The sequence below is a fragment of the Mercurialis annua genome, linkage group LG6 (genome assembly GCF_937616625.2).
Source record: "Mercurialis annua linkage group LG6, ddMerAnnu1.2, whole genome shotgun sequence".
Lineage (NCBI taxonomy): Eukaryota > Viridiplantae > Streptophyta > Magnoliopsida > Malpighiales > Euphorbiaceae > Mercurialis > Mercurialis annua.
The window spans coordinates 16,324,968-16,397,056 of record NC_065575.1 but is presented as its reverse complement, the minus strand read 5'-3'; the positions used below and the strand labels follow the sequence as shown (position 1 = coordinate 16,397,056).

Genomic DNA, 72,089 nt, shown 5'->3' with positions numbered 1-72,089 from the left:
GTTTATAAACGTTTGGCTCAAATTTCTAAAATGGAAAAACGTATGGATTTGTTTTGTAACGTTTGTAAAAGTTTGGCTTAAATCGCTAAAAAGGGGAAACGTTTGGATTTGTTTCGTAACGTTTGGCTTTAATCGCTAAAAATGTGAAAAGTTTGGATTTGTTTCACAACGTTTTAAACATTTTGATTTGTTCTGTAACGTTTGTAAACGTTTGGCTCAAATTGCTAAAAAGGGGAAACGTTTGGATTTGTTTTGTAACGTTTGTAAACATTTGGCTTAAATCGCTAAATAGGTGAAAAGTTTGGATTTGTTTTGTAACGTTTGTAAATGTTTGGTTTAAATCGCTAAAAAAGTGAAACGTTTGGATTTGTTTCGTAAACTTTCTAAACATTTTGTTTTGTTTGCTAAAAAAGTGAAACGTTTGGATTTGTTTCATAACGTTTTGTAACGTTTGTCAACGTTAAAAAGGTGAAATGTATGGATTTATTTCGTAATGTTTTAAACGTTTGGATTTTTTTTGTAAACATTTAGCTTAAATTGCTAAAAAGGTGAAACGTTTGGATTAAATTGCAAAAAAGGTGAAACGTTTGGATTTGTTTCATAACGTTTGTAAACGTTTGGCTTAAATCGCTAAAACGTTGAAACGTTTGGATTTTTTTTGTAACGTTCGTAAACGTTTGGCCTAAATTTCTTAAAAGGTGAAACGTTTGGATTTGTTTAGTAACGTTTTAAATGTTTGGTTTTGTTTTGAAACGTTTGTAAACGTTTGGCTTAAATCGCTAAAAAGGTGAAATGCTTGGATTTGTTTTGTAACGTTTGTAAAAGTTTGGATTAAATCGCTAAAAATGTGAAAACGCTTGGATTTGTTTGCTAACGTTTGTAAACGTTTGGTTTATATCGCTAAAAAGGTGAAACGTTTGGATTTGTTTCGTAACTTTTGTAAACGTTCGGCTTAAATCGCTAAAAAGGTGAATCGTTTCGATTTGTTTCGTAACGTTTTAAACGTATGGATTTGTTTTGTAACGTTTATAAACGTTTGGCTTAAATTTCTAAAAAGGAAAAACGTATGGATTTGTTTTCTAACGTTTGTAAATGTTTGGCTTAAATCGCTAAAAAGGGGAAACTATTGGATTAGTTTCGTAACGTTTGGTTTAAATCGCTAAAAATGTGAAAAGTTTGGATTTGTTTCACAACGTTTTAAACGTTTGGATTTGTTTTGTAACGTTTGTAAACGTTTGGCTCAAATTGCTAAAAAGGGGAAACGTTTGGATTTGTTTTGTAACGTTTGTAAACGTTTGGCTTAAATCGCTAAATAGGTGAAAAGTTTGGATTTGTTTTGTAACGTTTATAAATGTTTGGTTTAAATCGCTAAAAAAGTGAAACGCTTGGATTAAATCCCTAAATTGGTGAAACATTTGGATTTGTTTCGTAAACTTTCTAAACATTTTGTTTTGTTTGCTAAAAAAGTGAAACGTTTGGATTTGTTTCGTAACGTTTTGTAACGTTTGGCTTAAATCGCTAAAAAGGTGAAATGTTTGGATTTGTTTCGTAACGTTCTAAAAGTTTGGATTTGTTTTTGTAAACAATTGGCTTAAATTGCTAAAAAGGTGAAACGTTTGGATTAAATTGCAAAAAAGGTAAAACGTTTGGATTTGTTTCGTAATATTTGTAAATGTTTGGCTTAAATTGTTAGTAGTATGTGCCCTAGGGCCATTTTGTATTTATACTTGTATAAACAAATCCCAGCGGCAATGATATATATGTTTTTCTTGAACTAAGTGCCTCATCAACTAAGTGTTTAATTATTGCATATTGTCCTTATCACATTGTGATAGAATCTATTCTTAAGGTGTTGAGAATATGAGTGACAGATTCTATTATACAAGTGATCTAAAGAATCGTTCACGATCAATGGGGTCCTACGAATAAGGGCATCGCATTATCCCGGAAAGATCATCACCTCTGTTTATTCTCCTGATTAGTAAAGAGTTACTAATTATAGGAAGCAGTGAGTCTCATACTACTTGATGGGGATCAAAATAAACATATGGACACTCAAAGGGTTTGAGTGAGTCGAACAAGTGACGCTAGATGACTTATACATGGTATTTCATCAAAGCCAATTTAATGTCATCTATTTCATAATTGTACATATGTCCTTTGACTTGCAGTGACACTATCTTGTATATAGGTGATTAGAGTTTGATACTCCTTATCCCTAGATCTTTCATAAGCTAGGATCGCGAGATGTGTTGGCTCTAGTTAGTTGTATATGGAGATAGGAGTTTAACCTAGAAAGGATTCATCACTCTGGATGAACGGAGACAACATTCTATGCTATCTCAAATTGTTCTTGATGGATGATAAAACCTGCGCAGGTGTATATGACTTACTTAGAATGTTGTTTATAGTGGAAGTCATATTTATCAAGAATTAGAACAGAGAGATGAGGTCATATGATCAAAACAAACAGTGTTTGACTTAACCGTGACATAGTCGAGATCGCAATCTTAGATGAAGGGAATTTTAAGTGTACGGTAATTATGAACATTGGTTCATAAAGAATGCATCGAAACATTCATATCTATTTGGGGGTCGTGATATTTTGCTAGACGTCACTCACGATCTACGAGAATTAATAATTAATGGGATTTAATTATTTAATATAAGAAAGGCGTTTCTTATGACTCTCGTTGCCATATAGATGTAAACCTAGTTAGTCACACACAATAGGGTGTGCAACCGATTGAGTTTACGAGAGATTGATTTCATATAGATACTAGCATATCTCGGAAATTAATCTAAGATGAAAAACAAGTATAAATTAGGCACTAATTTGTAAGAGTTCTAAATTTGTAGGCACCTAATTATATTTTATCCAAGTCAATGTGATGATGTCATGTGATGATGTCACGATGATGTCATGCGATGATGTCACGATGATGTCATGCGATGATATCACGTGATGATGTCATGTGATGATATCATGTATGTCTCTGTGTGCGACACCTAGCATCCGACGTGTCAGAAGGTGGCAACACCTATGCTTTATGTGTGACACCTACCATGTGATGTGTCAGATGGTGGCAACACCTATGCTTGGTGTGTGACACCTAGCATGTGAGGTGTCGAATGGTGGTAACACCTTTGCTTGGTGTGTGACACATAGCATGTGAGGTGTTGCATTCTTAAGCAAAGCTCTACCCTATAAATAGAGGTTGCCTTTGCTCATTCTATACACAACACATTTAAGAGAGCATATTTGAAGGAGTTCAAGTAGTCATCAATCACAGAAAAGCTTGGAGAAAGTTTTTCTATACATCCCAGAAAAGACGTAATCGAGACGAGAGTTTGAGTTTAGGGTTGCTCGGTAATAGGAACTCTTGCAGATTACTTCAAGGCGAGGATTCAATCGGACGCATACTCGTGTGGACGAGCTTGAGGTCACCGTACTATCGGGACTACAAGAATCGTTGGAGAATCGACATATGTATTCTTCTTACGGTTTCTAGATGCGTGCTTTAATTACTAGATGATACGATGATCCATTTGTTATTGATATGATCAATTTCTGGATCCGAATTGTTAGAATTCCAATTTTGAATTGAAATATACGATTCGGACCCTCACGTCCCGCTGCACCAACAGTGGTATCGGAGCCAACGTATCAGCAAGTAATAAAGCTTTGCGATTCAATGCATGTATTAATAATCATGGACTTAGGAATTATTAATTGGCATGTAATTTATAATTCCGAGGGCTTAGGTCTGGTTTGCAAAAATGAACAAACGGTATTGTGACATTAATTACATTTGATTAAATTCTGTCTAGGAGATTGGTACTTAAGTGGTCCACTCGTGACCCTCCAATCTATCCTGGGAATTTTTATAATGTGATTATTTAACACAATGCGTGACTCACTTGTGCATTATATTGTCATCAATAAAACATGTGGAACAAGTAATAGTTTGCTCATTCTTTTGTGGCTAAAGAATGAGATCTAGGAAGTCCATGATCATACATGTGCGATTGCATGATTCATTTTAGCTTTAATATGTATGAGATGCATGCTAAAATGTGTTGTGTGTTTAGTAAGATCGGAATAACTGAAAACCCTAAGAAATCTTCCTAAAAGTTAAAAGATTAAGTTTATATTGATTAATCATTAAATTGATTTATCAATGGCTCTCCATTGGAGCAATAAACTAACATGCTTTGAGTTATCATCTTGTTGGCAATGGATACATAGGGGTGAGATGATATCGTCAAGAGGCTGTTATTGAGTTTATTGTTAAACATGAGATGTTACGGGTGTATCAATATAGTACACGGCAATAACGGCAATTAGGCGTACCTGAGTCGTGTATTATTCAAATTGATGCATCTTAGTTGATTCAATGGGTTAAACTTAACTAATGCTGAAACCCAATAACGACAATGGATATCTGAGGGTGAATACATTAGGAGCTGGAAATGATTGAACCTCATATGATATATCATGAACAAGTGTTGTTCACTTGTAGTACATTGTGATCCCAATAGCGGCAATTAGGCGTACCTGAGGGAAAGAAAATGACTATAAGAATTCAATCACCCGCTTGAAATCTTTTGCAACAAAGATTTACGTTTCCTATTTTGGAAGTGTAGGATTCGAAAAAGATAGTGGGAGGCCATTTTGATAAAGACCAAATCATCATGGTTAAATATACAAGACAATAATACTAATTAGAGATCTTTGCTATCTATAAATTGATAAGATAAGATGAAATCGAATCCGTTAAGTAGCATTCTCGACAATAATTGCTTAGTGGGTCCTAACTTTGTTGATTGGTTAAGAAATCTCAAAATAGGTCTTGCAAGTGAACACATAGCATATGTTCTTGAGACAAATGATCCGGGACCATTGCCAATTGAAGCACCTCCCGAGGAACATGAGGCATTGGGCAAGTGAAAGTTAGATGACGAACAAGCCAAGTGCTATATGTTGGCATCTATGAATAGCGAGTTCAAAAGCAACACGAGAAATATCCGGGAGCTCGCGAAATATTGTTTCACTTACAAGAGTTGTATGGTGAATCAAGTCGTTTTGCTAGATATGAGATATTTAAGCAATTATTTTGGGCGAAGCATTCCGAGGGAAAGGGTGTTGGAGAACATGTGAACATGATGATTCGATGTATCGAACGGCTAGAGGGTCTAGACTTCATCATGGACTTCAATCTCCAAACAGATATGATCCTTCAATCCCTTCCGGAATCGAACAGTAATTTCATCACGAATTACTATATGAATCGGATAGAATGTACACTTGCTGAGTTATCAAATATGTTGATAACTGCTTAAAAGAATAATGTTAAGGGAAAGGAAGTTTCTCTTGTGGTTGCTTCTTCTAGTAAGACTAAGAAGAAGAAAACTAAGAAGAATGTTTCGAAGGCCCAAAAGGCCATTGCAAAAAAGAAGGGCACCTCGGAGAACAAAGGAAAGTGTTTCTTTTGTGAAGGCGAGGGACATTGGAAACGAAATTGCCCAAGTATTTGGAATCCAAGGGCAAGAACAAGAAGAATGAAAATCCCAGTAAGGGTGTGTCAATTTCTTGTTATTTCAATTCCAATAACGATAGCTCGTCCAAAGCTTGGGTATTAGATACCGGAGCTAGTTCTCACATTTGTTCATCCTTACAGGATTTATCAAATGCGAGGAAGTTGGGCAAGGACAAAGTGATCTTGAAGCTTGGAAATAACGCAAACGTTGCGGCTAAAGCTATAGGATCATCTTCTATTTTGTTGTATAAACATGTTTTGTATTTGAACAATGTTTTGTACTTACCAAACGCTTATAGAAATATCATGTCCATTTCTTGTATGACAAGATTAGGATATGATTTCCTATTTACAAAGGATGTTTGTAAAATTATCTATAATAATGAAATCGTTGGTTATTGTTATGTACAAAATGGTCTTTATTGTTTACATCAAGTTGTTCGCAACACAAATAATGTTTTAGAAATTAATACCGTCAGTGATCACACCTCGAAACAACTTTGGCACTTCAATTAGGACATATTGCAGAAGATAGGCTTAACAAGTTGGATAAGATGGGAATCTTGATTAATCTTGATTCGGCATCAATTTCAACTTGTGAGTCATGTCTTAAAGGCAAGATGACCCGATCTCCCTTTGTGGGACAAGGTGGTAGAGCCAAAGATGTTTTGGAAATCATACATAGTGATGTATGTGGTCCATTTAAAGAAATGGCACGAGGTGGTTATTCATACTTCATTACCTTCACCGATGATTTATCACGGTATGGGTATGTTGTTCTTATGAAGAACAAGAGTGAAGCTTTTGAAAAATTTAAAGACTTCAAAAATGAAGTTGAAAACCAAATTGGAAAAAGTATTACAATTCTTCGATCTGATCGAGGAGGTGAATACTTGAGTACGGAAATTGGTACATTCTTAAAAGAATGCGGTATTATTTCCCAACTGACTCCTCCAGGAACACCACAGTTGAATAGTGTATCGGAACGGAGGAATCGTACATTGTTAGACATGGTACGATCAATGATGAGCTATACTGATTTACCCATTTCATTATGGGGTTATGCACTTCTTAGTGCAAATTATATTCTAAATCGAGTACCAACTAAATCCGCACCGAGAATACCTTATGCGATATGGTATGGTAAGGAACCAAGTCTTAAGCATATTAAGATTTGGGGATGTTCGACATATATCAAAAAATTGAGAACCGACAAGTTAGAATCAAGATCAATCATGGGAAGATCCGTTGGTTATCCTAAAGATAGTTTAGGATATTATTTCTATATTCCAACCGAACAAACAATTGTTGTTAGTCGGGATGCAGTCTTTCTTGAAAAACAATTTATTCAAGAAGGGGGCAAAGGAAGAAATATAGAATTAGATGAGGAGTCGTCTAAAGACCAACAAAATGATACAATGGATATTGATCAAACCCATAGTGAACCAGAATTAGTAAAATCTATAAAAACACCTCGAAGATCAAGTAGAGTATCTCATCAACCGGAAAGATATGGTTTTCTTCATGATATACAAGAGTTGTTTATTCATGGAGAAAATGATCAAATTTGTCGTTCCTCTACTTATGAGGAAGCTATATGTGATAAAGATTCTTCAAGATGGCTTGAAGCTATGAAATCCGAAATGGATTCAATGTACAGTAACCAAGTATGGGAGCTAGTCGATCCACCCAATGGTATTATACCAATAGGGAACAAATGGATCTTCAAGCGTAAAATTGGTGCTGATGGAAAAGTTGAGACTTTTAAAGCTAGGCTTGTTGCGAAAGGGTTTCGCCAAAGGCAAGGAGTCGATTATGAAGAAACTTTCTCGCCAGTAGCATGCTTAAGTCCATCCGGATTCTTCTTGCCATAGCTGCACATTTAGATTATGAGGTTTGGCAAATGGATGTCAAGACCGCATTCTTTAATGGATATATTGAGGAGGAAATCTATATGGAACAACCTAAGGGTTTTGAATCCGAAGAATGTTCCAAGGTGTGTAAGCTTAAACGATCCATATATGGATTGAAGCAAGCTTCGAGAAGTTGGAATCGTCATTTTGATGATGCCATAAAGAGTTACGAGTTTATCAAAAACGAAGACAAACCATGTGTTTACAAGAAGGTTAGTGGGAGCGCAATCACGTTCCTAGTCATGTACGTAGATGATATTTTACTAATAGGAAATGATGTCGGTATGTTAACCTCTGTAAAGCTTTGGTTATCCAAAACTTTCTCCATGAAAGACCTCGGAGAAGCAACTTGCATTCTCGGTATTAGACTCTATAGAGATAGATCTAAGAGAATAATAGGTCTCTCCCAAAGGCTCTACTTAGAAAAGATATTGAAGAAGTTCAATATGGAAAATTCTAAGAGAGGACTGATTCCCGTTAAGCATGGAATTCACCTTTCAAAGGATATGTCTCCAAAGACATCTGAGGAAAGAGATGAAATGGCAAAGATACCATATGCTTCGGAAATTGGTAGTCTTATGTATGCTATGTTTGGTACTAGGCCGGATATTGCCTATGCGGTTAGTTTGACTAGCCGATATCAATCCAATCCAGGTTCGGAACACTGGATGACAATTAAGAATATCTTTAAATACTTGAGAAGAACTAAAGATATGATCTTAACATATGGAGGAGGTGATCTACAAATAGACGGTTTTACAGATTTTGATTTTCAATCAGATATAGAAGATCGTAAGTCTATATCCGGATTTGTATTCACATGTAATGGAGGAGCAGTCAGTTGGAAGAGTTCCAAACAAAGAAACCACTGCGAATTCCACCACAGAAGCCGAGTATATTGCGGCATCAGATGCTGCAAAGGAAGCTGTTTGGATTAAGAAGTTCGTTTTTGAAGTTGGTGTTGTTCCTGCCATTGAGTCGGCGGTTCCTCTTTTCTGCGACAACAATGGTGCCATAGCCCAGGCAAAGGAACCTCGGTCTCACCAGAAATCCAAACACATAGAAAGGCGCTATCATATCATCTGAGAGATTGTTGGAAAGGGAGATGTGTCTCTCCAAAAGATAGCAGCAGCCGCTAACATGGCCGACCCACTGACAAAGACCATGACCCAGAGTCAATTAGATTTACATCTTGCGAAGATGGGGCTTAGATATAGTAGCCAATGGAACTAGTGCAAGTGGGAGATTGTTAGTACTATGTGCCCTAGTGCCATTTTGTATTTATACTTGTATAAACAAATCCCATTGGAAATGATATATATGTTTTATTTGAACTAAGTGCCTCATCAACTAAGTGTTTAATTATTGCATATTGTCCTTATCACTTTGTGATAGAATCTATTCTTAAGGTGTTGAGAATATGAGTGACAGATTCTATTATACAAGTGATCTAAATAATCGTTCACAATCAATGGGGTCCTACGAATAAGGGCATCGCATTATCCCGGAAAGATCGTCACCTCTGTTTATTCTCCTGATTAGTAAAGAATTACTAATTATAAGAAGCAGTGAGTCTCATACTACTTGATGGGGATTAGAATAAACATATGGACACTCAAAGGGTTTGAGTGAGTCGAACAAGTGACGCTAGATGACTTATACATGGTATTTCATCAAAGTCAATTTAATGTCATTTATTTTATAATTGTACATATGTCCTTTGACTTGCGGTGACACTATCTTGTATATAGGTGATTAGAGTTTGATACTCCTTATCCCTAGATATTTCATGAGATAGGATCGCGGGGTGTGTTGTCTCTAGTTAGTTGTATATGGAGATAGGGGTTTAACCAAGAGAGGATTTATCACTCCGGATGAACGGAGAAAAGATTCTATGCTATCTCATATTGTTCTTGATGGATGATAAAACCTGTGCAGGTGTATATGACTTACTTAGAAAGTTGTTTCTAGTGGAAGTCATATTTATCAAGAATAAGAACTGAGATGAGGTCATATGATCAAGACAAACAGTGTTTGACTTAACTGTGGCATTATTCGAGATCGGAATGTTAGATGAATGGAATTTTGAGTGTACGGTAATTATGAACATTGGTTCATAAAGAATGCATCGAAACATTCATATCTATTTGGGGGTCGTGATATGTTGCTAGACGTCACTCACGTTCAACGAGAATTAATAATTAATAGGATTTAAGTATTTAATATAAGAAAGGCGTTTTTTATGACTCTCGTTGCCATATAGATGTGAACCTAGTTAGTCACACACAATAGGGTGTGCAACCGATTGAGTTTACGAGAGATTGATTTCATATAGATACTAGCATATCTCGGAAATTAATCTAAGATGAAAAAAAAGTATAAATTAGGGACTAATTTGTAAGAGTTATAAATTAGTAGGCACCTAATTGTATTTTATCCAAGTCAATGTGATGATGTCATGTGATGATGTCACGATGATGTCATGCGATTATGTCACGATGATGTCATGCAATGATGTCACGTGATGATGTCATGTGATGATGTCATGTATGTCTCTGTGTGCGACACCTAGCATCCGACGTGTCAGAAGGTGGCAACACCTATGCTTGATGTGTGACCCCTAGCATGTGATGTGTCAGATGGTGGCAACACCTATGCTTGGTGTGTGACACCTAACATGTGAGGTGTCGAATGGTGGCAACACCTTTGCTTGGTGTGTGACACCTAGCATGTGAGGTGTTGCATTCTTAAGCAAAGCTTTACCCTATAAATAGAGGTTGCCTTTGCTCATTCTATACACAACGCACTTAAGATAGCATATTTGAAGGAGTTCAAGTAGTCATCAATCACAGAAAAGCTTGGAGAAAGTTTTATATACATCCCAGCAAAGACGTAATCGAGACGAGAGTTTGAGCTTAGGGTTGCTCGGCAAGAGGAATTCTTGCAGATTACTTCAAGGCGAGGATTCAATCGGACGCATACTCGTGTTGACGAGCTTGAGGTCACCGTACTATCGGGACTAAAGAATCGTTGGAGAATCGACATATGTATTCTTCTTACGGTTTCTAGATGCGTGCTTTAATTACTAGATCATACGACGATCCATTTGTTATTGATATGATCAATTTCTGGATACGAATTATTGGAATTCCAATTTTGAATTGAAATATACGATTCGGACCCTCACGTCCCACTGCACCAACATAAATCGCTAAAACGTTGAAACGTTTGGATTTTTTTGTAACGTTCGTAAACGTTTGGCTTAAATTGCTAAAAAGGTGAAACATTTGGATTTGATTCGTTACGTTTTAAACGTTTGGTTTTGTTTTGAAATGTTTGTAAACGTTTGGCTTAAATCGCTAAAAAGGTGAAATGTTTGGATTTGTTTTGTAACGTTTGTAAAAGATTGAATTAAATTGCTAAAAATGTGAAACGTTTGGTTTTGTTTCGTAACGTTTGTAAACGTTTGGTTTTGCGTTATAAAGTTTGTAAACATTTGGCTTAAATCGCTAAAAAGGTGAAACTTTTGGATTTGTTTTGGAACGTTTTGCTTAAATCGCTAAAAAGAGGAAACGTTTGGATTAAATTGCTAAAAAGGTGAAACATTTGAATTTGTGTCGTAACGTTTGTAAACGTTTGGCTTAAATCTCTAAAAAGGGGAAACGTTTGGATTTGTTTCGTAACGTTTTAAACGTTTGGATTTGTTTTGTAACGTTTGTAAACTTTTGACTTAAATTGCTAAAAAGGTTAAACGTTTGGATTTCTTTTGTAAAGTTTGTAAATGTTTGGATTTGTTTTGTAACTTTTGTAAACGTTTGGCTTCAATTGCTAAAAAGGGGAAACATTTGGATTTGTTTCGTAACGTTTACAAACGTTTGGCTTATATCGCTAAAAAGGTAAGACATTTGGATTTGTTTTTTAACGTTTGTAAACATTTGGCTTAAATTGCTAAAAAGGTGAAACGTTTCGATCCAAACGTTTTGTTTTGTTTTGTAACGTTTGTAAACGTTTGGCTTAAATCGCTAAAAAGGGGAAACGTTTAGATTTGTTTGTCAACATTTGGCTTAAATCGCTAAAAAAGTAAAATGTTTGGATTTGTTTCGTAACGTTTGTAAACATTTGGCTTTAATCGCTAAAAAGGTGAAACGTTTGGTTTTGTTTTGTAACGTTTATAAACGTTTGGCTTAAATCGCTAAACGTTTGGCTTAAATCGCTAAAAAGGTGAAACGTTTGGATTTGTTTTGACACGTTTGTAAAGGTTTGGCTTTAATCGCTGAAAAGGTGTAACGTTTGGTTTTGTTTTGTCACATTTGTAAACGTTTGGCTTCAATCGCTAAAAAGGTGAAACATTTGGATTTGCTTTGTAACGTTTGTAAACGTTTGGCTTAAATCGCTAAAAAGGGGAAACGTTTGCTTTTGTTTTGTAACGTTTGTAAATGTTTGGCTTCTATCGCTAATATTGTGAAACGTTTGGATTTGTTTCGTAACGTTTTAAATGCACGTTTACAAACGTTACAAAACAAATTCAAACGTATAAAAAGGTAAAACGTTTGTCTTAAATTGATAAAAAGGGGAAATGTTTGTATTTGTTTTGTAACGTTTGTAAACATTTGGCTTAAATCGCTAAAAAGATAAAACGTTTGGATTAAACCGCTAAAAAGGTGAAACTTTTGGATTTGTTTCGTAACGTTTGTAAACGTTTGGTTTTGTTAGCTAAAAAAGTGAAATGTTTGGATTTGTTTTGTAACGTTTTAAACGCTTGGATTTGTTTTGTAACGTTTGTAAACGTTTGGCTTAAATCGCTAAAAAGGTGAAATATTTGGATTTGTTTCGAAAGTTTGAAACGTTTGGATTTGGTTGGAAACGTTTGTAAACGTTTGGCTTCAATCACTAAAAGTGTTAGTGATATGCACTAGGTCAATCATGTTTGACCATGTTTTGACTTTATCATTTTATTATTTATTGATTGGCAGTTTTTATCATTTTATATTAATGATTAAAATACTTGAATGGTTAATTCTTTCTAAGGTCATCGAGTATGTGACTTGATAGTAGAACCCTTAGGTTTAATAAAAGAATTATATACCATCTATCCCTAGTCTTAATAGAACATTGAGACTAGTATGATGTTGACTGATGAGTATGTTTTACTAATCATGTATATGAGATATTAAGTCAAATCATAGGTGCTATTTGAGAAATAAGGCACTGGATGACCCACTGTGAGAATACTACATAGATCACTGTCATAAGTAATTCTCATTACAGTTCTATTAGTATAATCCTTTGACCTTGATATCATCATGGATTTCTACATAGCTATTTCATATTTTGATACAGTCTTACATTATCTTTAACAGGATAATGGAATAGATTGTCATTGGATATGAAAGTAACTATGTGAGAAATGTGAGTGACTGAGAAGGAATTTGTCCCTCATTTATTTGAGTAAGATATCTATGGGCCCCTTGAAGAAGATAGACTGAAGAAAATGCATGGCCATGCTAATTGATAAGAAGTTATCATTTTCAGTCTACTTAGAGTCAAGAAACTAATGATTGAATGTTATAAGGATGACATAACTATGCCTTATATTCAATCTGGATATCGAGAGACAAAGGGATTAAAATATTATTGTAAATGGTTAAATCGGATTATCGATATTCATATAACTTGGGTAGTCATAATGTCTTGCTAGAGGCCACTTATGACTTGTGGGCTGAAATAGGGATTTCGAGCCTACTGCCAACGTTATATGAACCTACAGGGTCGCACACTAAGAACAGGCCCAAAACAGTTATGGGTTGTACAAGCCCAATGTGATTAAGTGATTATATATATATATATATATATATATATATATATATATATATATATATATATATATATAATTCGTAATATATATATTAATAAATATATATATTAATTCGAAATTTAAGGATAAGTGTTTTCCTTAATTTATTATTTTTTGGAAGATAATAAATATAGTAATTAATATATATGGATAATTATCAAAAAGGAGTTTTTGATAAACATAAACTTGTAGAATTGCAATGAGATTGAAATTCGAATTTGTCTCAAACCCTAGTGTTATTTATCACTATAAATACTCATTAAGCAGTTGGTTTTGAGAATCATGAAATTCATTATTCACTAAATCACTAAAATTCGAAATTGCTTGTGAAGCAATAGTGCTAGCACACAAGCACTAGTTTTGGCTAAGGTCTGTTTGTGTGGATACTCGTAGAGGACGCGTTCTTTTGGAGGCGTTTCTGATCCGAGGCTAGGTATCACCAAAGTGAACCACCTCCTTCCTTCCTACATTGCTGTTGAATTCGACATACAAGTAAGTAATTGTTCTGTTTAATTCGAATTACATGGATCTTGGTTTGGGTTTTTAGATAATTTTTTGAAATTCCGCTGCGTTATGAACCAATAAAAACCCAACAGTGGTATCAGAGCTACTTGTAATTTGATTAATTAGATTCTGAGTATATATGTGATATATGCTTATTGTATGTTCTGTTTTGAAAAAGGGGTTGTTTTTCGAAATTGTTTTTGAAGGAATTATAATTCGTTGTATTATAAATAAAACGTTTATGTGATTAATTGTATGAAAAATAGTATGAAGAATTAATTTGATTAATTGTTTAATGTGATTAAAACTTCGAATATACTGTTCTAAATTAATATTACGTTTTAATTTGATTAAAGGTTTCGTAGTATTAATGTTCATACGAATTGATAAGAAAAGGGGAAACAGAATAATAAAACTGTTTTTGAATAAGGATTAGTAAACTGTTTATGAAACTGTTTTAATTCTATTAGGAAAACTGTTTTTGAATAGGATTAGTAAACTGTTTGTGAAACTGGTTTTAATTCTATTAGTAATTCTGTTTTGAATAGGATTAGTAAACTGTTTGTAAAACTGTTTTGATTCTATTAGTAATTCTGTTTTGAATAGGATTAGTAAACTGTTTGTGAAACTGTTTTGATTCTATTGATAAAACTGTGTTTAATTATGTTATGAACATAATTTATAAAACTGTATTTAATTCTGCTATGAGCCGAATTAATGAAACTGTTGTTATTTAAGTGTTTAATAAATTGTTTCTGAACAGTTTTTAAGATGCAGTAATTAGGGTTTTGGGGTTATTTTAATCTGTTTCGAACATATTAAAATAAACCGTAATCAGTTAAGATTATTGATTTCGGATAAAGAAATTTTAATTCTGTTAAGAGTAACATGTGAGAAAAATTTCTGGACCCGCTAGCCGACTAGCGGGACCACCGCCTGGGGCTCTGCCCCCGGGCCCCGCCAGGGGCGCTGCCCCTTGGACCCCGCTGGGGGCGCTGCCCCCAGACCCCGCCAAGGGGCCGCGCCCCTTGGACCCCGCTGATACACCCCATTAAGGACCGTTATCCTTTTAAACCGGCGTGTTTTTGTCATGTATTTTATTTTAATACTTTAATAACAAATTTTAAATATGATTTAATTATCATGAATAACATATTTATATGATTGTTGTTAAATATGATTTAAAATAGTAAAATAATATGTTTTTAATGTTTATCTTATTGGTTATATGCTTTGCATGATTATTTTACATGTGATAAGATAGGATAACTAAATAGGATAAATAACAAACCCTTATTTAATATTAAGTCTCCAATATACCTCCCATTGTAATAACACTTATCAAGACTTAGATTGCTATGTATAGGTTATGCCAAAGCATGATGTATAAAGTCATCTAAGTAAGATAAGTTGGATAAAAGTGATATCCATATGTTTGATTTGGTTAGACTTAACTAGGTTATCAAAATAGTTTTGAACCTAGGGTATAAGATAGAATATCAAGACTACATGTGATGTTAATATTCTATGTTCAAGAATTGCATGAGATGTAATTGGTAAAGTGTTACCTACCTAAATAAACCACACTTAAAGTGATAAGTCAAAGCTTACTTGAAGTAGGGTGAAATATGGATCTTGTCCCACTATTATTTTTCAATTGTTGAAATTAACATTAAGGGTTTTTATATGAATTATGGATATATGTTGTGGGAATTTTATTGTGCCTTTTATTAAATGCTACTTGTATATTTATTGTTGTAGAGATGGCTACAAACACTACACCTACTTCATCAGTGCGATCAATCCTTGAGAAGGATAAGCTCAATGGCACTAACTTTCTGGACTGGTGCAGAAAACTAAGAATTGTTCTTAGGCAAGAAAGAAAGGAATATATCCTTGATCAACCCCTCCCTGAGGAACCAGCTCCTGCTGCTACTAGAGCTCAAAGGGATGCTTATACGAAGCATCTCAATGACTCTACTGATGTCACTTGCATTATGCTTGGATGCATGGAGAATGAACTCCAAAAGCAAATGATGGAATTGGATGCAAACACCATGATTACTGATCTCATGGAAATGTTCCAAGAGAGAGCAAGAATTGAAAGGTTCAATACCATCAAGGATTTGCTTTCTTGCAAGTTGACTACTAGCGGCTCATTTAGTCCTCATGTTTTGAAGATGAAGGGTCATCTTGAACATTTGGACAGACTCGGTCTCCCAATTGCCCAAGAGTTGGCTACAGACATTATTCTCCAATCTTTGCCTGAGGCTTATGATGGTTTCATCATGAACTTCAATATGCATAATATGGAGAAGACCACCACAGAGTTGCATGGGATGCTTCAAACTGCTGAAAAGAACATTAAGAATGAGATTAAGGATGTTCTTATGGTCAACAAGGGAAAGGGTATGAAAAGGTCTGGTAAGGGCAAGGGAAAGGCTTTCAAGAAGTCTAAGCCCAAGTCCAAGCCCAAGACCAAGGATGAACCCAAAGCAAAACCGCCAAAGGAAGGAACTTGCTTTTTCTGCAAGGAACCTGGACATTGGAAAAGGAATTGCAAGAAATATCTGGATGATCTAAAGAAGAACAAGGGTAGTGAGACTACCACTTCAGGTATTCATGTTATAGAAATTAATCTTTCTACTTCTGATTCATGGGTATTAGATACTGGATCTGGATCTCACATTTGTACTAATGTGCAGGGTCTCAAAAGAAGTAGAAGTTTGACAAAAGGCGAAGTGGACCTACGAGTTGGCAATGGAGCAAGAGTTGCTGCTTTAGCTGTAGGGACTTATGAGTTATCTTTGCCTAGTGGACTTATTTTATCTTTGAACAATTGTTATTATGTACCTACCATGTGTAGGAATATTATTTCTGTTTCTTGTTTGGACAAGGATGGTTTTGAATTTATTATTAGGAATAATAAATGCAGTATTTCGCATAATAACATTCTTTATGGATATGCTCCACGCAGTAGTGGTCTTTATATTTTAAATGTTGAAGACACTAATGAAAAATCAGTCTATAACATCAATGCTAAGAAGTTTAAGTCAAATGATTTAAACTCTACTTATCTCTGGCATTGTCGTTTAGGCCATATAAATGAGAAACGCATATCAAAACTTCAAAGAGATGGACTTTTGAATTCATTTGATTATGAATCATTTGAAACATGTGAATCTTGTCTAATGGGCAAAATGACAAAAACACCTTTTATTGGACAAGGTGAAAGAGCTAAAAACTTATTGGGCCTTATACATACAGATGTATGTGGTCCATTAAGTACAAATGCTAGAGGTGGATTTCAGTACTTCATTACTTTTATTGATGATCTCAGTAGATATGGTTATGTTTATCTGATGAAACATAAATCTGAATCTTTTGAAAAGTTCAAAATATTTAAGAATGAAGTACAAAATCAACTTGGTAAAAATATTAAAACACTAAGATCTGATCGAGGTGGTGAATATTTAAGCCAAGAATTTGTAGATCATCTAAGAGATTGTGGGATCGTTTCTCAATTGACTCCACCTGGAACACCACAATGGAATGGTGTGTCTGAACGGAGAAATCGAACTCTATTGGATATGGTTCGATCAATGATGAGTCAAACTGATCTTCCAATCTCATTTTGGGGTTATGCTTTAGAAACCGCTGCATTCATTTTGAATAGAGTTCCATCAAAGGCAGTTGAAAAGACACCATATGAGATATGGACTGGAAAAACTCCTAGTTTGTCTTTTCTTAAGATTTGGGGATGTCAAGCTTATGTGAAGCAACTAATTTCAGATAAATTAGCACCCAAATCTGGCAAATGCCTTTTTGTAGGATATCCTAAAGAAACTAAAGGATATTACTTCTACAATGCTTATGAGAACAAAGTGTTTGTTGCTCGAAATGGTATCTTTTTGGAAAAAGAATTTATTTCCAAAGGAACCAGTGGGAGTACAGTACAACTTGAAGAAATTCAAGAACCACAAAATAGCATTGTACCAAGTATGGAACCTCAAAAGAATCAACAAGCAATTGTTGAACCAGTACAAGTACCACAAGGCCAAAGGAGGTCTGATAGGACACGTCATAATCCTATGAGATATGGATTTCTCATTACTGAGAACAATGATGTGATGATTGTGGATCAAGAAGAACCCACATCCTATTAAGAGGCCATAAATAGTCCTGACTCTGAAAAATGGCTCGAAGCCATGAGATCTGAAATGCAATCCATGTATGATAATCAAGTTTGGACCTTGATTGACCCAACGGATGGTGTAAAAACCATTGGGTGCAAATGGGTCTTCAAAATGAAGACTGACATGGATGGCAATGTGCATACCTATAAAGCAAGACTAGTTGCAAAAGGTTTCAGACAAATACATGGTATAGACTATGATGAAACCTTTTCACCAGTTGCTATGCTCAAATCCATTCGAATTCTCCTTGCCATAGCTGCATATTATGACTATGAGATATGGCAAATGGATGTCAAAACAGCGTTTCTTAATGGAAACTTACTTGAGGATGTGTACATGACACAACCTGAGGGTTTTGCCAGTCCAGAGAATTCTGGAAAGGTTTGCAAGCTTCAAAAATCCATTTATGGATTAAAGCAAGCTTCTCGGAGTTGGAATCTTCGTTTTGATGAAGCAATCAAAGAGTTTGGATTCATCAAGAATGAAGATGAACCTTGTGTATACAAGAAGGTTAGTGGGAGCGCGATTGTTTTCTTAGTGCTTTATGTTGATGACATACTACTCATTGGAAACGACATTCCCATACTGCAAAATGTTAAATCATGGTTAGGGAAGTGTTTTTCAATGAAAGACTTGGGCGATGCTGCTTATATATTAGGCATCAAGATCTATAGAGATAGATCTAGAAGACTCATTGGCCTAAGTCAAAGCACTTATGTTGATAAGGTATTAAACAGGTTTAGTATGCAAGACTCCAAGAGAGGATTCTTACCAATGTCACATGGCATCAGTCTCAGCAAGACTCAGTGTCTTAAGACACAGGATGAGCGAGACCGCATGAGTAAGATTCCATATGCTTCTGCTATTGGATCTATCATGTATGCAATGTTGTGCACTCGACCTGATGTCTCGTATGCTTTGAGTACAACGAGCAGATACCAGTCAAATCCAGGTGAAAGTCACTGGGCAGCAGTTAAGAACATCCTTAAGTACTTGAGAAGAACCAAGGATGCATTCTTGCTATATGGTGGTCAGGAAGATGAGCTGATTGTAAAGGGTTACACAGACGCTAGCTTCCAAACTGACATTGATGATTATAAATCACAGTCAGGATATGTGTTTTGTTTGAATGGAGGTGCTTTTAGCTGGAAGAGCTCGAAGCAGAACACCGTTGCTGATTCTACAACAAAAGCTGAGTATATAGCTGCTTCAGACGCAGCTAAGGAGGCTGTTTGGATCAAAAAGTTCATAACTGGATTAGGAGTTGTTCCTAGTATATCCGATCCAGTGAACTTGTTATGTGATAACAATGGGGCCATAGCACAAGCAAAGGAGCCCAGATCACATCAGCGATCCAAACACATACTTAGACGTTATCATCTCATTCGAGAAATCATTGAGAGAGGAGACGTGAAGATATGCAGAGTTTCGACAAATGATAATGTTGCTGATCCGCTAACTAAGGCTCTTTCACAGCCTAAGCATGAGAGTCATACTAGGTCCATGGGAATTAGATTTAATGTAGATTGGGCCTAGTGCAAGTGGGAGATTGTTAGTGATATGCACTAGGTCAATCATGTTTGACCATGTTTTGACTTTATCATTTTATTATTTATTGATTGGCAGTTTTTATCATTTTATATTAATGATTAAAATACTTGAATGGTTAATTCTTTCTAAGGTCATCGAGTATGTGACTTGATAGTAGAACCCTTAGGTTTAATAAAAGAATTATATACCATCTATCCCTAGTCTTAATAGAACATTGAGACTAGTATGATGTTGACTGATGATTATGTTTTACTAATCATGTATATGAGATATTAAGTCAAATCATAGGTGCTATTTGAGAAATAAGGCACTGGATGACCCACTGTGAGAATACTACATAGATCACTGTCATAAGTAATTCTCATTACAGTTCTATTAGTATAATCCTTTGACCTTGAAATCATCATGGATTTTTACATAGCTATTTCATATTTTGATACAGTCTTACATTATCTTTAACAGGATAATGGAATAGATTGTCATTGGATATGAAAGTAACTATGTGAGAAATGTGAGTGACTGAGAAGGAATTTGTCCCTCATTTATTTGAGTAAGATATCTATAGGCCCCTTGAAGAAGATAGACTGAAGAAAATGCATGGCCATGCTAATTGATAAGAAGTTATCATTTTCAGTCTACTTAGAGTCAAGAAACTAATGATTGAATGTTATAAGGATGACATAACTATGCCTTATATTCAATCTGGATATCGAGAGACAAAGGGATTAAAATATTATTGTAAATGGTTAAATCGGATTATCGATATTCATATAACTTGGGTAGTCATAATGTCTTGCTAGAGGCCACTTATGACTTGTGGGCTGAAATAGGGATTTCGAGCCTACTGCCAACGTTATATGAACCTACAGGGTCGCACACTAAGAACAGGCCCAAAACAGTTATGGGTTGTACAAGCCCAATGTGATTAAGTGATTAATTATATATATATATATATATATATATATATATATATATATATATATATATATATATATATAATTCGTAATATATATATATTAATAAATATATATATTAATTCGAAATTTAAGGATAAGTGTTTTCCTTAATTTATTATTTTTTGGAAGATAATAAATATAGTAATTAATATATATGGATAATTATCAAAAAGGAGTTTTTGATAAACATAAACTTGTAGAATTGCAATGAGATTGAAATTCGAATTTGTCTCAAACCCTAGTGTTATTTATCACTATAAATACTCATTAAGCAGTTGGTTTTGAGAATCACGAAATTCATTATTCACTAAATCACTAAAATTCGAAATTGCTTGTGAAGCAATAGTGCTAGCACACAAGCACTAGTTTTGGCTAAGGTCTGTTCGTGTGGATACTCGTAGAGGACGCGTTCTTTTGGAGGCGTTTCTGATCCGAGGCTAGGTATCACCAAAGTGAACCACCTCCTTCCTTCCTACATTGCTGTTGAATTCGACATACAAGTAAGTAATTGTTCTGTTTAATTCGAATTACATGGATCTTGGTTTGGGTTTTTAGATAATTTTTCGAAATTCCGCTGCGTTATGAACCAATAAAAACCCAACAAAAAGGTGTAACGTTTGGCTTTGTTTTGTAACATTTGTAAACATTTGGCTTCAATCGCTAAAAAGGTGAAAGGTTTGGATTTGTTTTGTAACGTTTGTAAATGTTTGGTTTAAATCGCTAAAAAGGGGAAACGTTTTGTTTTGTTTCGTAACGTTTGTAAACGTTTATCTTCAATCGCTAAAAAGGTGAACCGTTTGGATTTGTTTCGTAACGTTTTAAACGCACGTTTACAAACATTACAAAACAAATCCAAACTTTTAAAAAGGTGAAACGTTTGGCTCAAGTTGTTAAAAAGGGGAAACATTTGGATTAAAACGCCAAAAAGGTGAAACATTTGGATTTGTTTCATAACGTTTGTAAACGTTTGGTTTTGTTTGCTAAAAAGGTTAAATGTTTGGACTTCTTTTGCAATGTTTAAACGCTTGGATTTGTTTTATAGCGTTTGTAAACGTTTTGGCTTAAATCGCCAAAAAGGTGAAACGTTTGGTTTTGTTTCGTAACGTTTATAAACGCTTGGCTTAAATTGCTAAAGGTTAAACGTTTTGATTTGTTTTGTAACGTTTGTAAACATTTGGATTAAATTGCTAAATTAGGTGAAACGTTTGGATTTGTCTCGAAACGTTATAAACGTTTGGTTTTGTTTCGTAATGTTCGTAAACGTTTGGCTTCGATCGCTAAAAAGAGGGATATGTTTGGATTTGTTTCGTAACGTTTGTAAACGTTTGACTTAAATCGCTAAAACGTTGAAACGTTTGGAATTTTTTGTAACGTTCGTAAACGTTTGGCTTAAATTGCTAAAAAGGTGAAACGTTTGAATTTGTTTCGTAACGTTTCAAACGTTTGGTTTTTTTTTGAATCGTTTGTAAACTTTTGGATTAAATCGCTAAAAAGGTGAAATGTTTGGATTTGTTTTGTAACGTTTTTAAAAGTTTTGATTAAATCGCTAAAAATGTGAAACGTTTGGTTTTGTTTCGTAACGTTTGTAAACGTTTGGTTTTTTTTGTAAAGTTTGTAAACGTTTGGCTTAAATCGCTAAAAAAGGTGAAAATTTTGGATTTGTTTTGTAACGTTTGGCTTAAATCGCTAAAAAGAGGACACGTTTGGATTAAATTGCTAAAAGGGTGAAACAGTTGGATTTGTTTCGTAACATTTGTAAACGTTTGGCTTAAATCTCTAAAAAGGGGAAACGTTTTCGCAACGTTTTAAACGTTTGGAATTGTTTTGTAACGTTTGTAAACTTTTAACTTAAATTGCTAAAAAGGTTAAACGTTTGGATTTCTTTTGTAAAGTTTGTAAATGTTTGGATTTGTTCTGTAACGTTTGGCTTCAATTGCTAAAAAGGGGAAACGTTTGGATTTGTTTCGTAACGTTTAAAAACGTTTGGCTTATATCGCTAAAAAGGTGAAACATTTTCATTTGTTTTTTAACGTTTGTAAACATTTAGCTTAAATCGCTAAAAAGGTGAAATGTTTCGATCCAAACGTTTGGTTTTTTTTTGTAACGTTTGTAAACGTTTGGCTTAAATCGCTAAAAAGGTGAAACGTTTGGATTTGTTTGTAAACGTTTGGCTTAAATCGCTAAAAAAGTGAAATGTCTGGATTTGTTTCATAACGTTTGTAAACATTCGGCTTAAATAGCTAAAAAGGTGAAACGTTTGGTTTTGTTTTGTAACGTTTATAAACGTTTGGCTTAAATCGCTAAACGTTTGGCTTAAATCGCTTAAAAGGTGAAACGTTTGGATTTGTTTTGAAGCCTTTTGAAAGGTTTGGCTTTAATCGTTAAAAAGGTGTAACGTTTGGCTTTATTTTGTCACATTTGTAAACGTTTAGCTTTAATCGCTAAAAAGGCGAAACGTTTGGATTTGTTTTGTAACGTTTGTAAACGTTTGGCTTAAATCGCTAAAAAGGGGAAACATTTTCTTTTGTTTCGTAACATATGTAAATGTTTGGCTTCAATCGCTAAAATTGTGAAACGTTTGGATTTGTTTTGTAACGTTTTAAATGCACATTTTACAAACGTTACAAAACAAATTCAAACGTATAAAAAGGTAAAACGTTTGGCTCAAATCGATAAAAGGGGAAACGTTTGTATTTGTTTTGTAACGTTTGTAAACATTTGGCTTAAATCGTTAAAAAGGTAAAACGTTTGGATTAAACCGCTAAAAAGGTGAAACTTTTAGACTTGTTTCGTAACGTTTGTAAACGTTTGGTTTTGTTAGCTAAAAAAGTGAAATGTTTGGATTTGTTTTGTATCGTTTTAAACGCTTGGATTTGTTTTGTAACATTTGTAAACGTTTGGCTTAAATCGCTAAAAAGGTGAAATGTTTGGATTTGTTTCGAAAGTTTGAAACGTTTGGATTTGTTTGGAAACGTTTGTAAACGTTTGGCTTCTATCGCTAAAAAGGTGTAACGTTTGGCTTTATTTTGTAACATTTGTATACGTTTGGCTTCAATCGCTAAAAAGGTGAAAGGTTTGGATTTGTTTTGTAACGTTTGTAAACGTTTTGCTTAAATCGCTAAAAAGGGGAAATGTTTGGTTTTGTTTCGTATCGTTTGTAAACATTTATCTTCAATTGCTAAAAAGGTGAACCGTTTGGATTTGTTTCGTAACGTTTTAAACGCACGTTTAATGGTGAAACGTTTGGCTCAAATTGTTAAAAAGGTGAAACGTTTGGATTTGGTTTGTAACATTTGTATACGTTTGGCTTAAATCGCGAAAAAGATGGAACGTTTGGATTAAAACGCTAAAAAGGTGAAACATTTGGATTTGTTTCGTAACGTTTGTAAACGTTTGGTTTTGTTTGCTAAAAAAGTTAAACGTTTGGACTTCTTTTGCAATGTTTAAACGCTTGGATTTGTTTTGTAACGTTTGTAAACGTTTTGGCTTAAATCGCCAAAAAGGTGAAACGTTTGGTTTTGTTTCGTAACGTTTATAAACGCTTTGCTTAAATTGCTAAAAAGGTGAAATGTTTTGATTTGTTTTGTAACATTTGTAAACATTTGGATTAAATTGCTAAATTAGGTGAAACGTTTGTATTTGTTTCGAAACGTTTTAAACGTTTGGTTTTTTTTCGTAACGTTCGTAAATGTTTGGCTTCAAATGCTAAAAAAGGGGAAATGTTTGGATTTATTTCGTAAGGTTTGTAAACGTTTGGCTTAAATCGCTAAAACGTTGAAACGTTTGGATTTTTTTTGTAACGTTCGTAAACGTTTAGCTTAAATTGCTAAAAAGGTGAAACGTTTGAATTTGTTTCGTAACGTTTCAAACGTTTGGTTTGTTTTGAAACGTTTGTAAACGTTTGGCTTAAATCGCTAAAAAGGTGAAATGTTTGGATTAGTTTTGTAACGTTTTTAAAAGTTTGGATTAAATCGCTAAAAATGTGAAACGTTTGGTTTTGTTTCGTAACGTTTGTAAACGTTTGGTTTTCTTTTTGTAAAGTTTGTAAACGTTTGGCTTAAATCGCTAAAAAAGGTGAAAATTTTGGATTTGTTTTGTAACGTTTGGCTTAAATCGCTAAAAAGAGGACACATTTGGATTAAATTGCTAAAAGGGTGAAACAGTTGGATTTGTTTCGTAACATTTGTAAACGTTTGGCTTAAATCTCTAAAAAGGTGAAACGTTTGGATTTGTTTCGCAACGTTTTAAACGTTTGGATTTGCTTTGTAACGTGTGTAAACTTTTAACTTAAATTGCTAAAAAGGTTAAACGTTTGGATTTCTTTTGTAAAGTTTGTAAATGTTTGGATTTGTTTTGTAACGTTTGTAAACGTTTGGCTTCAATTGCTACAAAGGGGAAACGTTTGGATTTGTTACGTAACGTTTACAAACGTTTGGCTTATATCGCTAAAAAGGTGAAACATTTGGATTTGTTTTTTAACGTTTGTAAACATTTGGCTTAAATCGCTAAAAAGGTGAAACGTTTCGATCCAAACGTTTGGTTTTGTTTTGTAACGTTTGTAAACGTTTGGCTTAAATCGCTAAAAAGGTGAAACGTTTGGATTTGTTTGTAAACGTTTGGCTTAAATCGCTAAAAAAGTGAAATGTTTGGATTTGTTTCGTAACGTTTGTAAACATTTGGCTTAAATCACTAAAAAGGTGAAACGTTTGGTTTTGTAACGTTTATAAACGTTTGGCTTAAATCGCTAAACGTTTGGCTTAAATCGCTAAAAAGGTGAAACGTTTGGATTTGTTTTGAAACCTTTGGAAAGGTTTGGCTTTAATCGCTAAAAAGGTGTAACGTTTGCCTTTGTTTTGTCACATTTGTAAACGTTTGGCTTTAATCGCTAAAAAGGCGAAACGTTTGGATTTGTTTTGTAACGTTTGTAAACGTTTGGCTTAAATCGCTAAAAAGGGGAAACATTTGCTTTTGTTTCGTAACGTTTGTAAATGTTTGGCTTCAATCGCTAAAATTGTGAAACGTTTGCATTTGTTTCGTAACGTTTTAAATGCACGTTTACAAACGTTACAAAACAAATTTAAACGTATAAAAAGGTAAAATGTTTGGCTCAAATCGATAAAAACGGGAAACGTTTGTATTTGTTTTGTAACATTTGTAAACATTTGGCTTAAATCGTTAAAAAGGTAAAACGTTTGGATTAAACCGCTAAAAAGGTTAAACTTTTGGATTTGTTTCGTAACGTTTGTAAACGTTTGGTTTTGTTAGTTAAAAAAGTGAAATGTTTGGATTTGTTTTATAACGTTTTAAACGCTTGGATTTGTTTTGTAACGTTTGTAAACGTTTGGCTTAAATCGCTAAAAAGGGGAAACATTTTCTTTTGTTTCGTAACGTTTGTAAATGTTTGGCTTCAATCGCTAAAATTGTGAAACGTTTGGATTTGTTTTGTAACGTTTTAAATGCACATTTACAAACGTTACAAAACAAATTCAAACGTAGAAAAAGGTAAAACGTTTGGCTCAAATCGATAAAAGGGGAAACTTTTGTATTTGTTTTGTAACGTTTGTAAACATTTGGCTTAAATCGTTAAAAAGGTAAAACGTTTGGATTAAACCGCTAAAAAGGTGAAACTTTTGGACTTGTTTCGTAACGTTTGTAAACGTTTGGTTTTGTTAGCTAAAAAAGTGAAATGTTTGGATTTGTTTTGTATCGTTTTAAACGCTTGGATTTGTTTTGTAACGTTTGTAAATGTTTGGCTTAAATCGCTAAAAAGGTGAAATGTTTGGATTTGTTTCGAAAGTTTGAAACGTTTGGATTTGTTTGGAAACGTTTGTAAACGTTTGGCTTCTATCGCTAAAAAGGTGTAACGTTTGGCTTTATTTTGTAACATTTGTATACGTTTGGCTTCAATCGCTAAAAAGGTGAAAGGTTTGGATTTGTTTTGTAACGTTTGTAAACGTTTTGCTTAAATCGCTAAAAAGGGGAAACGTTTGGTTTTGTTTCGTATCGTTTGTAAACATTTATCTTCAATTGCTAAAAAGGTGAACCGTTTGGATTTGTTTCGTAACGTTTTAAACGCACGTTTAATGGTGAAACGTTTGGCTCAAATTTTTAAAAAGGTGAAACGTTTGGATTTGGTTTGTAACATTTGTATACGTTTGGCTTAAATCGCGAAAAAGATGGAACGTTTGGATTAAAACGCTAAAAAGGTGAAACATTTGGATTTGTTTCGTAACGTTTGTAAACGTTTGGTTTTGTTTGCTAAAAAAGTTAAACGTTTGGACTTCTTTTGCAATGTTTAAACGCTTGGATTTGTTTTGTAACGTTTGTAAACGTTTTGGCTTAAATCGCCAAAAAGGTGAAACGTTTGGTTTTGTTTCGTAACGTTTATAAACGCTTTGCTTATATTGCTAAAAAGGTGAAATGTTTTGATTTGTTTTGTAACATTTGTAAACATTTGGATTAAATTGCTAAATTAAGTGAAACGTTTGTATTTGTTTCGAAACGTTTTAAACGTTTGGTTTTTTTTCGTAACGTTCGTAAATGTTTGGCTTCAAATGCTAAAAAAGGGGAAATGTTTGGATTTATTTCGTAAGGTTTGTAAACGTTTGGCTTAAATCGCTAAAATGTTGAAACGTTTGGATTTTTTTTGTAACGTTCGTAAACGTTTAGTTTAAATTGCTAAAAAGGTGAAACGTTTGAATTTGTTTCGTAACGTTTCAAACGTTTGGTTTGTTTTGAAACGTTTGTAAACGTTTGGCTTAAATCGCTAAAAAGGTGAAATGTTTGGATTAGTTTTGTAACGTTTTTAAAAGTTTGGATTAAATCGCTAAAAATGTGAAACGTTTGGTTTTGTTTCGTAACGTTTGTAAACGTTTGGTTTTCTTTTTGTAAAGTTTGTAAACGTTTGGCTTAAATCGCTAAAAAAGGTGAAAATTTTGGATTTGTTTTGTAACGTTTGGCTTAAATCGCTAAAAAGAGGACACGTTTGGATTAAATTGCTAAAAGGGTGAAACAGTTGGATTTGTTTCGTAACATTTGTAAACGTTTGGCTTAAATCTCTAAAAAGGTGAAACGTTTGGATTTGTTTCGCAACGTTTTAAACGTTTGGATTTGCTTTGTAACGTATGTAAACTTTTAACATAAATTGCTAAAAAGGTTAAACGTTTGGATTTCTTTTGTAAAGTTTGTAAATGTTTGGATTTGTTTTGTAACGTTTGTAAACGTTTGGCTTCAATTGCTACAAAGGGGAAACGTTTGGATTTGTTACGTAACGTTTACAAACGTTTGGCTTATATCGCTAAAAAGGTGAAACATTTGGATTTGTTTTTTAACGTTTGTAAACATTTGGCTTAAATCGCTAAAAAGGTGAAACGTTTCGATCCAAACGTTTGGTTTTGTTTTGTAACGTTTGTAAACGTTTGGCTTAAATCGCTAAAAAGGTGAAACGTTTGGATTTGTTTGTAAACGTTTGGCTTAAATCGCTAAAAAAGTGAAATGTTTGGATTTGTTTCGTAACGTTTGTAAACATTTGGCTTAAATCACTAAAAAGGTGAAACGTTTGGTTTTGTAACGTTTATAAACGTTTGGCTTAAACCGCTAAACGTTTGGCTTAAATCGCTAAAAAGGTGAAACGTTTGGATTTCTTTTGAAACCTTTGGAAAGGTTTGGCTTTAATCGCTAAAAAGGTGTAACGTTTGCCTTTGTTTTGTCACATTTGTAAACGTTTGGCTTTAATCGCTAAAAAGGCGAAACGTTTGGATTTGTTTTGTAACGTTTGTAAACGTTTGGCTTAAATCGCTAAAAAGGGGAAACATTTGCTTTTGTTTCGTAACGTTTGTAAATGTTTGGCTTCAATCGCTAAAATTGTGAAACGTTTGCATTTGTTTCGTAACGTTTTAAATGCACGTTTACAAACGTTACAAAACAAATTTAAACGTATAAAAAGGTAAAATGTTTGGCTCAAATCGATAAAAACGGGAAACGTTTGTATTTGTTTTTTAACATTTGTTAACATTTGGCTTAAATCGTTAAAAAGGTAAAACGTTTGGATTAAACCGCTAAAAAGGTTAAACTTTTGGATTTGTTTCGTAACGTTTGTAAACGTTTGGTTTTGTTAGCTAAAAAAGTGAAATGTTTGGATTTGTTTTATAACGTTTTAAACGCTTGGATTTGTTTTGTAACGTTTGTAAACGTTTGGCTTAAATCGCTAAAAAGGGGAAATATTTTCTTTTGTTTCGTAACGTTTGTAAATGTTTGGCTTCAATCGCTAAAATTGTGAAACGTTTGGATTTGTTTTGTAACGTTTTAAATGCACATTTACAAACGTTACAAAACAAATTCAAACGTATAAAAAGGTAAAACGTTTGGCTCAAATCGATAAAAGGGGAAACGTTTGTATTTGTTTTGTAACGTTTGTAAACATTTGGCTTAAATCGTTAAAAAGGTAAAACATTTGGATTAAACCGCTAAAAAGGTGAAACTTTTGGACTTGTTTCGTAACGTTTGTAAACGTTTGGTTTTGTTAGCTAAAAAAGTGAAATGTTTGGATTTGTTTTGTATCGTTTTAAACGCTTGGATTTGTTTTGTAACGTTTGTAAACGTTTGGCTTAAATCGCTAAAAAGGTGAAATGTTTGGATTTGTTTCGAAAGTTTGAAACGTTTGGATTTGTTTGGAAACGTTTGTAAACGTTTGGCTTCTATCGCTAAAAAGGTGTAACGTTTGGCTTTATTTTGTAACATTTGTATACGTTTGGCTTCAATCGCTAAAAAGGTGAAAGGTTTGGATTTGTTTTGTAACGTTTGTAAACGTTTTGCTTAAATAGCTAAAAAGGGGAAACGTTTGGTTTTGTTTCGTATCGTTTGTAAACATTTATCTTCAATTGCTAAAAAGGTGAACCGTTTGGATTTGTTTCGTAACGTTTTAAACGCACGTTTAATGGTGAAACGTTTGGCTCAAATTGTTAAAAAGGTGAAACGTTTGGATTTGGTTTGTAACATTTGTATACGTTTGGCTTAAATCGCGAAAAAGATGGAACGTTTGGATTAAAACGCTAAAAAGGTAAAACATTTGGATTTGTTTCGTAACGTTTGTAAACGTTTGGTTTTGTTTGCTAAAAAAGTTAAATGTTTGGACTTCTTTTGCAATGTTTAAACACTTGGATTTGTTTTGTAACGTTTGTAAACGTTTTGGCTTAAATCGCCAAAAAGGTGAAACGTTTGGTTTTGTTTCGTAACGTTTATAAACGCTTTGCTTATATTGCTAAAAAGGTGAAATGTTTTGATTTGTTTTGTAACATTTGTAAACATTTGGATTAAATTGCTAAATTAGGTGAAACATTTGTATTTGTTTCGAAATGTTTTAAACGTTTGGTTTTTTTTCGTAACGTTCGTAAATGTTTGGCTTCAAATGCTAAAAAAGGGGAAATGTTTGGATTTATTTCGTAAGGTTTGTAAACGTTTGGCTTAAATCGCTAAAACGTTGAAACGTTTGGATTTTTTTTGTAACGTTCGTAAACGTTTAGCTTAAATTGCTAAAAAGGTGAAACGTTTCAATTTGTTTCGTAACGTTTCAAACGTTTGGTTTGTTTTGAAACGTTTGTAAACGTTTGGCTTAAATCGCTAAAAAGGTGAAATTTTTGGATTAGTTTTGTAACGTTTTTAAAAGTTTGGATTAAATCGCTAAAAATGTGAAACGTTTGGTTTTGTTTCGTAACGTTTGTAAACGTTTGGTTTTCTTTTTGTAAAGTTTGTAAACGTTTGGCTTAAATCGCTAAAAAAGGTGAAAATTTTGGATTTGTTTTGTAACGTTTGGCTTAAATCGCTAAAAAGAGGACACGTTTGGATTAAATTGCTAAAAGGGTGAAACAGTTGGATTTGTTTCGTAACATTTGTAAACGTTTGGCTTAAATCTCTAAAAAGGTGAAACGTTTGGATTTGTTTCGCAACGTTTTAAACGTTTGGATTTGCTTTGTAACGTGTGTAAACTTTTAACTTAAATTGCTAAAAAGGTTAAACGTTTGGATTTCTTTTGTAAAGTTTGTAAATGTTTGGATTTGTTTTGTAACGTTTGTAAACGTTTGGCTTCAATTGCTACAAAGGGGAAACGTTTGGATTTGTTACGTAACGTTTACAAACGTTTGGCTTATATCGCTAAAAAGGTGAAACATTTGGATTTGTTTTTTAACGTTTGTAAACATTTGGCTTAAATCGCTAAAAAGGTGAAACGTTTCGATCCAAACGTTTGGTTTTGTTTTGTAACGTTTGTAAACGTTTGGCTTAAATCGCTAAAAAGGTGAAACGTTTGGATTTGTTTGTAAACGTTTGGCTTAAATCGCTAAAAAAGTGAAATGTTTGGATTTGTTTCGTAACGTTTGTAAACATTTGGCTTAAATCACTAAAAAGGTGAAACGTTTGGTTTTGTAACGTTTATAAACGTTTGGCTTAAACCGCTAAACGTTTGGCTTAAATCGCTAAAAAGGTGAAACGTTTGGATTTGTTTTGAAACCTTTGGAAAGGTTTGGCTTTAATCGCTAAAAAGGTGTAACGTTTGCCTTTGTTTTGTCACATTTGTAAACGTTTGGCTTTAATCGCTAAAAAGGCGAAACGTTTGGATTTGTTTTGTAACGTTTGTAAACGTTTGGCTTAAATCGCTAAAAAGGGGAAACATTTGCTTTTGTTTCGTAACGTTTGTAAATGTTTGGCTTCAATCGCTAAAATTGTGAAACGTTTGCATTTGTTTCGTAACGTTTTAAATGCACGTTTACAAACGTTACAAAACAAATTTAAACGTATAAAAAGGTAAAATGTTTGGCTCAAATCGATAAAAACGGGAAACGTTTGTATTTGTTTTTTAACATTTGTTAACATTTGGCTTAAATCGTTAAAAAGGTAAAACGTTTGGATTAAACCGCTAAAAAGGTTAAACTTTTGGATTTGTTTCGTAACGTTTGTAAACGTTTGGTTTTGTTAGCTAAAAAAGTGAAATGTTTGGATTTGTTTTATAACGTTTTAAACGCTTGGATTTGTTTTGTAACGTTTGTAAACGTTTGGCTTAAATCGCTAAAAAGGGGAAATATTTTCTTTTGTTTCGTAACGTTTGTAAATGTTTGGCTTCAATCGCTAAAATTGTGAAACGTTTGGATTTGTTTTGTAACGTTTTAAATGCACATTTACAAACGTTACAAAACAAATTCAAACGTATAAAAAGGTAAAACGTTTGGCTCAAATCGATAAAAGGGGAAACGTTTGTATTTGTTTTGTAATGTTTGTAAACATTTGGCTTAAATCGTTAAAAAGGTAAAACGTTTGGATTAAACCGCTAAAAAGGTGAAACTTTTGGACTTGTTTCGTAACGTTTGTAAACGTTTGGTTTTGTTAGCTAAAAAAGTGAAATGTTTGGATTTGTTTTGTATCGTTTTAAACGCTTGGATTTGTTTTGTAACGTTTGTAAACGTTTGGCTTAAATCGCTAAAAAGGTGAAATGTTTGGATTTGTTTCGAAAGTTTGAAACGTTTGGATTTGTTTGGAAACGTTTGTAAACGTTTGGCTTCTATCGCTAAAAAGGTGTAACGTTTGGCTTTATTTTGTAACATTTGTATACGTTTGGCTTCAATCGCTAAAAAGGTGAAAGGTTTGGATTTGTTTTGTAACGTTTGTAAACGTTTTGCTTAAATAGCTAAAAAGGGGAAACGTTTGGTTTTGTTTCGTATCGTTTGTAAACATTTATCTTCAATTGCTAAAAAGGTGAACCGTTTGGATTTGTTTCGTAACGTTTTAAACGCACGTTTAATGGTGAAACGTTTGGCTCAAATTGTTAAAAAGGTGAAACGTTTGGATTTGGTTTGTAACATTTGTATACGTTTGGCTTAAATCGCGAAAAAGATGGAACGTTTGGATTAAAACGCTAAAAAGGTAAAACATTTGGATTTGTTTCGTAACGTTTGTAAACGTTTGGTTTTGTTTGCTAAAAAAGTTAAATGTTTGGACTTCTTTTGCAATGTTTAAACACTTGGATTTGTTTTGTAACGTTTGTAAACGTTTTGGCTTAAATCGCCAAAAAGGTGAAACGTTTGGTTTTGTTTCGTAACGTTTATAAACGCTTTGCTTATATTGCTAAAAAGGTGAAATGTTTTGATTTGTTTTGTAACATTTGTAAACATTTGGATTAAATTGCTAAATTAGGTGAAACATTTGTATTTGTTTCGAAATGTTTTAAACGTTTGGTTTTTTTTCGTAACGTTCGTAAATGTTTGGCTTCAAATGCTAAAAAAGGGGAAATGTTTGGATTTATTTCGTAAGGTTTGTAAACGTTTGGCTTAAATCGCTAAAACGTTGAAACGTTTGGATTTTTTTTGTAACGTTCGTAAACGTTTAGCTTAAATTGCTAAAAAGGTGAAACGTTTCAATTTGTTTCGTAACGTTTCAAACGTTTGGTTTGTTTTGAAACGTTTGTAAACGTTTGGCTTAAATCGCTAAAAAGGTGAAATGTTTGGATTAGTTTTGTAACGTTTTTAAAAGTTTGGATTAAATCGCTAAAAATGTGAAACGTTTGGTTTTGTTTCGTAACGTTTGTAAACGTTTGGTTTTCTTTTTGTAAAGTTTGTAAACGTTTGGCTTAAATCGCTAAAAAAGGTGAAAATTTTGGATTTGTTTTGTAACGTTTGGCTTAAATCGCTAAAAAGAGGACACGTTTGGATTAAATTGCTAAAAGGGTGAAACAGTTGGATTTGTTTCGTAACATTTGTAAACGTTTGGCTTAAATCTCTAAAAAGGTGAAACGTTTGGATTTGTTTCGCAACGTTTTAAACGTTTGGATTTGCTTTGTAACGTGTGTAAACTTTTAACTTAAATTGCTAAAAAGGTTAAACGTTTGGATTTCTTTTGTAAAGTTTGTAAATGTTTGGATTTGTTTTGTAACGTTTGTAAACGTTTGGCTTCAATTGCTACAAAGGGGAAACGTTTGGATTTGTTACGTAACGTTTACAAACGTTTGGCTTATATCGCTAAAAAGGTGAAACATTTGGATTTGTTTTTTAACGTTTGTAAACATTTGGCTTAAATCGCTAAAAAGGTGAAACGTTTCGATCCAAACGTTTGGTTTTGTTTTGTAACGTTTGTAAACGTTTGGCTTAAATCGCTAAAAAGGTGAAACGTTTGGATTTGTTTGTAAACGTTTGGCTTAAATCGCTAAAAAAGTGAAATGTTTGGATTTGTTTCGTAACGTTTGTAAACATTTGGCTTAAATCACTAAAAAGGTGAAACGTTTGGTTTTGTAACGTTTATAAACGTTTGGCTTAAATCGCTAAACGTTTGGCTTAAATCGCTAAAAAGGTGAAACGTTTGGATTTGTTTTGAAACCTTTGGAAAGGTTTGGCTTTAATCGCTAAAAAGGTGTAACGTTTGCCTTTGTTTTGTCACATTTGTAAACGTTTGGCTTTAATCGCTAAAAAGGCGAAACGTTTGGATTTGTTTTGTAACGTTTGTAAACGTTTGGCTTAAATCGCTAAAAAGGGGAAACATTTGCTTTTGTTTCGTAACGTTTGTAAATGTTTGGCTTCAATCGCTAAAATTGTGAAACGTTTGCATTTGTTTCGTAACGTTTTAAATGCACGTTTACAAACGTTACAAAACAAATTTAAACGTATAAAAAGGTAAAATGTTTGGCTCAAATCGATAAAAACGGGAAACGTTTGTATTTGTTTTTTAACATTTGTTAACATTTGGCTTAAATCGTTAAAAAGGTAAAACGTTTGGATTAAACCGCTAAAAAGGTTAAACTTTTGGATTTGTTTCGTAACGTTTGTAAACGTTTGGTTTTGTTAGCTAAAAAAGTGAAATGTTTGGATTTGTTTTATAACGTTTTAAACGCTTGGATTTGTTTTGTAACGTTTGTAAACGTTTGGCTTAAATCGCTAAAAAGGGGAAATATTTTCTTTTGTTTCGTAACGTTTGTAAATGTTTGGCTTCAATCGCTAAAATTGTGAAACGTTTGGATTTGTTTTGTAACGTTTTAAATGCACATTTACAAACGTTACAAAACAAATTCAAACGTATAAAAAGGTAAAACGTTTGGCTCAAATCGATAAAAGGGGAAACGTTTGTATTTGTTTTGTAATGTTTGTAAACATTTGGCTTAAATCGTTAAAAAGGTAAAACGTTTGGATTAAACCGCTAAAAAGGTGAAACTTTTGGACTTGTTTCGTAACGTTTGTAAACGTTTGGTTTTGTTAGCTAAAAAAGTGAAATGTTTGGATTTGTTTTGTATCGTTTTAAACGCTTGGATTTGTTTTGTAACGTTTGTAAACGTTTGGCTTAAATCGCTAAAAAGGTGAAATGTTTGGATTTGTTTCGAAAGTTTGAAACGTTTGGATTTGTTTGGAAACGTTTGTAAACGTTTGGCTTCTATCGCTAAAAAGGTGTAACGTTTGGCTTTATTTTGTAACATTTGTATACGTTTGGCTTCAATCGCTAAAAAGGTGAAAGGTTTGGATTTGTTTTGTAACGTTTGTAAACGTTTTGCTTAAATAGCTAAAAAGGGGAAACGTTTGGTTTTGTTTCGTATCGTTTGTAAACATTTATCTTCAATTGCTAAAAAGGTGAACCGTTTGGATTTGTTTCGTAACGTTTTAAACGCACGTTTAATGGTGAAACGTTTGGCTCAAATTGTTAAAAAGGTGAAACGTTTGGATTTGGTTTGTAACATTTGTATACGTTTGGCTTAAATCGCGAAAAAGATGGAACGTTTGGATTAAAACGCTAAAAAGGTAAAACATTTGGATTTGTTTCGTAACGTTTGTAAACGTTTGGTTTTGTTTGCTAAAAAAGTTAAATGTTTGGACTTCTTTTGCAATGTTTAAACACTTGGATTTGTTTTGTAACGTTTGTAAACGTTTTGGCTTAAATCGCCAAAAAGGTGAAACGTTTGGTTTTGTTTCGTAACGTTTATAAACGCTTTGCTTATATTGCTAAAAAGGTGAAATGTTTTGATTTGTTTTGTAACATTTGTAAACATTTGGATTAAATTGCTAAATTAGGTGAAACATTTGTATTTGTTTCGAAATGTTTTAAACGTTTGGTTTTTTTTCGTAACGTTCGTAAATGTTTGGCTTCAAATGCTAAAAAAGGGGAAATGTTTGGATTTATTTCGTAAGGTTTGTAAACGTTTGGCTTAAATCGCTAAAACGTTGAAACGTTTGGATTTTTTTTGTAACGTTCGTAAACGTTTAGCTTAAATTGCTAAAAAGGTGAAACGTTTCAATTTGTTTCGTAACGTTTCAAACGTTTGGTTTGTTTTGAAACGTTTGTAAACGTTTGGCTTAAATCGCTAAAAAGGTGAAATGTTTGGATTAGTTTTGTAACGTTTTTAAAAGTTTGGATTAAATCGCTAAAAATGTGAAACGTTTGGTTTTGTTTCGTAACGTTTGTAAACGTTTGGTTTTCTTTTTGTAAAGTTTGTAAACGTTTGGCTTAAATCGCTAAAAAAGGTGAAAATTTTGGATTTGTTTTGTAACGTTTGGCTTAAATCGCTAAAAAGAGGACACGTTTGGATTAAATTGCTAAAAGGGTGAAACAGTTGGATTTGTTTCGTAACATTTGTAAACGTTTGGCTTAAATCTCTAAAAAGGTGAAACGTTTGGATTTGTTTCGCAACGTTTTAAACGTTTGGATTTGCTTTGTAACGTGTGTAAACTTTTAACTTAAATTGCTAAAAAGGTTAAACGTTTGGATTTCTTTTGTAAAGTTTGTAAATGTTTGGATTTGTTTTGTAACGTTTGTAAACGTTTGGCTTCAATTGCTACAAAGGGGAAACGTTTGGATTTGTTACGTAACGTTTACAAACGTTTGGCTTATATCGCTAAAAAGGTGAAACATTTGGATTTGTTTTTTAACGTTTGTAAACATTTGGCTTAAATCGCTAAAAAGGTGAAACGTTTCGATCCAAACGTTTGGTTTTGTTTTGTAACGTTTGTAAACGTTTGGCTTAAATCGCTAAAAAGGTGAAACGTTTGGATTTGTTTGTAAACGTTTGGCTTAAATCGCTAAAAAAGTGAAATGTTTGGATTTGTTTCGTAACGTTTGTAAACATTTGGCTTAAATCACTAAAAAGGTGAAACGTTTGGTTTTGTAACGTTTATAAACGTTTGGCTTAAATCGCTAAACGTTTGGCTTAAATCGCTAAAAAGGTGAAACGTTTGGATTTGTTTTGAAACCTTTGGAAAGGTTTGGCTTTAATCGCTAAAAAGGTGTAACGTTTGCCTTTGTTTTGTCACATTTGTAAACGTTTGGCTTTAATCGCTAAAAAGGCGAAACGTTTGGATTTGTTTTGTAACGTTTGTAAACGTTTGGCTTAAATCGCTAAAAAGGGGAAACATTTGCTTTTGTTTCGTAACGTTTGTAAATGTTTGGCTTCAATCGCTAAAATTGTGAAATGTTTGCATTTGTTTCGTAACGTTTTAAATGCACGTTTACAAACGTTACAAAACAAATTTAAACGTATAAAAAGGTAAAATGTTTGGCTCAAATCGATAAAAACGGGAAACGTTTGTATTTGTTTTGTAACATTTGTAAACATTTGGCTTAAATCGTTAAAAAGGTAAAACGTTTGGATTAAACCGCTAAAAAGGTTAAACTTTTGGATTTGTTTCGTAACGTTTGTAAACGTTTGGTTTTGTTAGCTAAAAAAGTGAAATGTTTGGATTTGTTTTATAACGTTTTAAACGCTTGGATTTGTTTTGTAACGTTTGTAAACGTTTGGCTTAAATCTCTAAAAAGGTGAAATGTTTGGATTTGTTTCGAAAGTTTGAAACGTTTGGATTTGTTTGGAAACGTTTGAAAACGTTTGGCTTCTATCGCTAAAAAGGTGTAACGTTTGGCTTTATTTTGTAACTTTTGTAAACGTTTGGCTTCAATCGCTAAAAAGGTGAAAGGTTTGGATTTGTTTTGTAACGTTTGTAAACGTTTTGCTTAAATCGCTAAATAGGGGAAACGTTTGGTTTGGTTTCGTAACGTTTGTAAACATTTATCTTCAATTGCTAGAAAGGTGCACCGTTTGTATTTGTTTCGTAACGTTTTAAACGCACGTTTAATGGTGAAACGTTTGGCTCAAATTGTTAAAAAGGTGAAACATTTGGATTTGGTTTGTAACATTTGTATACGTTTGGCTTAAATCGCGAAAAAGATGAAACGTTTGGATTAAAACGCTAAAAAGGTGAAACATTTGGATTTGTTTCGTAACGTTTGTAAACGTTTGGTTTTGTTTGCTAAAAAAGTTAAACGTTTGGACTTCTTTTGCAATGTTTAAACGCTTGGATTTATTTTGTAACGTTTGTAAACGTTTTGGCTTAAATCGCCAAAAAGGTGAAACGTTTGGTTTTGTTTCGTAACGTTTATAAACACTTGGCTTAAATTGCTAAAAAGGTGAAACGTTTTGATTTGTTTTGTAACGTTTGTAAACATTTGGATTAAATTGCTAAATTAGGTGAAACGTTTGGATTTGTTTCGAAACGTTTTAAACGTTTGGTTTTTTTTTCGTAACATTCGTAAACGTTTGGTTTCAATCGCTAAAAAAGGGGAAATGTTTGGATTTATTTCGTAACGTTTGTAAACGTTTGGCTTCAATCGCTAAAACGTTGAAACGTTTGGATTTTTTTTTGTAACGTTCGTAAACATTTGGCTTAAATTGCTAAAAAGGTGAAACATTTGGATTTATTTCGTAACATTTGTAAATGTTTTGCTTAAATCGCTAAAAAGATGAAAAGTTTGGATTTGTTTCGTATTATTAGTAAATGTTTGGCCTCAATCGCTAAAAAGGTGAAACGTTTGGATTTGTTTTGTAACGTTTTAAACGTATGTTTTTGTTTGCTAAAAAAGTGAAAAGTTTGGATTTGTTTCGTAATGTTTTAAACGTTTTGTTTTGTTTCGTAACTTTTATAAACGTTTGTCTTCTATCGCTAAAAAGGTGAAACTTTTGGATTTGTTTCGTAGCGTTTGTTAACGTTTGGCTTAAATCGCTAAAAAGGGGAAACATTTGGATTTGTTTCGTACCGTTTGTAAACGTTTGGCTTCAATCGCTAAAAAGGAGAAATCTTCTGCTTTGTTTTGTAGCGTTTACAAAACAAATCCAAATGTTTCCTGTTTTTAGCAATTTGAGTCAAACACTTACAAACATTACAAAACAAATCCAAACGTTTCACATTTTTAGCGATTTAATCCAAACAATTACAAACATTACAAAACAAGGCCAAACGTTTAAAACGTTACGAAACAAATCCAAATGTTTCTCCTTTTAAGCGACTTAAGCCAAATGTCTACAAACGTTACAAAACAAATCCAAACGTTTCACCTTTTTAGCAATTTAATCCAAACGTTTCACCTTTTTAGCAATTTAAGCCAAAACTTTACAAACATTACAAAAAAATCCAAACGTTTCACCTTTTTTAGCGATTTAAGCCTAATGTTTACAAACGTAACAAAACAAAACCAAACATTTACAAAGGTTAAGAAACAAAACCAAACGTTTCACATTTTTAGCGATTTAATCCAAACGTTTACAAACGTTACAAAACAAACCCAAACATATCACCTTTTTAGCGATTTAAGCCAAACGTTACAAATGTTACAAAACAAATCCAAACGTTTAAAACATTACGAAGAAAATCCAAACGTTTCCCCTATTTAACGATTGAAGCCAAACGTTTACAAACGTTACGAAACAAAACCAAACGTTTAAAACATTTAGAAACAAATCCAAACGTTTCACCTTTTTAGCGATTTAGGTCAAACATTAAAGGACGTTACAAAAAAATCCAAACGTTTCACCTTTTTAGCGATTGAAGCCAAATGTTTGCAAACGTTACAAAACATATCCAAATGTTTCACCTTTTTAGCGATTTAAGCCAAACGTTTACAAAAATTACGAAATAAATCCAAACGTTTCACCTTTTTAGCAATTTAAACCAAACGTTTACAAACGTTACAAAACAAATCCAAATATTTCACATTTTTAGCGATTGAAGCCAAACGTTTACAAACGTTACGAAACAAAACCAGACGTTTAAAACTTTACGAATAAAATCCAAACGTTTCACTTTTTAAGTGATTTCAACCAAACGTTTACAAACGTCACGAAACAAAACAAAACGTTCAAAACTTTACGAAACAAATCCAAATGTTTCACCTTTTTAGCGACTTAAGCCAAATGTTTACAAACGTTACAAAACAAATGCAAACGTTTCACCTTTTTTAGTGATTTAAGCAAAACGTTTACAAACGTTACAAAACAAAACCAAACGTTTACAAACGTTACGAAACAAAACCAAACGTTTCATATTTTCAGCGATTTAGTCCAAATGTTTACAAACGTTACAAAACAAGGCCAAATGTTTAAAACGTTACGAAACAGATCCAAACATTTCACCTTTTTAGCGATTTAAGCCAAACGTCTACAAATGTTACGAAAAAAATCCAAACTTTTCACCTTTTTAGCAATTTAATCCAAATGTTTCACCTTTTTAGCGATTTAAGCCAAACGTTTACAAACGTTACAAAACAAATCCAAATGTTTCACCTTTTTTTCCGATTTAAGGCTAATTCTTACAAACATTACAAAACTAAGCCAAACGTTTACAAACGTTACAAAATAAAACCAAACGTTTCGCCTTTTTAGCGATTTAAGCCCAACGGTTACAAAGGTTACGAAGCAAAACCAACCGTTTAAAATGTTACGAAATAAATAAAAATGTTTCACCTTTTTAGCGATTTAAGCCAAACGTTTACAATCGTTACAAAATAAATCCAAACGTTTCACCTTTTTTGAGCAAAAAATTTATAAACGTTAGAAAACTAATCCAAACGTTTAACCATTTTAGCAATTTGAGACAAAAGTTTACAAACGTTAGAAAAAAAATCCAAACATTTCACCTTTTTAGCTGTTTGAGCCAAACGTTTACAAACATTATAAAACAAATTCAAACGTTTCAACTTTTTAGCGATTTAAGCCAAACGTTTACAAACTTTACAAAACAAATTCAAACGTTTCATATTTTTAACGATTGAAGCCAAACGTTTACAAACGTTACGAAACAAATTCAAACGTTTCGCCTAAACGTTTATAAACGTTACAAAACAAAACCAAACGTTTCATATTTTTAGGGATTTACTCCAAACGTTTACAAACGTTACCAAACAAGGCCAAATGTGTAAAACGTTACGAAACAGATCCAAACGTTTCACATTTTTAGCGATTTAAGCCAAACGTCTACAAACGTTACGAAACAAATCCAAACGTTTCACCTTTTTATCAATTTAATCCAAATATTTCACCTTTTTAGCGATTTAAGCCAAACGTTTATAAACGTTACAAAACAAATACAAACGTTACACCTTTTGTAGCGATTTAAGACATTACAAACATTACAAAACTAAACCAAACTTTTAAAAACGTTACGAAACAAAACCAAACGTTTAATATTTTTATCGATTTAATCCAAACGTTTACAAACGTTACAAAACAAAGCTAGACATAGCACCTTTTTAGCCATTTAAGCCAAACGTTACAAAACAAATCCAAACGTTTAAAACGTTACGAAACAAATTCAAAAGTTTCACCTTTTTAGCGATTGAAGCCAAACGTTTACAAACGTTATGAAACAAAACCAAACGTTTAAAATGTTTCGAAACAAATCCAAACGTTTCCCCTTTTTAGCGATTTAAGCCAAACGTTTACAAATCCAAACGTTTTACCTTTTTAGCGATTGAAGCCAAATGTTTGCAAACGTTTCAAAACAAATCCAAATGTTTCACCTTATTGGTGATTTAAGCCAAACGTTTACAAACTCTACGAAATAAATCCAAACGTTTCACCTTCTTAGCAATTTAAACCAAACGTTTAAAACCGTTACAAAACAATTCCAAATATTTCACCTTTTTAGCGATTGAAACCAAACATTTACAAACGTTACAAAACAAATCGAGACGTTTCACCTTTTTAGCAATTTAAACCAAACGTTTAAAACGTTACGAAACAAATCCAAACGTTTCACTTTTTTAGCGATTTAAGCGAAACATTAACAAACGTTACGAAACAAAAACAAACGTTTAAAACTTTACGAAACAAATCCAAATGTTTCACCTTTTTAACGATTTAAGCCAAACGTTTACAAACGTTACAAAACAAATGCAAACGTTTCGCCTTTTTTAGCGATTTAAGCCAAACGTTTGCAAACGTTACAAAACAAAACCAAGTTTTTACAAACGTTAGGAAACAAAACCAAAAGTTTCATATTTTTAGCGATTTAGTCCAAACGTTTACAAACGTTACAAAACAAGGCCAAACGTTTAAAACGTTACGAAACAGATCCAAACATTTCACATTCTTAGCGATTTAAGTCAAACGTCTACAAATGTTACGAAACAAATCCAAACGTTTCACCTTTTTAGCAATTTAGTCCAAATGTTTCACCTTTTTAGCGATTTAAGCCAAACGTTTACAAACGTTACAAAACAAATCCAAACGTTTCCCCTTTTGTAGCGATTTAAGCCAAATGCTTACAAACATTACAAAACTAAACCAATCGTTTACAAACGTTACGAAACAAAACCAAACGTTTCACATATTTATCGATTTAATCCAAACGTTTTCAAACGTTACAAAACAAAGCCAGACATTTCACATTTTTAGTGATTTAAGCCAAACGTTACAAAACAAATCCAAACGTTTAAAATGTTACGAAACAAATTCAAAAGTTTCACCTTTTTAGTGATTGAAACCAAACGTTTACAATCGTTATGAAACAAAACTAAACGTTTAAAACGTTTCGAAACAAATCCAAACGTTTCACTTTTTAGCGATTTAAGCCAAACGTTTACAAACGTTACAAAACAAATCCAAACGTTTCCCCTTTTTAGCGATTGAAGCCAAATGTTTGCAAACGTTATAAAAAAATCCAAATGTTTCACCTTATTAGCGATTTAAGCCAAACATTTACAAACGTTACGAAATAAATCCAAATGTTTCACCTTTTTAGCAATTTAAACCAAACATTTATTAACGTTACAAAAAAAATTCAAATATTTCACCTTTTTAGCGATATAAGCCAAACGTTTACAAACGTTACGAAACAAAACCAAACGTTTAAAACGTTACGAAACAAATCTAAGCGTTTCACTTTTCTAGCGATTTAAGCCAAACATTTACAAACGTTACGAAACAAAAACAAACGCTTAAAACTTTACGAAACAAATCAGAATGTTTCACCTTTTTAGCGATTTAAGCCAAACGTTTACAAACGTTACAAAACAAAACCAAACGTTTCATATTTTTAGCGATTTAGTCCAAACGTTTACAAACGTTACAAAACAAGGCCACACGTGTAAAACGTTACGAAACAGTTCCATACGTTTCACATTTTTAACGATTTAAGACAAACGTCTACAAACGTTACGAAACAAATCCAAACGTTTCACCCTTTTAGCAATTTTATCCAAATGTTTCACCTTTTTATCGATTTAAGCCAAACTTTTACAAACGTTAAAAAACAAAGCCAGACATTTCACCCTTTGAGCGATTTAAGCCAAACGTTACAAAACAAATCCAAACGTTTAAAACGTTACGAAACAAATTCAAAAGTTTCACCTTTTTAGCGATTGAAGCCAAACATTTACAAACGTTATAAAACAAAACCACACGTTTAAAACGTTTCGAAACAAATCCAAACGTTTCCCCTTTTTAGCGATTTAAGCCAAACGTTTACAAACGTTACAAAACAAATCCAAACGTTTCACCTTTTTAGCAATTGAAGCCAAATGTTTGCAAATGTTACAAAACAAATCCAAATGTTTCACCTTATTAGTGCTTTAAGCTAAACGTTTATAAACGTTACGAAATAAATCGAAACGTTTCACCTTTTTAGCAATTTAAACCAAACGTTTAAAACCGTTACAAAACAATTCCAAATATTTCACCTTTTTAGCGATTTTAGCCAAACATTTACAAACGTTACGAAATAAAACCAAACGTTTAAAACGTTACGAAACAAATCCAAACGTTTCACTTTTTTCGCGATTTAAGCCAAACATTAACAAACGTTACGAAACAAAAACAAATGTTTAAAACGTTACGAAACAAATCCAAATGTTTCACCTTTTTAACGATTTATGCCAAACGTTTACAAACGTTACAAAACAAAACCAAACGTTTACAAATGTTACGAAACAAAACCAAACGTTTACAACGTTACGAAACAAATCCAAACGTTTCACTTTTTTTAGCGATTTAAGTTAAACGTTTACAAACGTTACAAAACAAAACCAAACATTAAAAATTTACGAAAGAAATCCAAACGTTTCACCTTTTTAGCGATTTAAGCCAAACATTTACAAACGTTACAAAACAAATGCAAACGTTTCACCTTTCTTAGCGATTTAAACCAAACGTTCACAAACTTTACAAAACAAAACCAAACGTTATGAAACAAAACTAAACGTTCCACATTTTTAGCGATTTAATCCAAACATTTACAAACGTTACAAAACAAGGTCAAACGTTTAAAACGTTACGAAACAAATCCAAACGTTTCACCTTTTTAGCGATGTAAGCCAAACGTTAGAAAACAAAGCCAAACGTCTACAAACGTTATGAAACAAATCCAAAGGTTTCACCTTTTTAGCGATTAAAGCCAAAGGTTATAAAACAAATCCAAACGTTTAAAACGTTACGAAACAAATTCAAACGTTTCACCTTTTTAGCGATTGAAGCCAAATGTTTGCAAACGTTACGAAACAAAACAAATGTTTACAACTTTACGAAACAAATCCCAACGTTTCCCCTTTTTAGCAATTTAAACCAATCGTTTACAAACCTTACAAAACAAATCCAAATATTTCACTTTTTTAGCGATTAAAGCCAAACGTTTACAAACGTTACGAAACAAAACAAATGTTTACAACTTTACGAAACAAATCCCAACGTTTCACTTTTTTAGAGATTTAAGCCAAACGTTTACAAACGTTACGAAATAAAACAAAACATTAAAAATTTACGAGAGAAATCCATGTGTTTCACCTTTTTAGCGATTTAAGCCAAACATTTACAAACGTTATAAAACAAGGCCAAACGTTTAAAACGTTACGAAACAGATCCAAACGTTTCATATTTTTAGCGATTTAATCAAAACGTCTACACACGTTACGAAACAAATCCAAACGTTTCACCTTTTAGCAATTTAATCCAAATGTTCACCTTTTTTAGCGATTTAAGCCAAACGTTTACAAACGTTACAGAACAAAACCAAACGTTTACAAACATTACGAAATAAAACCAAACAATTATTTTTAGCGATTTAGTCCAAACATTTACAAATGTTATAAAACAAGGCCAAACGTTTAAAACGTTACGAAACAGATCCAAACGTTTCACATTTTTAGCGATTTAATCCAAACGTCTACACACGTTACGAAACAAATCCAAACGTTTCATCTTTTTAGAAATTTAATCCAAATGTTTCACCTTTTTAGCGATTTAAGCCAAACATTTACAAACGTTACAAAACAAATCAAAACGTTTCTCCTTTTTTAGCGATTTAAGCCAAATGCTTACAAACATTACAAAACTATACCAAACATTTACAAACTTTACGAAACAAAACCAAACGTTTCGCATTTTTATCGATTTAATCCAAACATTTACAAATGTTACAAAACAAAGCTAGACATTTTACCTTTTTATCGATTTAAGCCAAACGTTACAAAACAAATCCAAATTTTTCAAACATTACGAAACAAATTCAAATGTTTAACTTTTTTAGCTATTGAAGCCAAACGTTTACAAACGTTACGAAACAAAAATCCAAACGTTTCCCCTTTTTAGCGATTTAAGCCAAACGTTTACAAACGTTACAAAAAAATCCAAACGTTTCACCTTTTTAGCGATTGAAGCCAAATGTTCGCAAACGTTACAAAACAAATCCAAATGTTTCACCTTATTAGCAATTTAAGCAAAACGTTAACAAACGTTACGAAATAAATCCAAACGTTTTACCTTTTTAGCAATTTAATCCAAATGTTTACAAATGTTACAAAACAAATCAAAATATTTCATCTTTTTAGCCATTGAAGCCAAACGTTTACAAACGTTACGAAACAAAACCAAACGTTTACAGTGTTACGAAAAAAATCCAAACGTTTCACTTTTTTATCAATTTAAGCCAAACGTTTACAAACGTTACGAAACAAAACGAAACATTAAAAATTTATGAAAGAAATCCAAACGTTTCCCCATTTTAGCGATTTAAGCCAAACGTTTCCAAACGTTACAAAACGAATGCAAACGTTTCACCTTTTTAGCGATTTAAGCCAAACGTTTACAAACGTTACAAACCAAAACCAAACGTTTACAAACGTTACGAAACAAAACTAAACGTTCCACATTTTTAGCGATTTAATCCAAACATTTACAAACGTTACAAAACAAGGTCAAACGTTTAAAACGTTACGAAACAAATCCAAACGTTTCACCTTTTTAGCGATTTAAGCCAAACGTCTACAAACGTTATGAAAAAAATCCAAACGTTTCACCTTTTTAGCAATTTAATCCAAACGTTATAAAAAAATACAAACGTTTAAAACGTTACGAAACAAATTCAAACGCTTCACCTTTTTAGCGATTGAAGCTAAATGTTTGCAAACCGTTACAAAACAAATCCAAATGTTTCACCTTTTTAGCGATTTAAGCCAAACGTTACAAACGCTACGAAATAAATCCAAATGTTTCCCCTTTTTAGCAATTTAAACCAATCGTTTACAAACCTTACAAAACAAATCCAAATATTTCACTTTTTTAGCGATTGAAGACAAACGTTTACAAACGTTACGAAACAAAACCAAACGTTTACAACGTTACGAAACAAATCCCAACCTTTCACTTTTTTAGCGATTTAAGCCTAACGTTTACAAACATTACGAAACAAAACCAAACATTAAAAATTTACGAAAGAAATCCAAACGTTTCACCTTTTTAGCGATTTAAGCCAAACATTTACAAACGTTACAAAACGAATCCAAACGTTTCACCTTTCTTAGCAAATTAAGGCAAACGTTTACAAAAGTTACAAAACAAAACCAAACGTTTACTAACGTTACGAAACAAAACTAAACGTTTCACATTTTTAGCGATTTAATCCAAACATTTACAAACGTTAAAAAACAAGGTCAAACGTTTCAAACGTTACGACACAAATCCAAACGTTTCACCTTTTTAGCGATTTAAGCCAAACGTCTACTCTCGCTATGAAACAAATCCAAACGTTTCACCTTTTTAGCAATTTAATCCAAACGTTTCACCTTTTTAGCGATTTAAGCCAAACGTTTACAAAGGATACAAAACAAATCCAAACGTTTCACCTTTTTTAGCGATTTAAGCCAAATATTTACAAACATTACAAAACAAAACCAAGCGTTTACAAACGTTACGAAACAAAACAAAACGTTTCACATTTTTAGCAATTTAATCCAAACGTTTACAAATGTTACAAAACAAAACCAAACATTTCATCTTTTTAGCGATTTAAGCCAAACGTTTACAAACATTACAAAACAATTCCAAACGTTTAAAACGTTACGAAACAAATCCAAACGTTTCACCATTAAAGCGATTGAAGCATAACGTTTGCAAACGTTACGGAACAAATTCAAACGTTTCAACTTTTTATCGATTTAAGCCAAACGTTTACAAACGTTACAAAACAACTCTAAACGTTTCACCTTTTTAGCGATTGAAGCCAAATGTTTGCAAACGTTACAAAAGAAATCAAAATGTTTCACCTTTTTAACGATCTAAGCCAAACATTTACAAACGTTTCGAAATAAATCCAAACGTTTCACCTTTTTAGCAATTTAAACCAAACGTTTACAAACGTTATGAAAGAAAACCAAACGTGTTACCTTTTCAGCGATTAAATCCAAACGTTTACAAAACAAATCCAAACGTTTCACCTTTTTAGCGATTTAAGCCAAACATTTACAAACATTACCAAACAAAATCAAACGTTTACCAACGTTATGAAACAAAACCAAACGTTTCACATTTTAAGCGGTTTAAGCCAAACGTTTACAAATGTTATGAACAAAACCAAACGTTTAAAACGTTACGAAACAAATCCAAACATTTCATTTTTTTAGCGATTTAAGTCAAACATTTACAAACATTACGAAACAAAACCAAACATTAAAATTTACGAAAGAAATCCAAACGTTTCACCTTTTTAGCGATTTAAGCCAAACGTTTACAAACGTTACAAAACAAATTCAAATGTTTCACCTTTTTTAGCGATTTAAGCCAAACGTTTACAAATGTTACAAAACAAAACCAACGTTACGAAACAAAGCTAAACGTTTCACATTTTTAGCGATTTAATCCAAACGTTTACAAACGTTACAAAACAAGGCCAGACGTTTAAAACATTACGAAACAAATCGAAACATTTCCCCTTTTGGCGATTTAAGCCAAACGTCTACAAACGTTACGAAAGAAATGCAAACCTTTCACCTTTTTAGCAATTTAATCTAAACGATTAACCTTTTTAGCGATTTAAGCCAAACATTTGCAAACGTTTGGCTTAAATCGGTAAAAAGATGAAACGTTTGGATTTGTTTCGTAACGTTTGTAAACGTTTGACTTAAATCGCTAAAAAGGGGAAACGTTTGGATTTGTTTCGAAATGTTTTAAACTTTTGGTTTTGTTTCGTAACGTTTGGCTTAAATCGCTAAAAAGGCTTAACATTTGTAAACGTTTCACCTTTCGTAATGTTTTAAACGCTTATCAACGTTTTAAACGCTTGGTTTTGTTTCGTAACGTATGTAAACGTTTTTCTTAAATCTTACATCGCTAAAAAGGTGAAACGTTTGGATTTGTTTTGTAGCGTTTACAAACGTTTGGGTTTGTTTCGTATTGTTTTAAACGTTTGGATTTGTTTTATAACGTTTGTAAACATTTGGCTTAAATGTCTAAAAAGGGGAAACGTTTGGTTTTGTTTCCTAATGTTTGTAAACGTTTGGCTTCAATTGCTAAAAAGGTAAAACATTTGGATTTGTTTCGTAACGTTTTAAAAATTTGACTTAAATTGCTAAAAAGGTGAAACGTTTGGCTCAAATTGCTAAAAAGGCGAAATGTTTGGATTTGTTTTATAACATTTACAAACGTTACAAAACAAAACCAAACGTTTACAAACGTTACGAAATAAAACCAAACGTTTTACAAAACCAAACGTTTCACATTTTTAGCGATTTAATACAAACGTTTAAAAACGTTTACAAAACAAATCCAAACGTTACCGATTTAAGCCAAACGTTTACAAATGTTACAAAAAATCCAAACATTTACAAACGTTACAAAACAAATCCAAACGTTTGTTTCAAAACCATTTTAGCGATTGAATCCAAACATTTCCCCTTTTTTAGCCATTAAAGCCAAAAGTTTACAAACGTTACGAAACAAAACCAAACGTTTAAAACGTTACAAAATAAATCCAAACGTTCCATTTTTTAGAGATTTAAGCCAAACGTTTACAAACGTTACAAAACAAATCCAAACCTTTCCTCTTTTTAGCAATTTCAGCAAAACATTTACAAACGTTACAAAACAAATCCAAATGTTTCACCTTTTTAGCAATTTAAGCGAAACGTTTACAAACTTTACGAAACAAATTTAAAAGTTTCACATTTTTTAGCGATTTAAGCCAAACATTTACAAACGTTACAAAAGAAATCCAAACGTTTACAAGTGTTACGAATCAAATCCAAACGTTTCACCTTTTTAGTGATTTAAGCCAAACGTTTACAAACGATACGAAAGAAAACCAAACTTTTTCCCTTTTTAGCAATTTAAGCCAAAAGTTTACAAACGCTATAAAAAATCCAAACGTTTAACCTTTTTAGCAATTTATGCCAAACGTTTACAAACGTTACAAAACAAATCCAAACGTTTTGCCTTTTTAGCGATTGAAGCCAAACGTTTACAAATGTTACGAAACAAATCCAAAACGTTTCACATTTTTAGCAATTTGAGCCAAACGTTTACAAAAATTACAAAACAAATCCAAACGTTTCACATTTTTAGAAATTTCATCCAAATGTTTCACCTTACTAGCTTTTTAAGCCAAATGTTTACAAACGTTACGAAATAAATCAAACGTTTCACCTTTCTAGCAATTTGAGCCAAACGTTTACAAACGTTACAAAACAAATCCAAACGTTACGGAACAAAACCAAACGTTTCACCTTTCTAGCAATTTAAGCAAAACGTTTACAAACGTTACAAAATAAATCCAAAGGTTCCACCTGTTAGCGCAGCGGGACACGAGGGTCCAGATCGTATATGTCAATTCAAAATCGGAATTCCAACAATTCGGATCCAGAAATTGATCATATCAATAACAAATGGATCGTCGTATCATCTAATAATTAAAGCATGCATCTAAAAATCGTAGGAAGAATACCTATGTTGGTTTTCCAACGATTCTTGTAGTCCCGATAGTACGGCGACATCAAGCTCGTCCACACGAGTATGCGTCCGATTAAATCATCGCCTTCAAGTAATCCGCAAGAGTTCCTCTTGTGATTCAAAAACTTTCACCAAGCTTTTCTTATGATTGATGACTACTTGAACTCTTAAATATGCTCTCTTAAGTGTATTGCATATAGAATGAGCAAAGGCAACCTCTATTTATAGGGTAGAACTTTGCTTAAGAATGCAACACCTCACATGCTAGGTGTCACACACCAAGTAAAGGTGTTGCCACCATTCAACACCTCACATGCTAGGTGTCACACAGCAAACATAGGTGTTGCCACCATCTGACATCACATGCTAGGTGTCACACATCAAGCATAGGTGTTTCCACCTTTTGACACGTCAGATGCTAAGTGTCACACAGAGAGACATACATGACATCTTCGTTACATCATCGTGACATCATCACATGACATCATCTTGACATCATAATATCAACTTGGATAAAATATAATTAGGTCCCTACAAATTTATAACTCTTACAAATTAGTCACTAGTTTATACATTTTTTTTCATCTTAGATTAATTTCCGAGATATGCTAGTATCTTTATGAAATCGATCTCCCGTAAACTCAATCGGTTGCACAATCTACTGTGTGTGACTAACTAGGTTCACATCCATATGGCAACGGGAGTCATAAGAAACGCCTTTCTTATATTAAATAATTAAATCCCATTAATTATTAATTCTCGTAGATCGCGAGTGACGTCTAGCAACATATCACGACCCCCAAATAGATATGAATGTTTCGATGCATTCTTTATGAACCAATGTTCATAATTACCGTACACTCAAAATTCCCTTGATCTAAGATTCCGATCTCGACTAGTGTCACGGTTAAGTCGAACACTGTTTGTCTTAATCATATGACCTCATCTCAGTTCTTATTCTTGATGAATACGACTTCCACTAGAAACAACTTTCTAAGTAAGTCATATACACCTGCGCAGGTTTTATCATCCATCAAGAACAATTTGAGATAGCATAGAATCTTTTCTCCATTCATCCGGAGTGATAAATCCTCTCTTGGTTAAACCCCTATCTCCATATACAACTAACTAGAGCCAACACAAGATAGTGTCACTGCAAGTCAAAGGACATATGTAAAATTATGAAATAGATGACATTAAATTGACTTTGATGAAATACCATGTATAAGTCATCTAGCGTCACTTGTTCGTCTCATTCAAACCCTTTGAGTGTCCATATGTTTATTCTGATCCCCATCAAGTAGTATGAGACTCACTGCTTTCTATAATTTGTAACTCTTTACTAATAAGGAGAATAAAAAGAGGTGACGATCTTTCCGGGATAATATGATGCCCTTATTCGTAGGGCCCATCTATTTAACACCTTAAGAATAGATTCTATCACAATGTGATAACGACCATACGTAATAAATAAACGCTTAGTTGATGAGACACTTAGTTTAAATAAAACATATATATCATTGCCATTGGGATTTGTTTATACAAACATAAAGACAAAATGGCCCTAGGGCACATACTACTAACAATCTCCCACTTGCACTAGTGCCATTGGATACTATATCTAAGCCCCATTTTCTCAAGATGTAAATCTAATTGACTCTGGGTCATGGGCTTTGTCAGTGGGTCAGCCGTGTTATCAGCTGATGCTATCTTTTGGAGAGACACATCTCCCTTTACAACAATCTCTCGGATGATATGATATCGCCTTTCTATGTGTTTGGATTTCTGGTGAGACAGGGGTTCCTTTGCTAGGGCTATAGCACCATTGTTGTCGCAGAAAAGAGGAACCGCCGACTCAATGGTAGGAACAACACCAAGTTCAGAAACGAACTTCTTAATCCAAACAGCTTCCTTTGCAGCATTTGATGCCGCAATATACTCGGCTTCTGTGGTTGAATCCCCAGTGATTTATTGTTTGGAACTCTTCCAACTCACCGTTCCTCCATTACATGTGAATACAAATCCGGATATAGACTTACGATCATCTATATCTGATTGAAAGTTAGAATCTGTAAAGCCGTCTATTTGTAGATCACCTCCTCCATATGTTAAGATCATATCTTTAGTTCTTCTCAAGTACTTAAAGATATTCTTATCAGTCATCCAGTGTTCTGAACCTGGATTGGATTGATATCGGCTAGTCAAACTAACCGCATAGGAAATATCCTGCCTAGTACACAACATAGCGTACATAAGACTACCAATTGCCGAAGCATATGCTATCTTTGCCATTTCATCTCTTTCCTCGGATGTCTTTGGAGACATATCCTTTGAAAGGTGAATTCCATGCCTTACGGGAATCAGTCCTCTCTTCAATATCTTTCCTAAGTAGAGCCTTTGGGAGAGACCTATTATTCTCTTAGATCTTTCTCCATAGAGTCTAATACCAAGAATGTAAGTTGCTTCTCCCAGGTCTTTCATGGAGAAAGTTTTGGATAACCAAATCTTTACAGAAGTTTACATACCGACATCATTTCCTATTTGTAAAATATCATCTACGTACAAGATTAGGAACGTGATTGTGCTCCTAGTAACCTTCTTGTAAACACATGGTTCATCTTTGTTTTTTATAAACTCGTAATTCTTTATGGCTTCATCAAAACGACGATTTCAACTTCTCGAAGCTTGCTTCAAACCATATATGGATCGTTTAAGCTTACACACCTTGGAACCTTCTTCGGATTCAAAACCCTTAGGTTGTTCCATATAGATTTCCTCCTCAATATATCCATTAAGGAATGCGGTCTTGACATCCATTTGCCAAACCTCATAATCTAAATGTGCAGCTATGGCAAGAAGAATCTGGATGGACTTAAGCATGGCTACAGGCGAGAAAGTCTCTTCATAATCGAATCCTTGCCTTTGGCGAAACCCTTTCGCAACAAGCCTAGCTTTAAAAGTCTCCACTTTTCCATCAGCACCAATTTTACGCTTGAAGATCCATTTGTTCCCTATTGGTATAATTCCATCGGGTGGATCGACTAGCTCCCAAACTTGGTTACTGTACATGGAATCCATTTCGGATTTCATAGCTTCAAGCCATTTTGAAGAATCTATATCACATATAGCTCCCTCATAAGTAGAGGGATCAACAATTCGATCATTTTTTCCATGAATAAACAACTCTTGTATATCATGAAGAAAACCATATCTCTCCGGTTGATGAGATAATCTACTTGAACTTCGAGGTGTTTCTGTAGATATTACTAATTCTGGTTCACTATGGGTTTGATCAATCTCAATTATATCATTTTGTTGGTCTTTAGACGACTCCTCATCTAATTCTATATTTCTTCCTTTGCCCCCTTCTTGAATAAATTGTTTTTCAAAAAAGATTGCATCCCGACTAACAACAATTGTTTGTTCGGATGGAATATAGAAATAATATCCTAAACTATCTTTAGGATAACCAACGAATCTTCCCATGATTGATCTTGATTCCAGCTTGTCGGTTATCAATTTTTTGATATATGCCGAACATCCCCAAATCTTAATATGCTTAAGACTTGGTTCCTTACCATACCATATCGCATAAGGTATTCTTGGATGGGATTTAGTTGGTACTCGATTTAGAATATAATTTGCACAAAGAAGTGCATGACCCAATAATGAAATGGGTAAATCAGTATATCTCATCATTGATCGTACCATGTCTAACAATGTACGATTCCTCCGTTCCAATACACCATTGAACTGTGGTGTTCCTGGAGGAGTCAATTGGTAAATAATACCGCATTCTTTTAAGAATGTACCAAATCCTTTACTCAAGTATTCACCTCCTCGATCAGATCGAAGAATTTTAATACTTTTTCCAATTTGGTTTTCTACTTCATTTTCGAAGTCTTTATATTTTTCAAAAGCTTCACTCTTGTTCTTCATAAGAACAACATACCTATACCGTTATAAATCATCGGTGAAGGTAATGAAGTATAAATAAGCACCTCGTGCCATTTCTTTAAATGGACCACATGCATCACTATATAAGATTTTCAAAACATCTTTGGCTCCACCACTTTGTCCCACAAAGGGTGATCAGGTCATCTTACCTTTAAGACATGACTCACAAGTTGAAATTGATGTGGAATCAAGATTACTCAAGATTCCCATCTTATCCAACTTGTTAAGCCTATCTTCCGCAATATGTCCTAATCGTAAGTTGCCAAAGTTGTTTCGAGGTTTGATCACTGACGGTATTAATTTCTAAAACATTATTTGTATTGCGAACAACTTCATTTAAACAATAAAGACCATTTTGTAAATAACCATAACCAATAATTTCATTATTACGGATAATTTTACAAACATCCTTTGTAAATACGAAATCATATCCTAATCTTGTCATACAAGAAATGGACATGATATTTCTATAAGCGTTTGGTAAGTACAAAACATTGTTCAAATACAAAACATGTTTATTCAACAAAATAGAAGATGATCCTATAGCTTTAGCCGCAATGCTTGCGTTATTTCCAAGCTTTAAGATCACTTCGTCCTTATACAACCTCCTCTCATTTGCTAGATCCTGTAAGGATGAACAAATGTGAGAACTAGCTCTGGTATCTAATACCCAAGCTTTGTCGAGCTATCGTTATTGGAATTTAAATAACAAGAAATTGACATACCCTCACCGGGATTTTCATTCTTCTTGTTCTTGCCCTTGGATTCCAAATACTTGGTGCGATTTCTTTTCCAATGTCCCTCGCCTTCCCAAAAGAAACACTTTCCTTTGTTCTCCGAAGTGCCCTTCTTTTTCGCAATGGCCTTTTGGGCCTTGAAAACATTCTTCTTAGTTTTCTTCTTCTTAGTCTTACTAGAAGAAGAAACCACAAGAGAAACTTTCTTTCCTTTAACATTATTCTTTTTAGCAGTTATCAACATATTTGACAACTCAACAAGTGTACATTCTATCCGATTCATATAGTAATTCGTGATGAAATTACCATACGATTCCGGTAGGGATTGAAGGATCATATCCTTTTGGAGATTGAAGTCCATGATGAAGTCTAGACCCTCTAGGCGTTCGATACATCGAATCATCATTTTCACATGTTATCCAACACCCTTTCCCTCGGAATGCTCCGCCCGAAATAATTGCTTAGATATCTCATATCTAGCAAATCGACTTGATTCACCATACAACTCTTGTAAGTGAAACAATATTTTGCGGGCTCCCGGATATTTCTCATGTTGCTTTTGCAACTCATTATTCATAGATGCTAACATATAACACTTGGCTTGTTCTTCATCTAACTTCCACTTGCGCAATGCCTCATGTTCTTCGGGAGGTGCCTCAATCGGTAATGGTCTTGGAACATTTGTCTCAAGAACATATGTTATGTGTTCACTTGCAAGAACTATTTTGAGATTTCTTAACCAATCAACAAAGTTAGGACCCACTAAGCGATTATTGTCGAGAATGCTACTTAATGGATTCAATTTCATCTTATCTTATCAACCTATAGATAGCAAAAATCTCTAATTAGTATTATTGTCTTGTATATATAAACCATGATGATTTAGTCTTTATCAAAATGGCTTCCCACTATCTTTTTCGAATCCTACACTTCCAAAATAGGAAACGTAAATCTTTGTTGGAAAAGATTTCAAGCGGGTGATTGAATTCTTATAGTCATTGTTATTTCCCTTAGGTACGCCTAATTGCAGTTATTGGGATCACAATATACTACAAGTGAACAACACTTGTTCATCATATCTCATATGAGGTTCAATCATTTCCAGCTCCTAATGTATTCACCCTCAGATACCCATTGTCGTTATTGGGTTTCAGCATTAGTTACGTTTAAGCCATTGAATCAACTAAGATTTATCAATTTGAATAATACACGACTCAGGTACGCCTAATTGCCGTTATTGCCGTGTACTATATCGATACACCCGTAACATCTCATGCTTAACAATAAACTTAACAACGGCCTCTTGACGATATCATCTCACCCCTATGTATGCATAGCCGACAAGATGAAAACTCAAAGCGTGTTAATTTATTGCTCCAATGGAGAGCCATTGATAAATTAATTTAATGATTAATCAATCTAAACTTAATCTTTTAACTTTTAGAAAGATTTCGTAGGGTTTTTAATTATTCCGTTCTCACTAAGCACACAACACGTTTTAGCATGCATCTCATACATACTAAAGCTAAAATGAATTATGCAATCACACATGTATGATCATGGACTTCCTAGGTCTCATTCCTTAGCAACAAAAGAATGAGCAAACTATTACTTATTCCACATGTTTTGTTGATGACAATATAATGCACAAGCGAGTCACGTATTGTGTTAATTAATCACATTAGAAAAATTCCCAGGATAGATTGGAGGGTCACGAGCGGACCACTTAAGTACCATTCTCCTGGACAGAATTTAATCAAATGTAATTAATGTCACAACAGCGTTTGCTCATTTTTGCAAACAAGACCTAAGCCCTCGAAATTATAAATTACATGCATATTAATAATTCTTAAGTCCATGATTATTTATACATGCATTCAATCGTAAAGCTTTAATACTTGCTGATATTGTGGCTCTGATACCACTATTGGCCCAGCGGGACACGAGGGTCCGGATCGTATATTGCAATTCAAAATCGGAATTCCAACAATCCGGATCCAAAAATTGATCATATAAACAACGAATGGATCGTCGTATAATCTAATAATTAAAGCACGCATCTAGAAATCGTAAGAAAAATACCTATGTCGATTCTCCAACGATTCTTGTAGTCCCGATAGTACGACGACCTCAAACTCGTCCACACGAATATATGTCTGATTGAATCCTCCCCTTGAAGTAATCCGCAAGAGTTCCTCTTGCCGAGTAACCCTAAGCTCAAACTCCTGCCGCGATTACATCTTTGCTCGGATGTATGAAAAACTTTATCCAAGCTTTTTTTGTGATTGATGACTACATGAACTCTTTCAAATACGCTCTCTTTAGTGTGGTGTGTATAGAATGAGCAAAGGCAACCTCTATATATAGGATAGAACTTTGCTTAATAATGCAACACCTCACATGTTAGGTGTCACACACCAAGCAAAGGTGTTGCCAACATTCGACACATCACATGCTAGGTGTCACACACCAAGCATAGGTGTTGCCACCATCTGACACATCACATGCTAGGTGTCACACATCAAGCATAGGTGTTGCCACCCTTTGACACGTCGGATGCTAGGTTTCACACACAGAGACATACATGACATCTTCGTTACATTATCATATGACATCATCACATGACATCATCGTGACATCATCACATGACATAATCGTGACATTATCATATTAACTTGGATAAAATACAATTATGTGCCTACTAATTTATAACTCTTATAAATTAGTCACTAATTTATACTTGTTTTTTCATCTTAGATTAAATTCCGAGATATGCTAGTATCTTTATGAAATCGATCTCTCGTAAACTCAATCTATTGCACACCCTATTGTGTGTGACTAACTAGGTTCACATCTATATGGCAACGAGAGTCATAAAAAATGCCTTTCTTATATTAAATAATTAAATCCAATTAATTATTAATTCACGTAGATCGTGAGTGACGTCTAGCAACATATCACGACCCCCAAATTGATATGAATGTTTTGATGCATTCTTTATGAACCAATGTTTCTACTAGTGTCACGGTTAAGTCAAACACTATTTGTCTTGATCATATGACCTCATCTCAGTTCTTATTCTTGATAAATATGACTTCCACTAGAAACAACTTTATCATCCATCGAGAACAATTTGAGATAGCATAGAATATTTTCTCCGTTCAGTCAGTGTGTTAAATCCTCTCTTGGTTAAACCCCTATCTCCATATACAACTAACAATAGACAAAAACATCCCGCGACCCTAGCTCATGAAAGATCTAAGGATAAGGAGTATCAAACTCTAATCACCTATATACAAGATAGTGTCACCGCAAGTCAAAGGACATATGTACAATTATGAAATAGATGGCATTAAATTGACTTTGATGAAATACCATGGATAAGTCATCTAGCGTCACTTGTTCGACTCTTTCAAACCCTTTGAGTGTCCATATGTTTATTTTTATGCCCATCAAATAGTATGAGACTCAATGCTTACTATAATTAGTAACTCTTTATTAATCAGGAGAATAAACAGAGGTGACGATCTTTCTTGGATAATGCGATGCCCTTATTCGTAGGACACTATCGATCGTGAACGGTTATTTAGATCACTTGTATAATAGAATATGTCACTCATATTCTTAACACCTTAAGAATAGATTCTATCACAATGTGATAAGGACAATACGTAATAAATAAACACTTAGTTGATGAGACACTTAGTTTAAATAAAACATATATATCATTCCCATTGGGATTTGTTTATACAAGCATACAAAACAAATCTAAACGTTTCACTTTTTTACAAACGTTACAAAACAAATCCAAAACGTTTCTTCTTTTTAGCAATTTGAGTCAAACGTTTACAAACGTTACAAAACAAATCCAAAAGTTTCACCTTTTTAGCGATTTAAGACAAATGTTTACTAACGTTTCAAAACAGATCTAAACGTTTCACCTTTTTAGCAATTTAAGCCAAACATTTACAAACATAACAAAACAAATCCAAATGTTTCACATTTTTATTGATTTAATCCAAGCGTTTACAAACGTTACAAAACAAAATCAAACGTTTACATACGTTTGGATTTGTAAACATTTGGCTTAAATCTCTAAAAAGGTGAAACATTTAAGCCAAACGTTAACAAACATTACAAAACAAATCCAAACGTTTCACCGTTTTAGCTATTTAAGCCAAACATTTATAAACGTTACAAAACAAATCCAAACGTTTCACCTTTTTAAATCGCATAGCTTTTTATTGTAACGTTTGTAAACGTTTGGCTTAAATCGCTAAAAAGCTGAAACGTTTGTAATCATTTGGCTCAAATTTCTAAAAGGGTGAAACGTTTGGATTTGTTTCGTAACGTTTTTAAACATTTGGTTTTGTTTTGTAACGTTTGTAAACGTTTCGCTTCAATCGCTAAACGTTTGGCTTCAATCGCTAAAAAGGTGAAACGTTTGGATTTGTTTCGTAACGTTTTAAACGTTTGGATTTGTTTCATAATGTTTGTAATTGTTTGGCTTAAATCGCTAAAAAAGTGAAACGTTTTGATTAAATTGCTAAAAAGGTGAAACTTTTGGATTTGTTTCGTAAAGTATGTAAACGCTTGGCTTATATCGCAATTTGAGCCAAACTTTTGGTCTTGTTTCGTAACGTTTGTAAACATTTGGCTTCAATCTCAAAAAATGGTGAAATGTTTGGTTTTGTTTTGTATCGTTTAGTTTCACATTTTTGGATATTTAAGTCAAACGTTAACAAACGTTTAGTTTTGTTTCATAACGTTTGTAAATGTTTGGTTTTGTTTTGTAACGTTTGTAAACATTTGGCTTAAATCGCTAAAAAGGTGAAACATTTGGATTTGTTTTGTAACGTTTGTAAACGTTTAGCTTCAATCGCTAAAAAGGTGAAACGTTTGGATTTGTTTCGTAACATTTGTTAACGTTTGGCTTAAATTGCTAAAAAGGTGAAACATTTGGATTTGTTTTGTAATGTTTGTAAACGTTTGGCTTAAATTTCTAAAAAGGTGAAATATTTGGATTTGTTTCATAACGTTTTAAACTTTTGGATTTGTTTTGTAACGTTTGTAAACAATTGGCTTAAATCGCTAAAAGGTGAAACCTTTGGATTTGTTTTGTAACGTTTGTTGACGTTTAGCTTAAATTGCTTTAAAGGTGAAATGTTTGAATTTGTTTTGTAACGTTTTAAACATTTGGATTTTTTTCGTAACGTTTTAAATGCTTGTATTTGTTTTGTAACATTCAGCTTAAATCACTAAAAAGTTGAAACGTTTGGTTTTGTTTCGTAACGTTTTAAACGTTTGGGTTTGATTTGAAACGTTTATGAACGTTTAACTTCAATAGCTAAATAGGTGAAGCGTTTGGATTTGTTTTGTAACGTTTGTAAACGTTTGGCTTTCGCTAAAACGGTGAAACGTTTGGATTTGTATTTTGATGTTTGTAAACGTTTGGCTCAAATTGCTAAAAAGGTGAAAAGTTTGGATTCGTTTCTTAACGTCTGTAAAAGTTTGTAAATGTTTGGTTTTGTTTCGTAACGTTTGTGAATGTTTGGCTTAAATCGCTAAATAGGCGAAACGTTTGGATTTTTTTTGTAACGTTTGTAAACGTTTGGCTTAAATCGCTAAAAAAAAGAAACGTTTGGATTTGTTTTGTAACGTTTGTAAACGTTTGGCTTCAATAGCTAAAAAAGTTAAACGTTTGGATTTGTTTCGTATCGTTTTAAACGTTTGGTTTTGTTTTGTAACGTTTGTAAACTTTTGGCTTAAATCGCTAAAAATGTGAAACGTTTGGCTTAAATCGCTAAAAAGGTCAAACGTTTGGATTTGTTTTGTAACGTTTGTAAACGTTTGGCTTCAATTGCTAAAAAGGAGAAACGTTTGGATTTGTTTTGTAACGTTTATAAATGTTTGCGTGAAATTGCTAAAATGGCGAAACATTTGGATTTGTTTTGTAACGTTTGTAAACGTTTGGCTTAAATCGCAATTTGAGCCAAACGTTTGGTTTTTTTCGTAACGTTTGTAAACATTTGTCTTCAATCGCTAAAAAAGGTGAAACATTAGGTTTTGTTTTGTAACTTTTTGTTTCACCTTTTTAGCAATATAAGCCAAACGTTAACAAACGTTTGGTTTTGTTTCGTAACGTTTATAAACGTTTGGTTTTGTTTTGTTACGTTTGTAAACGTTTGGCTTCAATCGCTAAAAGAGTGAAACGTTTATATTTGTTTCGTCACGTTTGTTAACGTTTGGCTTAAATCGCTAAAAAGGGGATACATTTGGATTTGTTTCGTAACCGTTTGTAAACCTTTGGCTTAAATTTCTAAAAAGGTAAAATATTTGGATTTGTTTCATAACGTTTTAAACGTTTGGATTCGTTTTGTAACGTTTGTAAACATTTGGCTTAATTTGCTAAAGAGGTGAAATGTTTAGATTTGTTTTATAACGTTTTAAACGTTCGGATTTGTTTCGTAACGTATTAAACGCTTGGATTTGTATTGTAACATTTCTAAACGTTTGGCTTAAATTGCTAAAAAGGGGAAACGTTTGGTTTTATTTCGTAACGTTTTAAACGTTTGGTTTTGTTTTTGTAACGTTTTAAACGTTTGGTTTTGTTTCTTAGCATTTGTGAACGTTTGGCTTTAATCGCTAAAAAGGGGAAACGTTTGGATTTGTTTCGTAACGTTTTAAACGTTTCACCATTTAAGCCAACTGTTTATAAACATTACGAAATAAATCAGAACGTTTCACCTTTTTAGCGATTTAAGCCAAACGTTTACAAACGTTGAAATACAAAACCAAACGTTTCGCCTTTTTAGCGATTTAAGCCAAACGTTTACAAACGTTACGAAACAAATCCAAACGTTTCACCTTTTTAGAAATTTAAGCCAATTGTTTACAAAACAAATAAATCCAAACGTTTGGCTTTGTTTTGAAACGTTTGGATTAAATTGCTAAAAAGGTGAAACGTTAGGATTTGTTTTGTAACGTTTTAAACGTTTGGATTTATTTGTTTTGAAACGTTTGTAAAAGTTTGGCTTAAATCGCTAAAACATGTGAAACGTTTGGATTTGTTTCGTAACGTTTTAAACGTTTAGCGATTTAAGCCAACCGTTTACAAACATTACGAATTAAATCCGAACGTTTCACCTTTTTAGCGATTTAAGCCAAACGTTTACAAACGTTAAAATACAAAACCAAACGTTTCGATTTGTTTCGAAATGTTTTACCTTTTTAGCGATTTAAGCCAAATGTTTACAACTGTTACAAAACAAATCCAAACATTTTACCCTTTTAGCGATTTAAGCCAAACGTTACGAAGCAAATCCAAACGTTTCCCCTTTTCAGAGATTGAAGTCAAAGGTTATAAAACAAATCCAAACGTTTCACCTTTTTAGCGATTTAAGCCAATCGTTTAAAACTTTACGAAACAAATCCAAACGTTTCACCTTTTTAGCAAACAAAACCAAACGTTTAAAACATTACTAAACAAATCCAAATATTTCACCTGTTTAGCGATTTAAGTCAAACGTTTACAAACGTTACAAAAGAAATCCAAACGTTTCACCTTTTTAGAGATTTAAGCCAAACGTTTACAAAGGTTACAAAACAAATCCAAACGTTTCACCTTTTTTAGCGATTTAAGCCAAACGTTACAAAATAAAACTAAACATTTACAAATTGTTTTGTAACGTTTGTAAACGTTTATCTTAAATCTCTAAACGTTTGTCTTCAATGGCTAGAAAGGGGAAACGTTTGGATTTTTTTTGTAACGCTTGAAAATGCTTGGCTTAAATCGCTAAAAAGGTGAAACGTTTGGATTTGTTTCGTAAGGTTTATTAACGTTTGAAACAAATCCAAATGTTTCACCTTTTTAGCGATTTAAGCCAAATGTTTATGAATGTTACAAAACAAATCCAACGTTTTACCTTTTTAGCGATTGAAGTCAAACGTTTACAAACGTTGCAAAATAAAGCCAAACGTTTCGCCTTTTTAGCGATTGAAGCCAAACGTTTCAAACGTTATAAAACAAATCCAAACGTTAAAAACATTTCGAAACAAATCCAAACGTTTCACCTTTTTAGCAATTGAAGCCAAACATTTAGCGATTTAAGCCAAACGTTTACAAACGTTATAAAACAAATCCAAATGTTTCACCTTTTTAGCGATTAAAGCCAAACATTTACAAACATTTCGAAACAAATCCAAACGTTTCACCTTTTTAGTGATTGAAGCCAAACATTTAGCGATTTAAGCCAAACGTTTACAAACGTTATAAAACAAATCCAAATGTTTCACCTTTTTAGCGATTAAAGCCAAACATTTACAAACGTTACGAAACAAATCCAAATATTTCACTTTTTTAGCGATTTAAGCCAACCGTTTACATTTGTTTCGTAACGTTTTAAACGTTTGGATTTGTTTCGTAACATTTGTAAACGTTTCGCTTAAATCACTAAAAAGGTGAAACGTTTGCATTTGTTTCGTAACGTTTGTAAACGTTTGGCATTAATCCAAACGTTTCACCTTTTTAGCGATTCCAGTCAAATCCCATGCCCTAAAAGTACAACTCCTATTTCTCATATGGACAGTGACCAAATCGGTGACCAGATATTTCTGATGGGATTCCAGTCAAATCCCGCTGCGCCAACATGCTTCCATCTCCAAGATCAAGATCAGTAACCAGATGTTTCAAAAACCACACCCAAGTAGCTTTGCTTTCTGATTTCACCACTGCCCAAGCAATAGGGAATCTTTAATTGTTGCCATCCCTTCCAATTGTAGTAAGCAACTCCCCTTTGCAAACTGTCTTCAAAAAACAGCCATCAAGTCCAATCAAAGGCCTGCACCCAGCCTTCCACCCTTTCTTTAAAGTATCAAAGCATATGTAGATAGCTCCAAACTGGTTTGTGTTACCATCAGTCAAGAGGTCAATTGTTGTTCCTGGGTTGGTTGCCAGTAGTTCTTCTCTGTAATCCCATAACAAACCATACTCCTCCAAATAATCGCCTTCTAAATCTTCAAGCAGAATTCTCTTAACCCTCTTGCATTTGATGTCAGTCACATCAATCTTCAACTCCCTCATTTCCCTTGCTTTTAACTCTTTGGACTTTAGGTAGCTAAAACTGGTAATCCTGTCTCTGAAGTAGTCCACTAAGAAATTTTGAGTGGCTTCTCTAATCTTGAACGCTCTGAAGCATTTGTGCTGAGGAACATAAGTCTTCACCATAAAGTCTCCAGTGGCCCCAATCTTACTAGCCAGAATGTGCCATTCAAACCCCTCCTTCTTGCAGTGTCCCCTAACCCTGGTTGGTTCATTCTTCACCATCTTAACCTCCACACATCTATTCACAACATACTTCCTAAGAGCTTCCCTAAACTCAGGTGCATTTTTGAACATCATGCCCACAACAAATGCAGGGTTAGGGTTGCTAGAATCATACACCACTGGCTTTGAACGGAATGTGCGGAAAAAACGAAACCCGAAAAAAAAAACGGAAAAAAAAATAATTTTTTTTCATAAAAACCAAAAATGCTAAAAAAGGGGTTTTACACACGGGAAAAAAATTTCAGCTCGAAAAAAAAATAATTTTTTTTCCGTAAAAAACTGAAATGCTGAAAAAGGGGTTTTACACCCGGGAAAAAGTTTCCGACTCGAGAAAAAAAAACGTAAAAAACAAATAAGTTTTTTTTAGGATCAGCTATTGGTTGAGGCTTTCGGAGTTTCTATGATGAATCCTCGATACCTAACGAAAGCAGATATTACATAATGAATGATTAAAGAATCATTTCCGAGATATGTAATAATGTGCTCATTCTTTTGTGGCTAAAGAATGAGACCTAGGAAATCCATGATCATACATGTGTGATTGCATGATTAATTTTAGCTTTAATATGTATAAGATGCATGCTAAAATGTGTTGTGTGCTTAGTGAGACTGGAATAACTTAAAACCCTAAGAAATCTTCCTAAAAGGTTGAAAGATTAAGTTTATATTGATTAATCATTAAATTGATTTATCAATGGCTCTCCATTGGAGCAATAAACTAACACGCTTTGAGTCATCATCTTGTCGGCTATTGATACATAGGGGTGAGATGATATCGTCAAGAGATGTTGTTGAGTTTATTGTTAAGCATGAGATGTTACGGGTGTAGTCGATATAATATACGGCGAGAAAGGCAATTAGGCGTACCTGGGTCGTATATTATTCAAATCGATACATCTTAATTGATTCAATGGGTTAAACTTAACTGATGTGGAAACCTAAGAATAGCATTAAGTACTTGAGGGTGAAAGCATTAGGAGCCGGAAATGATTGAACCTCATATGAGATATGATGAACAAGTACTTGTTCACTTATATATATCATTTTGATCCCAAGAATAGCATTAATTTCTTGAGGGAAAGATAAACGAATATAAGAATTCAATCACCTGCTTGAAATCTTTTCCAACAAAGATTCGCGTTTCCTATTTTGGAAGTGTAGGATTCGAAAAAGATAGTGGGAGGCCATTTTGATAAAGACCAAATCATTATGGTTAAATATGAAAAATAACATGAATACTAATTAGAGATCTTTGCTGTCTAGGGGATAATAAGATTAAATATAATCCTTTAAAGTGACATTCAAGATAATAATCGGCTAGTGGTTTAAAAATCATTTTTTGATTGATAAAGATATTTAGATGCCTCCGAGGCAATTGCGAAAATAAAATGCACATCGGTTAACAAAATAAAAGTGTTTTCATTTGTTACGATGTAGGACAGTATAAGTCATTGCCGGAAATATTTAGAATATTTGAAAGGCGGTTCGGTCAATAAAAGAAAGTGTTTCTTTTGTCAAACCGAAAGACATTGAAATGGAAATTGCATTAAGTATTGTGAATACTTAAAGGGAAATGACGAGAGGAACGACAATTCTATCAAGAATGTGTCTATCTCATGTTCCAATGTCAATTGCTCATTTAAAAGGTTGGGTATTGAATACCGACGGTAATTCTCACATTTGCTTATCTTTTACGGATCGAGTAAAAGTGAGAAAGAAAAGAAAAAGATGAAGTAATCTTAAATCTCAGAAATGACGCAAGCGTTGCGACTAGAGTTATAGGATTAACTTCCATTTTCTTAAATAAACATAAGTTGTACTTAAACAAGTTTTTTGTACTTACCCAATATGTATAGAAATATCATGTCCAAATTTGTATGACAAATTTGGTAATTGATTTTCTATTTACAAAGGATGTTTGTAGTGTTATGTTTGATAATACGGAGTTGGGTATGGAAATGTACAAAATTTAACCCATTCAATCAACTAAGATGATTTGAATAATACACAACTCAGGTATTCCTAATTCCTGTTATTGTCGTGTACTATATCGATACACCTGTAACATCTCATGCTTAACAATAAACTCAACAACGGCCTCTTGACGATATCATCTCACCCCTATGTATCCATAGCCGACAAGATGATAACTCAAAGCTTGTTAGTTTATTGCTCCAATGGAGAGCCATTGATAAATCAATTTAACGATAAATCAATATAAACTTAATCTTTTAACTTTTAGGAAGATTTCTTAGGGTTTTATGTTATTCGGTCTCACTAAGCACACAACACAATTTAGCATGCATCTCATACATATTAAAGCTAAAATGAATCATGCAATCACACATGTATGATCATGGACTTCCTAGGTCTCATTCTGTAGCCACAAAAGAATAAGCAATCTATTACTTATTCTGCATGTTTTTTTTATGACAACCTAATGCATAAGCCCTCAAAATTATAAATTACATGCCCAATAATAATTCCTTAGTCCATGAATATCAATACATGCATTCAATCATAAAGCTTTAATACTTGATGATACGATGGCTCCGATACCACTTTTAGCGTTTTTAAACGCTTACGAAACAAAACCAAACATTACGAAACAAAAGAAAATAATGTTTCACCTTATAGTGATTGAAGCTAAACGTTTAAAAATGATAAAAAGGTGACACGTTTGGATTTGTTTCGTAACGTCTGTAAACGTTTGGCTTAAATCGCTAAAAAGGTGAACGTTTGGATTTGTATCATAACGTTTGGCTTAAATCGCTAAAAAGGTGAAATGTTTGGATTTGTTTCGTAACGTTTTAAACGTTTGGTTTCGTATTATATTTTTAGCAATTTAAGCTAAACGTTTATGAACGTTACAAACAAAAATAACGTTTCACCTTTTTAGCGATTGAAGCTAAACGTTTACAAATGCTAAAAAAGTGAAACGTTTGGATTTGTTTTGAAACGTTTCACCTTTGTTTCGTAACTTTTATAAACATTTGGCTTCAATCGCTAGAAAGGTGAAACGTTTGTATTTGTTTCGTAACGTTTGTAAACCTTTTTAGCAATTTAAGCCAAACATTTATTTTGTAACGTTTATAAACGTTTGGCTTCAATCGCTAGAAAGGTGATACGTTCGGTTTTGTTTCGTAACGTTTGTAAACAAACGTTTCACCTTTTTAGCAATTTAATCCAAATGTTTCCCCTTTTTAGCGATTTAGGCCAAACGTTTACAAATGTTACAAAAAAAAATCGAAACGTTTCACATTTTTAGCGATTTAAGCTAAACGTTTACAAACGTTACGAAACGAATCCAAACGTTTCTCCTTTCTAGCGATTGAAGCCAAACGTTTATACGTTACGAAATAAACGTTTGGTTTAAATTGCTAAAAAGTGAAACGTTTGGATTTGTTTCGTAACGTTTTAAACGTTTGGTTTTATTTCGTAATGTTTGTAAATGTTTTGCTCAAATTGCTAAAAAGGTGAAACGTTTGGATTTTTTTATAATGTTTGTAAACGTTTGGCTTAAATCGCTAAAAAGGGGGAAACGTTTGGATTTGTTTTGTAACGTTTGGCAACATTTCGCTTAAATCGCTAAAAATGTGGAACGTTTGGATTTGTTTTGTAATATTTTTACACCAAAGGTTTCACCTTTTTAGCAATTTAAGCCAAACGTTTAAAACGTTACAAAATAAATCTAAAGGTTTCACCTTTTTAGCGATTTAAACCAAACGCTTACAAACATTAAAAAATAAATCCAAACGTTTCACCTTGTTAGCAATTTGAGCCAAACGTTACAAAACAAATCGCTAAAAAGGTGAAACTTTTGGATTTGTTTCGTAACGTTTTAAATGTTTGGTATTGTTTAGTAACGTTTGTAAACGTTTGGATTTGTTTTGTAACGTTTGTAAACATTTGGGTTAAAGTGGTAAAAAGGTGAAATGTTTGGATTTATTTCGTAACGTTTGTAAACGTTTGGCTTAAATCTCTAAAAAGGTGAAACATTTGGATTTGTTTCGTAATGTTTGTAAACGATTGACTCAAATTGCTAAAAAAGTGAAACGTTTGGATTTGTTTTGTAAAGTTTGTATACGTTTGGCTTAAATCGCTAAAAAGGTGAAACGTTTGGATTTGTTTCGAAACGTTTGGTGTTGTTTCGTAACGTTCGTAAACGTTTGGCTTCAATCGCTAAAAAGGTGAAACGTTTGGATTTGTTTCGTAACGTTTGTAAACGTTTCGCTTAAATCGCTAAAAAAGGAAAACGTTGGTTTTGTTTCGTAACGTTTGTAAACGTTTTGCTTAAATCGTTAAATTGGTGAAACGTTTGGATTTGTTTTGTAATGTTTGTAAACGTTTGGATTAGATCGCTAAAAATATGAAACATTTTATTATGTTTTGTAACGTTTGTAAACATTTGGGTTCAATCGCTAAAAAGGTGAAACATATGGATTTGTTTTGTAACGTTCGTAAACGTTTCGCTCAAATTGCTAAAAAAGGTGAAACGTTTGGATTTGTTTCGTAATGTTTCTAAACGTTTGGCTTAAATCGCTAAAAAGGTGAAAAACTTGGATTAAATCGCTAAAAACGTGAAACGTTTGGATTTGTTTTGTAATGTTTGTAAACGTTTGGCTTAACTCGCTAAACAAATGAAACATTTGGATTTTTTTGTAATGTTTTAAACGTTTGGTTTTATTTTGTAACATTTCTAAACGTTTGGCTTCAATCGCGAAAGGGGGAAACGTTTGGATTTATTTCGTAACATTTGGCTTAAATTACTAAAAAGGTGAAACGTTTGGATTTGTTTCGTAACATTTTAAACGTTTAGATTTGTTTCGTAACATTTGAAAACGTTTGGCTTAAATCGCTATAAAGTTGAAACGTTTGGATTTGTTTTGTAACGTTCGTAAACGTTTGGCTCAAATTGCTAAGAAGGAGAAATGTTTGGATTTGTTTCATATCGTTTGTAAGCGTTTGGATTAAATCAGTAAAAAGGTGAGACGTTTGGATTTGTTACGTAACGTTTTAAACGTTTGGATTTGTTTCGTAACGTTTGTAAACGTTTGGCTTCAATCACTAAAAAGGTGAAACATTTGGCTTTGTTTTGTAACATTTGTAAACGTTAGGCTTAAATCGCTAAAAAGGTAAAATCGCTAAAAAGGTGAAACGTTTGGATTTATCTCATAACGTTTTAAACGCTTGGATATATTTCGTAACGTTTGTAAATATTTGGCTTAAATCGCTAAAAAGGTGAAACGTTTGGATTTTTTTTTTACTTTTTCAACGTTTACAATCGTTACGAAACAGATCCAAACGTTTCACCTTTTTAGCAAACCAGGTGAAATGTTTCCCCTTTTTAGCGATTTAAGCCAAACGTTACACCTTTTTAGCGATTTAATCCAAACGTTTCTCCTTTTTAGCGATTTAAGCCAAACGTTTACAAACGTTTCAAAACAAACCCAAACGTTTAAAATGTTTCGAAACAAATCCAAACGTTTCACCTCCTTAGCGATTGAAGCCAAACGTTTACAAACGTTACAAAACAAATCCAAACGTTTAAAACGTTATGACACAAATCCAGACGTTTGAAACGTTACGAAACAAAACTAAACGTTTAAAACATTTTGAAACAAATTCAAATGTTTCAGTTTTTTAGCGATTTAAGCCAAACGTTTACAAACGTTACAAAACAAATCCAAGCGTTGAAAATGATTTGTTTTGTTTCTTAACGTTTGTTAACGTTTGGCGTAAACTGCTAAAAAGGTGAAACGTTTGCCTCAAATTGCTAAAAATTTGTAAACGTTTGGTTTTCTTTCGTAACGTTTTAAACGTTTGGATTTTTTTTTTGTAACATTTGTAAACGTTTGGCTTAAATTGCTAAAAACGTGAAACGTTTCACCTTTTTTCATAACGTTTGGCTTCAATTGCTAACAAGGTGAAACGTTTGGATTTATTGCGTAACGTTTGTAAACATTTGGCATAAATCGCTAAAAAGGTGAAACGTTTGGATTAGTTTCCTAACGTTTTAAACGTTTGGATTTGTTTCATAATGTTTTTAAACAATTGGTTTAATTCGCTAAAAATATGAAACGTTTGGATTTGTTTTGTAAGGTTTGTAAACGTTTGGCTTAAATCGCTAAACAGGTCAAACGTTTGGATTTTATTTGTAAACGTTTGACTTAAATTGCTAAAACGGTGAAACGTTTGGATTTGTTTTGTAACGTTTGTAAACGTTTGGCTTTGTTTACAAATGTTAGGAAACAAATCCAAATGTTTACAAACATTACGAAACAAATCGAAACGTTTCACCTTTTTAGCGATTTAAGACAAACATTTACAAACGTTACAAAACAAAACCAAATGTTTCACCTTTTTAGCGATTGAAGCCAAACGTTTACAAACGTTACGAAACAAATCCAAACGTTTCCCCTTTTTAGAAATTTAAGCCAAACATTTACAAACGTTACAAACAAATCCAAAATTTTCACCTTTTTAGCAATTTAAGCCAAACTTCAACAAACATTACGAAACAAATCCAAGAAACAAATCCAAACGTTTCAAATTTTTAGCTATTTAATCCAAACATTTACAAATGTTACAAAACAAATCCAAACGTTTCACCTTTTAAGCGATTTAAGCCAAACGTTTACAAACGTTACAAAACAAATCCAAACGTTTCACCTTTTCAGCAATTTAAGCCAAATGTTTACAAACGTTACAAAACAAAACCAAACGTTTCACCTTTTTAGCAATTTAAACCAAACTTTTACAAACGTTACAAAACAAATCGAGATGTTTAACCTTTTTAGCAAGTTAAGCCAAACGTTAACAAACGTTACGAAGTAAATCCAAACGTTTCACTTTTTAGCAATGTAGGCCAAATGTTTACAAACGTTACAAAACAAATCCAAATTTTCAACTTTTTAGTGATTTAAACCAAACATTTAGAAACGTTTTGAAACAAAACAAACCTTTACAAACGTTAAAAAATAAATCCAAATTTTCAACTTTTTAGTGATTTAAGCCAAACGTTTAGAAACGTTTTGAAACAAAACAAACCTTTACAAACGTTACAAAATAAATCTAAACGTTTCACCTTTGTTTTGTAACGTTTGTAAACGTAGAACTTAACAGAGAAGAGAAAGAAATATATATATTAGTTCTTACTTTGTGAAAATTGGGTCAATACCTAACAACCATTTTCACAAAAAGTTGTTGTTTTACACCTTTGAGTACTACTTTTACTACTGGAAATAAAAATGATTATCTTTATGAGTTTATTTATCTTCTAGAAAATCAAAAAATATCTGATATAAAAGCCCCTCTTCTCAATCCTTATGATGCGTTTTGTAACACCACTACCCCTTTTATCCATAATATCAAGTCCTTTATAAAAAAGCCTTACAAACCTATCAAAGAATATGTTCAGTCATCCAGCTTTGATCAATACGCAATTCATGCTTCTCAAGGTGAACAATTTATTACTCTTGAGAGTCCACCCAAATTTCTGAGAGTTTGGTTAGCTCAGGGTTATACTCATATTCACTTTGGAGCTATCCAACTTGGTCTCAGTTACCATGATCGTGTCGGTCTACCAGTTTTTACAAGAATTGCTCTTGTAGATTCTCGGTATATACAGTATCAACATGCAGTGATTAGTACAGTTGAAACTTCCTTGAATGCAGGCTCAGTGTTTTTTTGCCTTTTTCCCAAATTACAACCTCGCCCTCTCTGATCTGATGGCTCTTACGGCTTTAAATGTACAAATACAAATTACTGGAGCTCAACAAGTTGCTGATTTTGAAGTGCGTCCTATATATGCCTTTCAATGGAATGGTCATTGTTTCTTCGATGCTTGTGATTGTGATGACTGTTTAACGGATTTGGAGGATGACGAAATAGAAGATGATCTCCAAAACTCAAGCTGTTGTTCTGAAGCTAATTTTCACAGGAGATATGATGATGATGATCCTTTTATTGGTACGCTTGGCCAACCATCTGGAAAATATGATTATTTAGTTTCATACTCCCCTCCAGCAGATTTGACAACGACTTCCCCACAAAAACCATTAAA

The 72,089-nt window shown here is 33.2% G+C and overlaps 2 protein-coding genes across 2 annotated transcripts; one reads left to right on the top strand and one right to left on the bottom strand.

Annotated features, from left to right (window-relative positions):
- The first annotated feature begins 13,741 nt into the window (after positions 1–13,741).
- On the top strand, positions 13,742–63,378 carry LOC126687666 (uncharacterized). The gene is made up of 3 exons (XM_056106345.1): positions 13,742–13,799; positions 15,573–15,951; positions 63,288–63,378. The coding sequence occupies exons 2-3, from the start codon at positions 15,575–15,577 to the stop codon at positions 63,376–63,378; spliced, it is 468 nt and encodes a 155-aa protein (XP_055962320.1). The 5' UTR covers positions 13,742–13,799; positions 15,573–15,574.
- A 73-nt stretch (positions 63,379–63,451) lies between these two features.
- On the bottom strand, positions 63,452–64,099 carry LOC130015693 (uncharacterized). The gene has a single exon (XM_056106344.1). It carries the CDS (start codon positions 64,097–64,099, stop codon positions 63,452–63,454), a length of 648 nt encoding a protein of 215 aa, XP_055962319.1.
- Positions 64,100–72,089: the final 7,990 nt, after the last annotated feature.

Bases quoted from the DNA above. Each gene is read 5' to 3' on its own strand.
- LOC126687666 (XM_056106345.1), top strand. From the start codon at position 15,575: ATGGCTACAAACACTACACCTACTTCATCAGTGCGATCAATCCTTGAG. The intron at 15,952-63,287 runs GTTGACTACTAG...TCATATGGACAG, and splicing joins AAGGATTTGCTTTCTTGCAA to TGACCAAATCGGTGACCAGA.
- LOC130015693 (XM_056106344.1), bottom strand. From the start codon at position 64,099: ATGATGTTCAAAAATGCACCTGAGTTTAGGGAAGCTCTTAGGAAGTAT.